The sequence below is a fragment of the Psittacula echo genome, assembly GCF_963264785.1.
Source record: "Psittacula echo genome assembly, chromosome: 2".
Taxonomy (NCBI): domain Eukaryota; kingdom Metazoa; phylum Chordata; class Aves; order Psittaciformes; family Psittacidae; genus Psittacula; species Psittacula echo.
Window position 1 is genome coordinate 130,946,554 of NC_137737.1, and position 72,089 is coordinate 131,018,642.

At 41.8% G+C, this 72,089-nt stretch overlaps 1 protein-coding gene across 3 annotated transcripts; it reads right to left on the reverse strand.

The window, feature by feature from the left end:
- Positions 1 to 12,325: 12,325 nt before the first annotated feature.
- Positions 12,326 to 55,137, reverse strand: LOC308217297 (tumor protein D52-like; the record flags this gene model as incomplete). 3 transcript variants are annotated; one of them, XM_080610287.1, is made up of 8 exons in its annotated part: positions 36,140 to 37,190; positions 38,315 to 38,363; positions 39,898 to 39,939; positions 44,301 to 44,327; positions 45,366 to 45,467; positions 46,308 to 46,456; positions 48,073 to 48,188; positions 54,966 to 55,137. In XM_080610287.1, the coding sequence occupies 8 exons, from the start codon at positions 55,135 to 55,137 to the stop codon at positions 37,074 to 37,076; spliced, it is 774 nt and encodes a 257-aa protein (XP_080466413.1). In that variant the 3' UTR covers positions 36,140 to 37,073. The 3 variants fall into 3 exon arrangements, 2 of the variants coding, with proteins under 2 accessions (XP_080466413.1, XP_080466414.1); XM_080610288.1 differs by lacking the exon at positions 44,301 to 44,327 and having other exon boundaries at positions 54,966 to 55,089; XR_013956217.1 differs by lacking the exons at positions 36,140 to 37,190; positions 38,315 to 38,363; positions 39,898 to 39,939; ... (3 more) ...; positions 48,073 to 48,188; positions 54,966 to 55,137 and adding exons at positions 12,326 to 14,857; positions 18,809 to 18,948.
- Between the last annotated feature and the right edge of the window lie 16,952 nt (positions 55,138 to 72,089).

Below are 72,089 nucleotides of genomic sequence, written 5' to 3' on the forward strand. Positions count from 1 at the left end.
CTCTCAGCCTGTCTTCAGAGGAGAGGTGCTTCAGCCCTTTGAGCATCTTGGTGGCTCTCCTCTGGACTTGCTCAAGCAGGGCCACGTCCCTCTTGTGTGCTCTAATGTTGTGTAAACATGTTCTTTACCTCTCTGAAAAATGTATTCTCATAACTCTTTTTGAATTACCTAAAGAGATGCTCAGAATTACAGCTGAGACATCACAGGAAACACAAGGCATCAACATTGAGGTACCAGAGTTAAAAGTTTGTTCAAGTTTTACTTATTAGGTAAGTAAGGAGAAAAAACAACTTAGCCCGGGAAGCTTCTTGAACTCTGCTGGAAATTCTCAGTTCAAGTTCTTCATTACTTTTCAGATTTGGAGTAGAACAGGTTTTCTTACTTACAGAATTGAAGCATTTTAAAGAGTGTAACGCATTTACAGACTTCTATAGGATAACTCTTCAGTCTCATTCACTTCCTCTACAGAGAGCTGAGGAAAACCACTGTTTTAGGCAATTGAGTCCTTCAGATAAACATTATTCTTTGGTATTGCCTTTACAGTAGTAAAAACAGCAGGTGCTGAATACGAAATACTCTATTTTGAGTATTTTCTTTTTGTAAGCACAGAAATGGGTGAATGGTTTAGGAGACAGAGCTACGTGAGAAACAACAAATTCAGAAGACTATGTCATATTTTTATGAAGCTAATAAATATATTGGGGAAGGCACAAACAGTATCTTCTGCATATTTGGAAAAAATTTCTTGACACACAGGCAGCAAAGAGACTGTATATAGCCCTAATATATCCTAGAGAAGTCCCTAAGGAAATATACTCCTTCCTACACCAGTAAGTATCGAAAAGCCACAGAATCAGATAATTTTGAACAAGTAATTCAACTGTCGTTTGCCGGTAGGCAGACTTGATTCTTCTTTGCTGTCCTCTGCCCAAAAAAGATGCTAATGCCAACATATTTGGGGATACATTTGAAATATTTTTGGATTTCACTCTTTCACCCTTGCTTCTTGCATAATAGACTCAGTAAATTCTATAGAGGCCTAAAAGGAGTAAGAAAAAGGAAGGAATAAAGTATAATATCAACCTACAGAAAAAGAGAAAAAAGCTACTTGTGTAACAGATGCCTGTACAAGACAATTTCAGAGATCCACAATATAAGCAGGTTCCCATAAGCATGAGCAGACCAGCTTCTCTTCCTCCCTGATCAAGTCCCCTGCTCCAGAAGAGTGGACATGCCTTCACAGGAGAAAGTTTCACACTTTTAGCAATTACAATCTTCCTATAACTATGAGGAATTATATATATATTTGCCATAACAAGTAGCACCAACTCTCTCTGTTGCATTACACTCCATATTGCAACAACTCTTCAGAATAATTGGCTCCTAAGGATCAGTGCTGGGACGCAAATGCAAGGAGAAGCAGCTAACCATTCATTCCTGCAAGAGATCACTTAGAGCAGGGATTCATCTGCTGGCTGCAATCCCCTCCTGCCCTGCAGCCAGGGCTGCCCAGCACTCAGTGTGCTCCCAGCTCTGATGTGCCATGAAAGTCACCCAGGACCCTGGAATCCTGTCTCCTAATTTCCGTAGTGGTTGCTGCCACTGAAAGTTGCTCAGGACAGAAAACCACACTGTTTTAATAATTAGGTATGTTACGTGGAGACCTCCTCCCTCCTAGTAGAAGGGGGGAGCAGAAGGGAACGTGAGAGGATGTGTCAGACTAATTCACATGCAAATGCTATGCCTCAGTTCCAAAGTACATTCAAACAAAAAGCAGTTGCCCTAAAATAATTTATGGCCAGCCATGTTTTATTACTCCTGTACACTTACCACAAAGTTTTGAAATGCTGGCCTACAGATAATGAAGGTTTGTTATCTGGAAATCCTGGCAACCTGGCCTCCAGGGACCAAAGCCATTGTAAGCTGCTTGGTTTAGGAAAAAGAAATAAAAGTAGTTAATGTGGTGGCTGTTTGCAGAGCTGTTCTGCACATTCTGCCAGACAGGATGACAAAAGTATTCTGCAGCTTCCCCTAATCTAAAACCGCTAAATAAGAACTGGATCTAGAGCCCAGCCAAGCTCGCAGCTATGGGAAAAATCTGATACATAAGGTAGCAGAAATACCCAAGCAACTGCGCTTGGACTTATTTCTGCCTACATGGATAAAGTATCCACCTTGTTGACCTGTCAGTCTCACTAATCCACCCTCTATTTTCAGTTAATATCATTAAAGTTCAGCGCTTGAGAGCCTGGAGGGAGAGGCGAGCACCCCATCCCCTTTTTCCACAGGGTGGTAACCAGATGTCAATGGCCGCAGCTGTGACTACATAATTACCTGCTTGCATGAACGCGGACCGCAGTTTAGATTTAATAGGTCAGACGACAATGCAGCAAAACGCATTTAGCCCACGATTACCCCTTTTCAAACATTCTCGCGCTCGCAACTTCGACCCTGGGAACATTGCGGGCACAGACTCGGGTCAATAAGAAACATTGGCTGGCACAATGGGGCTGGCCTCAAACAGCGCTGTTGACAGACACCGGCACAAAGGCGGTGAATAGAGTCCCCCTCAGTTCTCACACAGAGCGAAGAATGAGTCAGTGTACTGCCGCTTTAGTGCTCTGTTTGTACAGTGTATACAGCTTTTGTCCCCAGCCACTGTTCGACGCTCAATGGGGGCTAAAGAGCCGAGGAAGTGAAGGCGGAAGAATGGCTCCACGCTCGCCCTGGCAGCCAGCGGTGTATCCCCCTGTGCTTGACGGCTCCGGCGGGAAGCCTGGAGCCACCGGTCATGCAGCTCCCACAGGCCCACCGCGCCACAGCACGCTCCTCTCTTCGGCCTTGCGCTATGATAATGATGATGAAGCTATGGAGACAGTGTGGTAGTTTTAAGGAACATGTTATATCCCCTTCAAAAACACAATAACCTACCCTGCCTTCCCTCCCACCATGACCCAACTCACGGCTGCAACTTCATCCAAGGAGAACTGAGCACAGGAAGTGGAATTCCTTCAGCTACATTCCTTCAAAAGTCACGTCCAAGACAGTAACAACATAGTGATCATTTTCATTGAATCACAGAATGGTTTGGGTTGGAAAGGACCTTAAGGTCATCCAGTTCCAACCTCCCTACCATGGGCAGGGACATCTTCCGCTAGGCCAGGCTGCTCAAGAAAATCACCACTGCAAAAACTCTAAAAGGAACTGTAAGAGAGACATTCCTCTCTTAGCAGGATGAGAGAAGTAGCAAAGACAATCACATCTGTATTTCACATAAAACATTTGGATTGTGTGAATAAAGGGTCAGGGAAAATTTATCATATATATATAATATTACATATACACCCGGATATTAGTTACTGATTAGCAGAGGAAAAAAAAAAACAACCAACCAACAACATTTCATATAGATTACCATACTTATATAACTTACATTACCATCCTTTATCAGCATGTTTAAGAAACAAAAGTAGCCCTCTAGCACAACATCAAAGCTGTTACCTTCACCTCCTTCCTATACAAGAGCATAGAACAAAATACGGATACTTTATTTGAAGGAGTGAAGTCTTTGCTTGCAAAAGGTATTTAGACTTGGAATCCTCAGCATGAAGCTAGTAAGGGATTCAGTAACTTCTCTAACTAATTGCATTTGAAATTAAACAAATCCCTGGATTTCCATGAATGTAACACAAAGAACATTGCACATTTTATCACTAATTGCCCAGACAGTATTAGCATGCCTTCTACTGCTCTTTCTTTTTTTTTTTTTTTGTCTAAATACTGGAATGTTATTACATCAACCAGCTACAGAAGAAGCCCCAGAATACTGAAAAATAAATGTGTCTAATGCCAGGAAAAAAAAACCTCACAAATTGCGAGTTTCATTATGTGCGAGCTAGTCATAAAGATTCGCGGAGACTGAAGCCATGCCTTCCACTCTTGGCAAACGAGTTGTGAGTGACTAACCTGAAAGATATGTGAAGAGCATCACCTTATTCACCAATACTTTATTTTTAAACACCACAATAATTTCTACTGTTTATATCTCCATGTAGCCTTATTTAAATAAAGCAGGTCTGCCTGCTTTGAACACGAGCTATAAGATGTATGACTGCACGTGAGTATACTGGCACTGAGTATGTAAAGTAGGCAGACATTCCTACAAACACCAAAGTATGCCTGCAAGCCTACCAAGGACCTGATCAATCACAATCCAGAACAGACAGGTTTTAGCTCACCTTAAAGGAGAAAAATCCTCACCTTTCAACTACTATTAGGGTTATTACATACCCTACCGTGGGAATACTCACAGATCTAAAGGCTGATCACAATGCCAGAAGAATTAACATCTGACACATTTCTTTTAATAATAAATGGGAAATTCTCAGCAAAGAAACATTTTCCAAGTTTGCTCCGTGAAGAGAAAAAAGGGAAATAGAGAAATAAACTCTGCTCCACCAATTATTTCAGCAGTGATTCTAAATGGGAATGGATGAGGAGCCAACAAAGAGTTTATGGGTCAGGATTAAAGAGAGGGCAGGGACACAGGACATTACAAGTGCAGGTCTGCTACAGGCTGCCCAACCAGTAAGACCAAGTGGATCAGGCGCTCCATAGACAGGCAGGTGCAGCCTCACGTTCACAAGCCCTGGTCCTCTTGGCAGACTTCAGCCACTCCTTTATCTGTTGAAGATACAACATAGCAGGGAGGAAGCAATCCAGGAGTTGTGGTCAACAGCACAATGTCCAAGTGGAGACCAGTGACAAGTGGCATTCCTTAGGGACCAGTGCTGTTTAACACCTTTGTCAGAGACAGTGACAGCAGGAATGAGTGCACCCTCAGCAAGTTTGCCAGTGACACCAAGCTGCCCCCCAGGCAGGGGGGCTGGAACTAGATGATCTTTAAGGTTTCTTCTAACCCAGACCATTCTGTGATAAATCACTGCAAAATTCCTTTCCAGTTTTCTTTTCATTTTTTTTGAAGCTTAAATAACTGCTTAGCAAGTTAAACCTAGCCTAACCTACTCCAGCCACACATTATTCCTTTCCCCTGGCTTCCTGTAATTTAGCTTTACCTAAATGGACTGCTGGCATGTACACAAGGCCAAAGCTTAGCATACTCTTATTACATTTTGCAGAATTAGAGGAGTATTTCACAAACCTTCACACTACAGCAATGTGTGATTCAAGTCACTGAAAGACCCAGAAAGGGATATTGAATGTGCTGCCACGCATCACCAATGCTCTGCATCCCCCCTCAGGCTGGCAGCAGTGGCAGTGCTGCCTCCTGCCAAGCAGAGCATCATAGCTTGTTCACTGAGCTCTGTCTGGAGTAAGCAGAGCGTGTTTCAGTCTCGTCTCCAGCAGCCCTGTCAAGGCAGCTGCCAAGAACAGTCTTGAAAGGCTGGAGAAGGAGCAAAATCTAGTACTTAGGTGGTGAAGTAAGCTGGTCAGGCACCAGGGACCCAAAGCTGAGTGAGGAGGAACAGGCACTACTCAACCTGAAAGATTAAAACACTTTTGGGTAATTTCAAATGTATAGTCATAGGAAAAGAAGTTAACTGAACTCCCAAGTGGAAGGTCAGATTAGCAATCAATTTATAAGCACCACTCAGATTAAGATCTCTACCTGAATACCTGAAGTTAATGAGTACAAATTGCTAATTCATTAAACTTGTGTGCTACTCACATTTCCTTATGTAAGGAAATGAATGTATGGAAATAATGTATGGAAAAAACTTGAAAAGTTTGATTGGGATTTCATGTTGCAGAAGATTATAGTTTAAATATTTAAATTTTTAAAATTAACAGTCCATTTCCTCCAGAAGATTTCAAAAAGGGTTAAACCTGGGCACTGTGTATTTCTATAAAGACATGCTTTGTATGAGTTTATATGAGCCGTGAAACTGGTTTAGAAGATCTCATTGCCTCTGGAAGAGCCTGCTAACTACTATGAAATAAAGAACAAGAGGTTTCACAGAGGACAAGAAAGCAATCCTTCACTCCTTCTAATAAAATCATTAATCAAATAAAAATTGCTTAAGTCCTCTTCCCCTACTAATGGGAAGTCACCAAACACCAGTAAGTGATAGGCTTTTTTAATTGTACGCAATAGTTATTTCCCTGCCTTTAGCGTCGTATCTCAATTTCTCGGTTAGGGGGTATGTGCTCACGCAGCGTGAGCACATTATGTGCACTTCTCCATGTGATCAGAGCCTGCCAAGTCTCAAAGCAGACCATTTAAAATATAGTTTCAGTATTTTTCAGAACAATCCCTTCAGGGATTTGGAGCACTGGGAGGTGTTATTATTTCTCTCCCAAGCTGGGTGGCTGGATTTTGAGCTCTTTAGATAAAAGATAAATGGTTGCAAAATGCTGCGAAAGGAAAATAGAAAATTTGTCTCTCTTGACAGCTATCACAAGAGGAAAAAGCAGAGTTTTGGCTTTGTTTAAAAAAAAAGTTCTATGATTGAATATCATCATACTTCGTATTTCAGTGTCCATAAATCATGGCTATGCCCAGCAAGTTCACAAAGCACCAGACATCTGCATCCCTGCTTAGCTGCTATCATGCCTAAAATGCTGACAGAGCCAGGGAAGCAGTGACCACACACAGACTCCAAAATCTATTAAGGGCAAGTTATAACAGCTACTGAATACTCTTAGAAGAGTAACACTTTTTTATTTATTGCCTTTTTTTCTTTTAAAGTACCTAAGTCTCCACTTTCACTGCAGTTCTTCCAGCACAACAGAAACATCTGCCTAGGATCTCAAATTTAACCTTGAAAATTTGAAGAAAATCAGGCAAGCAAATACAAGAGCAGGGACTGCATCATCAGATGCTCCTTACTCAGTACAGGCAATTACACACAACCCAAGTGCTGCTTTAGTTCTTTCAAAGCAACTTCTAAAAGTTCTTCTGTTGCCTCTGCTTCTTCCTCAAAAGCATCTGATACACAAATTATACTCAATTGCTATTCCCATCCTAATCCACACAAGTGGATGTGAAAAGTGAGGTGGCAATAGCTGTGTTGGTTTTGTTAGCATACTGATGAACAGAAAAGGAAAATAATCATGCAATAAAATAGTATTTATTTCTGTGTTAACACCTTTTTTTTTTTCTTTTTATTCAGATTTGCTGAGCTGCCTAATAGTAGCAAAGCAGCTGGATCCTCTACACAGCTCAGAGACATTCTGCCTTAAAAGGCTTACCTTGCTTTGTAGGTATTTACCTGCTTTTATCCAACCATGCTCTGGTTGGATAACGGCATCTAAATAAGCTGACAAGAAGTTACAGAAAGCATCTGGGGAAGAACAGCATCTGTCAGGGGCTTGGTGTGTAGGAGTAACAACTCATTTTATCAATCTTTTGGGCCTATTCCAAGCAGCAGTGAACACCCACTCCTCCCTCTGATGAGCAATCTCTCTGTACAGACAGTTGACTGCAAATACAAATGCGTGACTAAATCATCAATGGCCACAGGCAGCTCTGAAGTATCTCCAAGGACAGACTCCATAACCTCCTTGGACAACCTGTGCTCGTGCTTGGTCACTCTCACACTGAAAAAGCATTTCAGAGGGAATCTCCTGTGTTTCAGTATGTGCCCATTGCCTCTGGTCCTGTCACTGGGCACCACTGAAAAGGGCCTGGCTCCATTCCTTTCTGCACCCTCTCTTCAAGTATTTCTACACATTGGTGAGATCGCCCTCAGCATTCTCTTTCCCAGGCTGAACAGTCCCAGGTCTCTCAGCCTTTCCTCATTGGAAAGATGCTCCTGTCCATCTTCTTAGGGACCCTGCACTTAGGGGTCTCTTGACCTGGGGAGCCCAGAACTGGACCCAGCACTCCAGGTCTGAGTGGAGAAGGATCACCTCCCTCCACCTACTGTCAATACCCTGTTCTAATACAGCCCAGGACACCATTCACCTTCTCAGTCAGAAGGGCACATTGCTGGCTCAAGCTCAACGTATGTTCACAAGAGCCTCCAGGGCCATTCCTGCCAACCTGATTTCCTGACTTTCTGGTGGACCCAGCATGTACTGATGCCTGGGGCTGTTCCTCCCCAGAGGACTGACTTTGCACTTCTCTTTGTTGAACTTCATGAGGTTCCCATCAGCCCATTTCTTCAGCCTATTGAGGTCCCTCTGTATGGTAGCACAGCCACCCTGTGTAACAACTACTCTGAGTTTTGTACTCTGTGCAACTTTGCTGAGGGTGAATTCTGCCCCAGTTGAGGTCACTATGAAGATGTTAAACAGCACTAGATCCAGTACTGACCCCTGGGGTACACCACTAGTTACTGGCCTCTAGCTTGAGTAATCTTAGTATTCTATAGCAGACAGAGAACTATCAGTGAAGTAATTCCATACAACATCTCTAGCTTTGCTAACACTAACAAGTTTATCATATCTTTCCAGCATTTAGTGTCTTAAAATGTTGGCTGCTGCAGTCACACAAGAAGCTCAACTGCCTTAAAAAAAAGTTGGTTTAATTAAAAATTCTTATTCTGCCAAGTTTAAAAAAAAAAAAAAAAAAAAAAAAGTGAACCCAAAGACTAAAGAACCCAAAAAGAAATAAAACAAAAAATAAAACCAACTTTAATATCATGATCTGTGGGAGGCTTGACTCATGCTTTCTGAAGAGCTCAAGGTTGATATATTACCTGCAGTATGTTTCCCTAGCTGTGTTAATTCCCTTCTCAGACTTGCTTACTGAAACTGCTCCCAAGTGATGAGTAATTACCACTCCATGGTTATATGATAGCATTAATTTTCCTGAGTAAGATCTATGCTATATGAAGACTTATAATTCACATTTGGTCCAAACCATCATTAATTCAGTTTCTCAACCCAGAAACTAAACAGCTTCTGTCTTTGGGCAAGTCTACACCTCTCTGCTATGCAGTGCAAGAGCCATGGGCTAGTTTACACCAAGCTAGCTCTCAAACTGGAATCAAAGGCCACATCAGCACAGCACTGCAACTCATTATGCTAAGAAGAGGGTTTAATGCACAGTTACACCCAACCTAATAAAGCAGTTATACTGCTTTGGTTACTTGGACTGTTTTTCCATCTAGTCCTTGCCTGTGTTACAGGAACAGGTCAAACTGACCAGACTCTTAAGCCAGAAACATCTGCACCTTGCTCTGTGGGTTAGTAAGGTATAGGTCCCTGTACCCCCGAAAAGTACCGCATACCTGTATAACTGACATGTCCCTACCTCATCTGCTGTCACCTAGAGTCATTGGTCAGTGAAACATGTTGGGAAGTGTTAGGATTTTCACTAAAATTCATAATCGTATGCATCTGGAATGGTTGAAATCCCTTGAGTCTTGTCTAGCTATTGACATAATTGCACTTTACTAGAAGTGAGAGAGCTCCTCACCGCACATAAACAGCAAGGCTTTCTCAAAGTGTATGTGTGTGGGGAGCTAGAATTTGCAAACATGCTGCATACAGGGATTCCAGTCATCTATTCTCATCAAATTCAAAACAAAATACTAGGCAGAAGAAGTGAAATTGTTTCAAGCCATGACTTTATAATTTTAGTTTCTAAAGTTCTTGACAGCCAATGCCTGGATTAGGGGAGAAGAGAGAGTTAACTGACCTCATCCTTCTACACTCAAGCCTTCTACTGCAGTAATAAGTTTCCCAAGCCCTTTTTTTTTTTTTTTTCTTATTGTGTATGTGTGCATGTCCACATATGAGAAAAAGTGTGGCTTAAAGAGTATTTAAAGACTTTGACATTGCCAAAAAATCTCCAGGCCACCTATGGACTGCTTTGTTCTCCCAAGATGTTTTATACAGCATATTCCATCTCCCATTCATCATGATGCCCTGGCAAGACAGAGCTGGCACAAAGGTTTCACTAGTAAATGCTACCAGTTTTGTGAGGTTTTTTCCTCCAAAGGTCATCAAATCCCATAACTCTCTGCTACTTTAACAACAGAAGTGAAAACAAAGATGAAAGAGTGATTACCAGGCTCGCATGCAGAGCTGTGGCTGTAATCCTAGGTCTGCACTGTATACTCTGTACCAAATGCTGCGTGGGATGCCTCATTAGGATGGATTAATTGTACTTTTGATAACTGACACCTGTCCCATGGCATTATTACATTAACTAAACTTTAATGTATCTGTCTAGGATGAAGAATTTGCAGTACAGGCCAAGAAAAATGTTTACAGACTGAGCTCCAGGAACCCTGGAAGTACAGTCTTGTGTATTACAGAGCCACACAAAGCCAACACCTCCATTTGTGGTTGAAAATAACCACTGAAGAATGATACACAGTGTGTGGCAAAAGCAGTCACAATTGTAAAGAAACCATGCAAATAATAAGCTATGTCCATAGGGGATAAAAATGCTGTAATTTCCAAAATGCACGCTGCTATAAATAAGTTAGAGGTTATTTGCTGAAGTACAAAGATTAAGTTTGCAATCACACAGCTATTCTGCATGCCTGCTTTTTAAAAAAGGGAGCTGAAATTGTTCAAGAGCAGACAGAGTGGCACCATGTGCATTGTTTGGGCTCGGAGCAATGGCCAATTGCACTATATGGAAGCTTTGTAGAAAAGGGAGCTCATGCCACCTCCTTGAATTTAGTCCTCTTCAACATAAACAATAAAACTTCCTTTTTAAGTTGCAACATTGGTATGTGGGAACAGGACATCATCATCAGTGCTGTTTAGCATTTCTCCCTGGAATTTGGGCAACATTTGAGACCAAAGGCTGACCGGAGTGCCAAACCCCAAGTTTGCTGATGACTACTGCAAACCAGCTTGGTCCTCAGAGAATTTCAACATGGCATTCTGGTAATTTTAATCACAGAAAGAGACTGTTTCCACAGTGTGGAGACCAGCTGTCTGATTATGTTTTCCATAAAAGATACAAACTGGAAGAGATTCAGGAATGTGTGTGTGTGCACACTTTCTTTTATACTTCAGCAAATTTGAACAGGTCATAATTGTTCAACATAAAAATAATATCTAAGTTCATCTTTGAAAATGAAGAGGAATTCTGCCCTCCAGTAAGTAGCTGCTTACCTAACAGGTAAGATAACTTGGAAGCTAACAAGGGTGAGGAAGGAACAGGGAAGTATGAAGACTGCTTTGATTTCAGATAGCTATTTAGTACTACAAAAAGTCACCAACATGGCACTGATGGACATAAACCATGTGAAGTTATAGGCAGAAAGGAAATCATTGCCATGTAAACTTACCAAATTCTCCCAGGTTGCTTACTTATGCCACTAATATTGGTGGGGTTTTGATAGGCAAGAAGTTCTTTCCAAACAAACAAAGCAGTTGATGACAAAGGAATAGAGCAAATCTTGTGTGAAAGGCCAGGTAAATGTTCATGCTGACTAAATGAGATTATGGTAATAGGTATTTTGGGTAAGTTATGTAATTTCTGCTTTAATTATGTATAAATGAGCAAAAATTATTTACAAAACTTTCCAAAAGCATTATTAGAAGGAACATACAGAGTGCCGCAATATTGGCAGCTCTAGAACATGGTGACTGCTTAAAAACCAAAACTGCAAATTCTAATGGTTCAGTGGGATAACTTTGGTAAAAAGGTAAGCAATAACATGCAAGCTAAAAATGCTTAATAACATATAATAACGTATAGACGTAATATAACTGTAGTTAATTATGTATGTAACTATATTATATTTGTGTTTGAAATTAATATTAGCAATCAGTATTGGAAAAAAGAATACAGAAAACAAGCCTAGAAGGAGTATAAACAGTTAACAATGGAGCACATAAACAAGGCAATGGCAGCAAAAGATAATGGAAGTAATGTCCTGGGTTCAGCAGTGGCAGTCAGTTTTTTTCTCCTTCTTAGTAGCTGTTGCAGCACTGTGTTTTTGACTTTTGGCCTGGGAACAAAAAACGGATAACACTGATGTTTAGACTGACCAAGGACTTTGTGAGTCTCATGCTCTGCCAGGGAGGAGGAGGGGCCGGGAGGAAGCAGGGACAGGACACCTGACCCAGACTGGCCAAGGAGGTATTCCATACCACAGCACGTCATGCCAGGGGATGTAACTGGGAGCTACCTGGAAGGGCACGTCCCCTTTTCGGTCGGGCTGTCTTTTCCGGCGGGCGGTATCGTATTCTCTTCCCTTGTTATTTCTCTTGTCGTTGTTATTGTTGGTGGCGGCAGTGGTGATTTGTGTTATACCTTAGTTGCTGGACTGTCTTTATCTCAACCCGTGGGAGCTGCATTCTTTTGATTCTCCTCCCCGTCCCTCCAGAAGCGGAGGGAAGAAAGGTGGGGGGGGGGGGGGGGGGGGCAGTAGACTGCGTGGTTCTGATTTACAGCTTGGGCTTAAACCACGACAAGTAAGAAAGATAATGAATTCTCTGAGACTGGTTACATATTTTCTCCATCTTCTTATGAGATTTTTTTTTACAGTGTGGTTACCACTAGAAACACTTGTAAGAAAAAGACTGATCTATTGCGAATGAAAGCTACAACAGAAGGGAAGCAGCAAAGGAGGAACCACCGACTTAATGCCAGTGAGCAAACAGCAACAACGTGAACACATAAACAGAATGAGAAAACACTGCTAGTATTTTACACTTACCAAAAGTGGAAGTTAAAGAAATTTTCCTCAGCAGACCTTGAGCCTTTTTTAAGCAAGAATACATTACAGAAATCAAAACCAATTTTGCACCCCAATCCAGCATGGGGTGCATTTTATCGGTACCTTCAACATGCACCATTAAAAGAAAAAAAAAAACAAACCAAAAAAACAAAAACCAACCAACTAAGTTTCTATAGGTTTTCAGTCTCTTTCATATGATCTTGTTTTTCTGCATGTGCACAAGTTTGAAAATTGTACTTGAAAAAGCATCACTTATTTTATCACTTGTATTGCTGCTTAGCAATTTCCTTCTTCCCCAACCCCCCTTGAGAATTACATATTATAGATGGATGCTATTTTACTGGCAAAACACAGCAAAAAGGAAGTAGAACACTATAAAAGCAAACATGCAAAACTAAAATCAGCAAGAAATGTTTCCTTAATACATCACATTAATTACCTTCTCTTTTTTTTAGCAGTAATAGTTTCATCAACATTCAAAGTTTGACATGAAAGCTGTAGGATGTGCCAGGCTGCCAGAACACCACCACTCCAGTCAGCAGCAAAACAGGATAGGGAAGAAATACATACTCTAAGGAAAAACAGAAAAACCACTGCCACCAGATCTGTATCCTACAGGTGGCTCATACTGCTACTCAAGACACTTTGTTCCCAGTCAGTCACAGACACCAGGTTAAGTGTGAATCTGATGCCTCTAGCAATGAAAGAGTGAAGGCCCCAGGGAAGGGAGAGGGGTGCTGGGTCTCCCTACCAGGCCAGTCTCCTGCTTGTTGTCTGATCCTTATTTCATAGAATGGTTTGGGTTAGAAAGGACCTTAAAGGTCATCTAGTTCCAACCCCGTGCCATGGGCAGGGACCCCTTCCACTAGACCAGGTTGCTCAAAGCCCCATCCAGCCTGGTGTTGAACACTGCCAGGGATGGAGCACCCACAGCTTCTCTGGGCAACCTCTTCCAGTGTCTCACCACAATTTAATTCTAAAAGGAAAGAGTTAGAAAGGTTATGTCTTTTATATCATCTATTTAAATCTTTCCATGATAATCCTGCACCATTATATACGCAACAGTCATGGAAACTAGGGTTCAGCAAGCAAAGGGTGAATTTACCACACACTGACATCTTTCCCCATGCAACTATCTTTGCTGCACACTGAGAGCAAGGTAGCTTACTCATTGCTGTATGTGAGGCAGCTCATTCTGGTTGAAAGATGCACTAATTATTCAAACAGCATATTCATATGGCATCAAAATGGGTCAGTTAACTTCAAACTCACTCTCCAGTTTAACAGGCAGTGACTTTGTTTAATACGCAAACTGGAAGTAAACCAAATGGTGTCTTATTGAAATCCTCCCCCCTGCAGAGCATCTCTCTCCATGCACCTTTTTTTCCCAGAAATCAATTTTTTTATCTTACAAGACCTTTTAAAAATTTCACCTATCGCTATTACCTTAAATTTAAGACTATTTTAATAAATTGAATGTGCCAGTAAATAGCCAGCTTTATTCACATTACCTGGTCTAAAAAGACACATTATTTTTAATTGGATTCCATTCTGCCCTTATCTATAAAATATTTTAAAAATAGAACAAAAAGAGAAGAATTTAGAATGTTTCCCAAATAAAACTTACCCTGGCAGCCATTCAAATAGCGTAAATATTTGGATACAATTTACAGAAACAGCATTAGGTAATGTTTTATGATGCGCATTAAGCTGTCATGTTCTAAATTACAACCGGCAGCAAATGAATTTTTCCCTTCTCTACTATTTAAGTTTCGTAAATATGCACTGTATAAAAGGTGTCAAGTAAAATCACCACAGGCTATACTGGAAATCCCTGCACCAGCTGCATACTCAAACATAAAGGAAGTGTCTTTCTGATTCTACAGCCTGATAATACTGGAGTTGATGGAGTGTTACAGCAGTCTTTGAAAATAAAGCTTCATTACACTGGCATGGAGAGGTGCAGTTTAATCCTCTTTGGAAACTGGTCCCACAATCCTGTATTTTAGAAAATTGCTGAAAGCCATTGTGCTTTTGATGGGAATTGGTCATTAACAGTACAGGTGCAGCCCATGCAACAGGCAGCGTCAGCACAACCCCTTCCTTCATTTTCTGGTTATTCAGGATTCCATCTGATAATGGCAGAAGCAGGTTGTAACAGCACCTTTTTGCCATGGATTAAGTTGTTGCTCATTTGGAGATCTAAGACAGACACTTTCCTCTTTAAGAATTCATTTCCTCTGCATGTTAAAAGACAAAAAAAAAAAAAAAGAAGGAAAAATACACCACTTGCTTCCTACAGCTGTAAAGTTGCTTTACCTTTACTTTCCTACAGACCCTTTCTCATTTGTATAAACTCTAGCTGCTTTACAGAATTGTTATATGTTGTTAGCATCAAACAATGTAAATTTAATACAGCATTTAAGTCAAAGTGTATCAAGAAATGTGTTTTTACTGATTACAATATATATTTAATAAGTACAGCATATGTTAAATGAGACCTTGAAATCATAAGGGTAATAAATATCCCTGTCATATTAAATAAATCTCAAACAAAAAAATGCTGTTGATATTTATAACCAAATACATCCTTGCCTGACTCCAGTCTGGCCTCTAACTATGCTGATGCACGCTTCCAATCTCAATACCACGAAATACGTTTTTGCAGCCCTCTGAAACAGTTTTCCCAAAGAGGATAGGAAGAAGGGGGTTGGGGGTGCTAGCTGTTGCTAGCAGGTTCTGCAAATGTTTATTCAATTTTGTATCATTACTGTTCTAAGGTTTCCTTTACTTGACAGTTTGTGGTGTTTTGTTTGAGTTTTAGTTATTTGTTTGTTATTAATGTTTAAGTTTTCTTTAGAACAACTGAGGGGAAAAAAGTATTTACAGCTACTCCAGATTTTCCAAGCCAGGAACACTTCTTTTGTTTGTAGTTGCTCTTTTACCCAAAACAGTCCTGAGGGTGGAATCTTTTCTTATTGCCACCTGGTGATAGCACTTACAGGGTCTTTCACTTGGACAAGAAATCTCAACTTTTGGTATCAAGATTGAGCAGTTTAAGGGAACATGCTTTACAGATACAAACCTCTTGTTGTTTATTTTCAAGTAACTTCTAACACCTTCGAAGAGCAAAGAATATTACATAAGAAAAACAAAATTTGATTTCAGTATCATGAAAATAATTGAGTTCTGCTGAGAAAAAAAAAAAAAAAAAAAAAAAAGACCAAGGAAATATTGAAAGCACATGTGTCCTCATGGAAATACCTCCTTATATAAATGCCAAGAGAAAGGGTGATTTTCTTTTCAAGATGCTAATCTAGTTATTTTGAAGGAGTTGCCAAATACCTGATAAGACAACACTAAAACCAATGCAGTGGGCTCAGCATTCACAAGGTGAATGAATCATAGTTAGGGATTTGAAAACAATGCACAAAGCTGCCTGCTCCCCAAACTTGGGAGTAAACATGGGGCCAGGAAAAGGGGGCTGCACTGGAAGCAAGGAAGGGGCACGAGTTCATGGAAGCCTTGCTATGAACCATGAAAGGAGACAGTTGAGAGCTACAGTCATAGTAAGAGAGGAGCCCAACAAAGACAGTATCAGGGTGGATGCCTGCTATAGGCTGTCTGGTCAGGATGAGGGAGAGGATGAAGACTCATTCAAACAACCAGAAGTCACCTCATGATTGCAGGCTTTGATTCTCACAAGGGATTTCAAATGCCCTGGTGTCTGCTTAAGCAGAAAGCAAGCAATTCTGAGCGAGTATCCTGGTGACAATTTTTTGCCAGAGGTGCCAGACAGGGTCTTCTGCTGGACAAGTTACTCATGGGCAGGAAAGAACTGTTTGGGAACACAGCAGCTGATGGCAGCCTCAGCTGATCACTGATGCACTGATCACTGATGACAGAGCTTAAATACTGAAGGAAAGTGAGAAAGGCAAGTGGCAGAAGAGAAATCTGGTCTTTAGAACAGCAGACTTTGGTTTATATAAGGTAGACAAGAAGCTGTCCTGATGTGCAAAGGTGCCCAGAAGAGGCTATTGATCTATAAGGATAAATTTCTCAATGCTCTTCCCCAGTGTGCAAAAAGTGAGAAGGCCTGGCAGAAGGCTACCTCAGCTGAACTGGGAACTCCGGTCCGAACTCCATCACAAAACCAAAATGACTGGTCATAGATTGAGATGAACAGAGAAACACTCCGCAACCATAAAACAAAGGGATTGGGAAAGGCAAAGCTTATCTTCATTTAGAATTAGTAAGAGATGCAAAAAGCAGCATCAAGACTAAGAATAATCTTCACCTGCTGCCAGATATGACAGGCACAAAGGACTCAGTTCATCCTAGAACTCAAAAACGTGGTATTTTGCCTACATATTAAAAACTAGGCATCAAAGCAACCTGGAGACAAATTAAATAAACAAGATATCTTTGAAGAATACATAATCATAAGGTGCTAAAGACACTTCAGAAAGCTTATAAATACTATTTCTGCTAGAAGTCATTGCTTCCTTATATTTTAGTTCTAACTACTACATTCCTCAGCACAACCCTTCTAATTCAGACCACACACTGAAACTTGCCACCAAAATCTATATAAAATCTTCTACAATATGGAATATTTTGACCACATTATCACTGCTCATCTATTATAAACTATAGTATCACAAATACTGTGTGAACTCCCCATTACATCACCTCATGTATATACATTTAGCATAGATAGCTCCTGCCCAAGGAAGCTTACAAGTTACATGGGATTAAAGTTCCACATTCACAAAACCGCCAAGTATTTCAATAAACAGATGGGTGGACCACTGGGTGGATAAAGAACTGGCTGGATGGCTGCACACAAAGAGTTGTGGTCAATGGCTCCATGTCCAGTTGGAGACCAGTAACGAGTGGTGTCCCTCAGGGATCGGTGTTGGGACCGGTCTTGTTCAACGTCTTTGTCGGTGACATGGACAGTGGGATTGAGTGCGCCCTCAGCAAGTTTGCTGATGACACCAAGCTGTGTGGTTCGGTTGATACGCTGGAGGGAAGGGATGCCATCCAGAGGGACCTTGACACACTTGTGAGGTGGGCTGATGCCAACCTTATAAAGTTTAACCATGACAAGTGCAAGGTCCTACACCTGGGTCAGAGCAATCCCAGGCACAGCTACAGGTTGGGCAGAGAAGAAGAGATTCAGGGCAGCCCTGCAGAGAAGGACTTGGGGGTGTTGGCCGATGAGAAAATGAACATGAGCCGGCAGTGTGCGCTCACAGCCCAGAAAGCCAACTGTATCCTGGGCTGCATCAAAAGGAGCGTGACCAGCAGGTCGAAGGAGGTGATCCTGCCCCTCTACTCTGCTCTCGGGAGACCTCACTTGGAGTATTGTGTGCAGTTCTGGTGTCCTCAACATAAAAAGGACATGGAACTGTTGGAACAAGTCCAGAGGAGGGCCTCCAGGATGATCAGGGGACTGGAGCACCTCCCATATGGAGACAGGCTGAGAAAGTTGGGGCTGTTGAGCCTGGAGAAGAGAAGGCTGCGTGGAGACCTCATAGCAGCCTTCCAGTATCTAAAGGAGGCCTACAAGGATGCTGGGGAGGGACTATTCATCAGGGACTGTAGTGACAGGACAAGGGGTAATGGGTTAAAACTTAAACAGGGGAAGTTTAGATTGGATATAAGGAAGAAATTCTTTACTGAGAGGGTGGTGAGGCACTGGGATAGGTTGCCCAGGGAGGTTGTGAATGCTCCATCCCTGGTAGTGTTCAAGGCCAGGCTGGATGAGGCCTTGGGTGACATGGTTTAGTGTGGGGTGTCCCTGCCCATGGCAGGGGGTTGGAACTAGATGATCTTAAGGTCCTTTCCAACCCTAACTATTCTATGATTCTATGATAATGAGTTCCCTTTTCCTCAGTGACAAAACACCCAGTAACATCCTTTGGTCATCATAAGTTGGAATAATGTGGATAGCAGCAGTGCAAGCTTGAAAAGGAATCTGCATTCAAGACAACAATGTCTGCACTACACAGATCTGTTTGCGATCATACTTTCATTCTGCACAATATGTTAACCACTACAGCTTAAACCACAAAATTCATACAAACTATGCAAGTTCAGTCCAGAAGATGGTCAAGTCCCGTTAGCTAAGCATTTGAGTATGTCATTCACATATATTAACTGCTTATCATGAGTTTATTACTTACTTTCCATCTACTTCTGGTCTCTTGCACACACAGTGAAACTTTCCACCAAAATCTATATAAAGATCATCTTCTACAATATGGAATATTTGACCAATGGCAATTTTATCTTTGGCAGGTCCCATCTGAATTAAAGGAGAGCGTCTCAACATGGATGCAAAGGATTCCGACTTCCCTGAAGGGACCTACAGATAAATAACAAAATAAATCAAAAAACATTTCACAAAACATAGTATCTGAAGGAAGAATTAAGTTAAACATGCAAAGAGGCTTTCCTCGCTGAATTATAAGTAGAGATTTCATGTGTACAGTGCATTTTTAGTAAAACTTATAATGAGGCATCTGGTCCATTTCTCCAACACAAGCATTGTACATATTAAATGTAAAGTTTTCATTAATTCAGTCACACAAAAAACATAACATTTTGCATCCCTGAAATCATCTGCCAGTTGTACTATTGGTTAGGTAAGTAGATTTTAACAATGCTATCCCAATATTAGGAGACACTCCTGAAAAGAACATCCCCCATCTCATTGTTATCTTCTTACTGAAAACCAGAATAGAATTAATATGTTGTAGCTATTCATGCAACTGTTTAAAAATTAATAATACTTTATGTTTTATTTTAAAGAACAAACCCATTTTGCCAAAGCAGCAGAAGTAGAAAGCATGCATAGGACTAATCTAACACATTAAACAAAACTGAACCATCATTTCTCTCATTTTTCACTCTACAGTATCAAAGTAAATACTTAAATTCAGTAACTAGATAAACAAAATGCCAGTTTCTTCTCATAGAGCTTTGGGAATATGAGAAAACACAAATCTTCCTGCTCTTCTTCATGGAGACGTCTCTATCCTTTCACCTGAGAAAGCTGACTATCTCAGGCTTCCCATCATATGCTAGGTGAAAACACCCAGCTATACCAAAGTGAGACTCATTCTTCACATACGCTTTCCCTGATATACTAAATCTGATCACTTTTTAAGATTCCCATCCTTGAAATACAATCAGGGATAAAAGTCTTATTGCCAGCAACAAATGAAAGGGAAGATGCATTTTGGAAGCAGTATGTACCTGAAATCTGAAAGTGAATCTAAGGAAATTATTTTATAGATGGATAAACGGATTCAAAAAAAAAAGAAAGCCTATTAATTTTCCCCTGCAGTTACTGGTAAGTAACCCATATAGTAATTACTTCATGAAAGATTTCAGACTACTTTCAAGCCAGCAGAAGAACTAAAGAGAACAAAATAATCAAGCAATTATAGGTTTAGAGCTCTGTTGGCTTCAGAAACATACTTCCCCACTGACTACTTCAAGTGGATGCTAAAAATCTATCTACATTTTATGTGAACAGAGAATAATGCCATCATTTTCCACTTGTGCATTTGGAAGCTTATTTTTAAATCAAAACATGAGATAGTTCTGAATTCCAACTCTGCTGGAAGGCACAAACAGTACGGATTGTTCTGACATGACATCGCCTCAGGAATTCGAAGCTAGAGATCTGACACATGGTAAATGTGCTGCTTCAGATATGAACTGTTAAATGCAACATCCCAAGGACAAGAGCCGAACAAAGTGCAACACGCACACACACGCATGCATACACACCACAAAAAGAAAAGGGCTGGTGATGGTAAACCTCAACAGTAGGATTTTATACAGGAAAGTCAGTATCAGACAAAGTTCCAAACATAGGAACGTTTCAATTTCACAATGCAGTCTAAATTCAAATACATGAAAATTAACTGCACAGGATGCACCAGGAATAAATGCAAAATAATGGAAGCAGTAAGAGAATTTATTAATTCTCTGAATTATATTTCTCGTATGAATTAACTGGGCAGAAGCAACTAAATGCAACTATACATCAATGTATAAATCATAAATAAAAGTAAATACTTCAAAATTAACATCCCCTCAAAATGACTCCATCTGGGCAAGATATTATAAATCAATCCTCACACTGAAATGCTAAAATCTGTTTTAAAGGAAACTGAGGTACACCAAAGTGCAAAATTCAGTAGTATTCCACTGCTTTTCCCACTGTGAACTCTCTGGGGTTTGCAGAATCACTTGATTGCCTTGGAATTCAACTGCTTGCCACTAAAAAGTAACAAAACCACTTTCCCATCATCCTGTATGCTCAGAAACATTGTTTTCAAAGATGATGCATCTCATCTTAGTTATACCTTGTGACTCAACACAAAGTTAGAGCAGCCAAATACAACAAAACTCTATGCATCGAGTTGATGGTTCAATTCCCTATTTCTCTAGCCAGCGTTAACTCTCATTTCTTCACCCTTCACTCCTGGTCTAATTTGATTTGTCTAAGGAAAATGATGCCAATGAAAGCAATCATTCAGAAAGTGAGAGCGGGAATGAGTGAGAAGACAACAAAAAACCCCACAAAAGAAGGCAGATGTTATCACCCACAGGCTAACACAATATGTATACACACACACACACACACATATATATACACACTCCAAAGCTAAGTTCGGGTCTCAGGTAAAGAGCAGCTTTGTTTTCATATTTCAACAAGATGTGAAGATGTCCACCTATGTTTTGAATTAATTTAATTAATGCTTGTGGAATCAGACACTACACTGAATGATCCATTTCCAACAACTGAACTGCCTTTTCTTCTATGTAGATCATATGGAAAAAGCCTGAGCTAGTAGAACTTCTGAGTTTGGTTTGAAGGAGATTTTCCTATGTTATCTAGAAAGATGGCATTAGTAACTGCCATTGACCTGAGCAACACTGAGCTTTTCTTAAAGTAATGATACAACTCACAGTAAATTCATCCACCTCTGCAATCACATTCGTTAAATAGCACTCATCCCATTCTTGTTGCCTTCATACAACATCACACACAGAGGTTCTCAACTGTAAAAAAACTCGTTGCTTGTGAAATTTTCATCTCCACATCAAGAAGATGGGTACACTAACATCCTATGGATTTTCCTGTCTTTATCATCTAAAAATGGTCCATTATGGTTAATATCCCTCCCATTTACCTTCCTGGCAGGAAAAAATACAGATACAAAATTGTCTCTGTGAAATAATTCTGCCTGTGAAATAATCTCCATACACAACACACAAGTGCTAGCTTTACACACTGACAGAAGTTCTCATTCCTTACTATAATGGAGTTTAAACTCGCTAAGATACAGATGCTAATGTACAAACAAAATCATTCTTTATTGTGGACAGTTTTTCAAGAAGCCACTGGGGGAGAGCAGGTTTGAATTCTATCACAGGTCTACGCATCTGTAGCATTCCCCATTCTGCTGCCAGGACAAGAACTTCTCAAGAGTGCAAATATTTGATTTATGTATATAAGAATTCTCAGGAGACTCCACTGGTTACTGCCATCAATGACTCTTTTATGGACAGTCTAGAAACAGAGGGAGCTAAAATACAGTATTTTCCCCAGTTTTCTGCATAACCTAGAGGAGATCTCATTAACAGTAATTTATCTCAAGCATTTAAAGAGATTTAATGACATCTGGAGTACTTTCCTCCACAACTTCTAAATCTTCTTAACTGGATTGCCCACAGTAGCATGACAGAAAAACAGTAAAACAGTAAGATAACAGGGCAACATCCTTTATTAAGCATTCTGCTTTTCTGATTCTTGAGGAGTGTTGGCCATGCAGTTGTGATAGATATATCAATAACACATCAAGTTGCAAAAACTGGAGAATATTACATAATTCAGAAGCACAAAGGGAACTTCCCTTTCAAATACCTGAACTATAAAGGCTTCTTCCCCTCCTCCTCAAATGGCTAACCTATTTCCTTCTAATTTCTAGGTTTTACAAATTTTCACAAATATTTGGATGCCTTTCACTTTCTGTACACCTAGTCCAACAAAAACAGTAGCTCTTGCAACTACAGAATACTCTGCAGGACAATAGATATTAACCAGAGAGTGGAAAAAGTCATACATTTAAAACCCAGTAAGATCCAAATGAAAGTAGTAACTCCAGTGAAGGAATGTAACATACCATTTCTGGAGCAAAGCCTAAGACTATACAAAAGCAGGGTGGTCTATCCCACCCACTGAGCAATAGGTCTTTAAAACCCTAGCTAGGTGTTTTATGTTTGCTTGGAAAGGCAAGCAGCTTGCATGTTAGAATGTGAGAGATATGGATGAAACATGAAGAAGTGAGATGCGAGATTGGTAATCTGACTGCTACAATTAAGGGGTGAATAACATTAACATCAAGCAGCATGCTACAAACACAACCTTCTCTAACTATTGAATTTGTTTTTCTCGGCACTATCACCAATAGCTAGAAATAGCTGTCCAAAGTAAGATACACAAAACAACAAAATGGGAAAACTGACTTGCAATAATAAGTTAGTATGATGCCACAATAGCTAAAGGCCCAATGGTTTGGAGATTCTCAAAATTTGAGTGGAAAAGGACCTGAGCAACCTGAACCAAGTTTGTCCTGCCTGGAGGCTGAACAGATGATCTCCTGAGATCACTTTCAATGCATACTATTTTATTTAGGAAGGAGAGAAGACTGGGAGCCTGATACAAAGAGTATTAAACAAAAACCCAATACATTAAGCTACTCTCTGACCAAGTATATATTGATAAGGCATGCACTTCAACCAGCAACCTAAATCAGAATTCACTATGTACTAGCCCACGAGACCTTAATTTCCCATACCTTGTAGCTACTACTCAAAGTGTGCCTTGTTGCTTAGATATAAATCAAAATCCCAGGAATATTTTAAAAGTTGGTTTAGGCACTACTAGGGTGTTACAGTCACAGTGATTCAGTTACCAAATTCCTCTTTAGCAGAGAGGAAAAAAAGCTCCCTGCATCCTGAAGTTCTCCCAGGAAATGAGGGTGAAGACTCAGGATGAGCACTGTGAGGACTCATGTACAGTGATTACAGTGACTGAAATTTCAACATATACAAGTATGCAAGCAATTACAGCTCCAAGTAATTTCTCTGGGTGCTGCCTTCTTTTTATACATTAAACTATTTGGTCTTGCTTCTCCATCTCCATTCTATCACTTGAAAAAAAGACACTTGCAAAAATTATCAAATTACTTGTTATCCTCTCATTTGTGACCAGCAGCTGTCTCAAGCAGTGTTAAAAGAGGACAGTCCGCAAACTGCTAGCTAATAACTGTTATCCACACATGGAGATACCATAGACACCAGCTCGATGCTCCGGTGACTAAAAGATGCACAAGGCCATTCTGAAGCCTGATTCAAAGCCAAGGCAAATATTAAAATGCTGTTATTTAAAAAACCCAAATGTTTATGGATAAACCAGCCATGCGAAACTATGCATATAGTAGAAAATGGGGAGATTATTCTTAGACTGCTCTGTGTAATGCAAACTAGGACACAAGTTTTAGCTAGTATACGCGTAATTAAATACCACTGCCATGAAAATCACCTACTAAGGCTCACAAGTAACAGCACAACATCATCCCATTTACATCACACAGTTATAATCAAAGACGTAAACTCAACAGTTTGCTCTTCTAAAGTTCACTGCCTGTTTTGCATTTCCTCCCCACCATAATCTAGATCTTTCTCCTTCCTGATTAGTAGCCTGAGGTTCTGTTCTATAAAAGAAATATCAAAACAATCGGAATTCATACTGCTTCCCGAAAGATTCAATTTACAACCCAAATTGAGCAACCTTAAAGACAAGGAAGATCTCCCCAGTTTCCTCTAAACAGGATACTTTTCCTTCTTATTCCATAGAAATGGATGAAAGTGAAGAACTAATATAAACTTCTTGCTAACAAAGGGTTTTAAAGATTAACTACTGTATAAAGCTGAAAGAAAAGCAAGATTTGTGTCATTTAATAAAACTACTGCAGGAAAATAACCCAAAGATAAAGCATAAAAGGAGGAGCTGTGATTCAAAGCAGAAATAAAAGCAGTGATTTAGGGGAAAATCTAAGGTTAATGACTGCAAAGTCAAAAAGGAGGGCTCTGACAGCAGTCAAGGAGCAAGCTGGAAGCTTCCCTGATAGTAAGCAAGGAGACACTTATAAAAAGCTTCATATGAATCACTTCCTACAGATTGTTACAAGGCCCAATTTCTGTAAAGACAGCACTTGCACAACAGCTTACACTGTGATGACCTAAATTAAGGTAATTATTTCAGTCATAAGGGCTCTAATATACATTTAACAGTAATTATTTAATATCTACAGTCCAATAGAAGAAGTATCAGTATAGCTATAAATTCCAGCACATACCATATTCATTAATTTCTGTCCATACCTGAGTAATGCTTTGAATTACACCATCAAAGGCAGCAAACCTCAAATTGTATAGTGTTGGAATAAACACAGATAGCATCTGTACCCATCTTTTTAAGGGTAAGTTTTGAAGAAAGAAGGAGAGAAAGAAAACAGCATCACTTTTTAATACAATATGGTACTACAAAACTGCTATTCAAAAAGAGCACAGTGAGCAATGAAAGCTTCTCCTAGAATCACAGAACAGACTTTAAAGATCATCTAGTTTCAGTCCCCCACCATGGGCAGGGATACCTTCCACTAGACCAGGTTGCTCAAACCCCAGATATTATGATAGGAAAAAGCAAAGGAAAATAGCTTTTTTTTGGCTAGAAGAGGATAAAGGAAATTGACTGACATATTTTTCATTTTTATCTTTATGGTATCTGCATTAACTTTCAAATACCTTGCTACTTAGGAGTTTAATTGTCCAGAGTTTTTTCCCATCACAACCTTTAAGCTACAAGCACCCCCAATGAACTGCCAGAAAACGAAGCAAACCTCTGCTGTTTCAATCAAAAGACAAGCATCCATATATTCTCCTCAGCACAGTGCAGAAACGTAGTTTTATTTTAGAACGCAAAACAAACAAAACTCTTCAGCCAAAAGGGCTGGAAGTAAAAAGCTGGTATTAGGCATTTAAGCATCCCTTAGTGAGAAGCAGCAACTAAGTGTTTTGGCAAAGAGTCATTTAAATTCCCGTGTAGGTATTAGAATTTTTGGCAACTAATTTACTATGCAAGTCCAGCAGTATTTTGTAAAGACCTCTTTATTTTAACCCTGACTCATTTTATTTTTTTAAACACACTACATGATTAGGCTGTAAGGAGCACAGGTATGGAAGCTAAGGTATCTCCATACTTCACTGCTAACCTGAAGGTAAAATCTGGCAGTGACTTGGCTGCATACAATTTGCTAGAAGTCTCAGTGTCCCAGCATGACCTGGCAGTACACCTGACCTGAACTGCCTGGAGAAGAGCACCCTCTCCCCTGTGGAACATCTGAAAGAGCATGATCTACTCCATGAGCTTTCTGTGCGGCTTGGACAAAACAATTTGTCAACATTACAAACCTTAGCTGCAAATCAGAGAACTTAACATTGGTCTTGCCAATCCATGTGAAACCAGCTAGAGCAATAAACCTGGGAAATTAAGAATATCTTACTCTATTTTTCAATTTAGTCCCAAGTAAACTAGAATAACACTGAAGAAGAAAGAAAAAAAAAGAAAAAAGCCTCTAGAAAATCCCATTAAACAGATATCCAAGCTTCCCTCATAAGGCAGAAAACACCAGAAGTACTGGAATATAAACTCTAATGTTGCTTTCTTACATGTGCGTATTATGGCTGACACTTTTTTCATAGAATGGTTTAGGTTGGAAGGGACATTTAAAGTTCATCCAGTTCCAACCCCCCCCTGCCATGGGCAGGGACACCTTCCACTAGACCAGGTTGCTCAAAGCCCCATCCAACCTGGCCTTGAACACTGTCAGGGGTGGGGCAGCCACAACTTCCCTGGACAACCTGTTCCTACCACCCTCTTTCAGACTAACACCATTGCTCCTTTCCCATCACTACTTGCCCTGGTAAGAAAGATGGAGAAAGATTTTTTAGAAGCCCTCTGATACTGAAGGGCCATAATAAAGTCTCCTTGAAGTCTTTCCTTCTCCAGACTGAACTCCAGCTCTCTCAGCTTTTCTTCATAGAAGAGGTACTTTGCTCATTTTCATGGCCCTCCCCTGGACCCATTAGGTCTTTCTTACACTGAGGACCTCAGAACTGGACTGAGTGCTCCAGGAGGAATTCCACAAGAGCAGAGTAGAGGGTATTTATTTATTTTTAAGTCCACTAAATTATCTGAAAGACAAGCTTGCTAAGGTAAGTGTAAGAATCTCTGACTGAAATTCAGTGCCTTATGTCAAAGTCAGCCTAGATGGCCACAGTGATCCTTTCCAGCCTAAAAATCAGCTGGTTAATCTTCAGATACATAAATGTGTGGTTATACTGTCAACAATAGAGACACCATTTTTCCAACATAATATGCAAGCAATAAAATCTTCAGGCACATAACTGCTAAAGAAAATCTGTAAGAGGTGTGTTGCTGCATTGACTTCCACCTAAGAAGAACTGTGACTCAGAAAGAGGCTACCACACAAAAAAAAATCCACAAAACTATTTTGAAATGCATGTAATGCACAAATAACTGATTTTCACTGAATATCTTCATTTTGTCTAAGTCACAGTGCCTATTTACCAACCTTTCTCATCCCAAAATGAAAAAAATATGGGAAGAACTACACTTCAGTTTTACTAAGAATAGGATGATTCATATTTCACAGCATTATCCAAAGGGAAACAAACATAGTAATAGGAAGATATAAGGGTAATAGTTGTCATACTTGGCAAAGAGCATTGGAAGATTTTGCTTGGCTACAGACAGGATTTTTAAGCCAACCTCACAGATTGAAATTAGCCTTCTAAAAAGGCTAATTATATATATAATGTTTTAAATTATATTTTGATTGGAGATTAGGAAAAGATTACACTTGTATTTTAAAAACAATGAAAGGTTCACCACACATGATTTGGTATCAGTTTACATTCATCAACATCCTTCCATCAAGCTCCGTGTTTTGGTACTGACTGCAATGCTGACTGATGAATATGTTCCACACCTAATTTTATTTTTGCATACAGAATAACTTCTAATTAAGAGTACCACAGCTGTGCAGAGAACATGCAATGAACTTGTATGTATATTATTTGTATATACATAGTCCTCACAATAATGAACAACGTAATATTGCGAACTAAGCACACCTTTAAAAGAGATGCTAATAACAATTAACCAAATACATGTAGCACAATCAGTAAAACATCATGGTGAAAACAGCTTTTGTCTCTCATAATTACAGTTTTCAAGTAGGGTCATGCAGATCTCAAAAAAAAAAACCACAAAAAACCAACAAAACCTAAAGAGAGATCACAGGAACAGGATTTGTTATAATATTCAACAGACTTTCCTCAATTGCAATTTTAATGTTAGAACTTCTCTGTTGTCCAGAAATCTCTTTATGCTGCTGTTAATGTTATCTGCAGCTTTTTTTCTGTGTTTGAAGATGGATATATCTTAGACCTATCATCAAGATGCAGTACATGAACTATTCTTCAAACTCATGGAGGAGAATAAGTATTGACAATAATAATGACACATATTATATTATTGTCTAGATGCTGCCCAAAGACAGGTGACTTTTTTAGTCAACTATTGCTATACTCTATTTTGCTTGAGTCTGAATCTTCTGGTGTTACATACAACAACATACATTACTAAAATTTAATACCACACTTTTTCCTGTGACTTTACACAACTGAGCTTAAGAGGAATAGCATAAAACAACAGAGTACATCCAGGGAGGGGAAGGACATCATGGCTGGATCTGCAGCTGCTTCTAGATACTTTTTTGGAACTTCTTCATCAATCAACTGCCCACTTATAACAGCAGAAAGCTGCAAAATTATATTGCTAGCACACTATAATGCTACCTAAACAATCATGGCTTACCCAACATATCTTATAAATGTACAATTTGTTGCACTGAGTGACTCCATACCAACTTCTTTGTGTTTGTAGTAAAAAGAAGGTTTTCCAGTTATCTTTACACTTCAATTTGATACACAGTGCAGAAACCACGAAACAAGACTTCCATGAAGATTTTCAAATGCAGCTTTGAAAATACACTGTTGACTAGCCAGAAGGATCATCTGTTAAACAATGCTGAGCTAAGAATTTATTTCCTAACATAAAATAGCACATGATTTGGTCACACTAAAGCTGCTTATTTTTCTTGAAATTAAGTAACTTCTGTACGTATTAAAAAAACCCCAAATACTTGCCTGTAGCTTTCTTTTAAAGACTATTTTATAGAAAAAAATCAGGACACAGCCTGTTCTGCATTTCTTCCCTGCTATAATATAATGTATAACCCTCCAGTGCAATTCTGAACAGGAACCACCTACTCCCTAAACCAGGGAAAGTGGGTGAACCTACCACATGGATTACTTCAAAAAGAAAACTGTGCCAGATAAGCACCCACAGAGCAATCATATGTCTATGTCCTCACATTTTAGGTTGCTGTACAGGGTGGCCATACTGAAATGGGACACTGGCAACCCCATACAACAGCACTGTCTTATCTCCAGACTGACAGCTTCTCCAATTATCATCACCCTGCTCTTCCAGGCCTTTTTTTTCCAGGCTCCTGGAGGACAGGTTGCTGTTTCAATAGTCATAGGAGACTAACTGGGATTTCCTATAGCAACAGTGGATGTAAATATCCTGTTGACAACATCAACCACTAGGAAGTATTTAAATTCCTATTTAACCTTTACATTACAGTTCCATGCACCTTCTTCCACATATATCACCTGTAGTCAATCAAGAGTGGGCAGCTGACATCCACTTGCTTTTCGCCATGATCCTGGTAGTCCCAAGACAGTTTGAATTTTGGGATTCTACCCTGACAGCCAGTCATCCAAGGCATATCACATAATGTCTACCACTCACAAACCTCTTGCAATGCCAAAGTGAGCACTTGCCAACCCAGAGCTTTCTGAATGAGGGAGTTCCAGAAGACAACTGCAACTCACTCTCCACTAGCACTGTGGTCTTCCTCATGCTAACCAAGGACAGAGCTGTGCAAGGTGCCCAGGGTCTACCCACATTGATTTGTGTTCCTGAGTCACCAGTGCTTATTACAACCATGTACAATTTTACTATAATTACATCTCCACAGAGGCAGCATGCATTTTTCTTCTGCCACCCCACAACAGCACAAGTCCTGTCTACTTCAGTGTTGTTCCAACACCATGCGAGTTTTACAAAACCCTGCCATGCAAGCACTTCTGTTGTATGCAAAGCAGGTCATCTATGAGGCCCAGCTGTGCCCACAGACAAGACAAACCCAAGTCAGAAGAGCCAAGTTTTGGTGCCTCAGCCAGAGCATTCACAAGTTAGAACTGCTCCTTCACAGAGGTCAAATGAGGGACAAACAGACTCATTCCCACTATGATGCAAACCAGCATTTCAAGTAGATCCAGCTGAGAGGATGCTGAGAAGCGTGTGATATGGTCCTTGTTTAGCATCAAACTGAAAGCGCTAGCATGTGTCCACAGCATAGCAGTAGCAGACATATCGCAAGTTCCTCAAAGGCTGCTGTGCAAGCTGGCAAAGTAAGCCAAGAGAAACTTCCAGGTAAAGAAAACCCACTCCAGCTTCCACTAATCCCACAACTGGGAAGTTCAACCCTCAGTTAGTCAGCAGTTTTCAGTACCTGACTGCTGGCCAGAAGGTAACCTGCCTAAAAGAGTAACCTCCTTGGCACATAGGTTTTATACAATGTTGCTATATTTGCCATTAAACGAAAAAAGTTCGTAAGTTACTTAACAACACTGGAAGAGCACTCCATCCATGCAAAGATTATAGGTGTCTGTCCTCAGAAATATTATGCTATGAAAATCACAAGTGAAAACAGCACAAAATATAAACAAGTATTTTCATTCTCAAATAAGTGCAACTTCAGTAAAATCATCTTTTAAATGTTAACTTAGCTGGGAAGATACATTGGGAGAAATATTTCCCCACCAACAATTACATTTAAAATAGTCTGGATTTTTTTAATGTTTGATTTCAAAACATCCAGTGCTACACATTATTTTTAACTGGGGTTGCCAAGATACTGCACAAGCAAGACAGATACAAATCCTTTAGAAAGCATATCCATGTGGCTTTCAGAACAAAGTGCAATACTTCTTTTAAAATTCTCACTTTTGTGTTTTAGTTTTTAATCCCTCCCCTAAAACATAAACAGAGAAGGCAACTCTTTATATCACCTATTAAAATACCTTGTATCTGCTCTGATACTGATATTTTATTTATTTAAATACTGACACGAAATTTGAATACATCAACACACTCCTGAAACTTCTGAATCCCCGAGAATCCTTTCAAGAAAGAACCTATAGCTGGAACCTATTTCTGGAAGAATAATTTCTAATCTCTTTCAGAAATTACTTCCTACGATGTACTGATACCAACCCAGCGCCTTCCGGCTGAACTTTGGACAAAGTCAGTTACACTTCTTAATGAATGCTTTCCCTTAAAAGACAGCGTCCAAGGAACTAAATGTGAAATTCCTCAAACGTGCTACTTTTCCTGCGACATCTAGAAACAAGCAATGCCCTCTGCTGTGTCAGGCGCGGAAGTGCACCCAAACCCAAGCGCGGCACCTCTGTGGGCTGGAGATCTCTGCTTCTCAACAAAGTTAACGTTTCCCCCATTTCACTGAGCTCCAGCACTCACTTGATGGCTTGTCCCTGTTACTATAAAGTAAAAAGTTACCAGAAGAGAAGTTTTATCACACCATGATACATATTACAGATCAGCAATAAAGCTAGCATAGCGATAACCCATTTCTACCTAAAAATACATTTGACAAATTTACCACTTATTTTTTAAAACACTTTAAGACTATTTAGTTCATAGTGCACAAAAATATGCCATTTATTCTTAATTAGTTGCTTCATTCTTACATTTTCTTCAAATATTGGTAACCTACCTATGAATGTAGTTCAACAATCATTTCTCTACCCATATCAACCAGAATCATTAGGTCCATCCTAAAAAGCAAGTTTTCCCATTTTGCTCAGCAGGCAGCTTCAGTCTGCAAATAAAGGTAATGCCTAAAGTATTTCCTGTCCTTCTGAAAGGTTTAAGCAATTATACAGAGACGAAAAGAACTTTAAACGTCATTTTTCTGCTCAGCTTAGAATGCAAAACTTAAGACATTATAAAAACACAGACAAAAAAAAAAAGGTAGTAAGAAGCTGCCTATTGTAGACAAAGTTAAATATCATGTGGATTTAGCAGAATATTTTGCTTATAAAGCTGCTAACTTTTTAACAATTCTAAGCACTATTTAAGTGTTCCGTAAGCTTCCCTATTTGCAAAACAGTAACAAAAGAACAAAACCCTAAGAAATTACCAACATGGCAGAGAGCACTATAAGGTACCTATGAAGCAAAGTCAAAAGCAACACAAACACTAAGCACCCAAATAACATCTCTGTGCTTTTACAGGTACAAGTAAACCAAAAGCCAGGTAGCACTTTGTACCTCTTTCTTTGCCACCAGATAAGGAGCAGAAAATTTCCTCTGGATGCAGCTCAGGCAAGAGATGAGCAAGACCACATTCCACCTGCTTGGAAGAGTAGATCCTGCAGATATATGGCACCCCAGGAAGGGACTGCAGCTGGAGCCACCGCACCCTCTCCTGAGGCAAGCTCCTGAGTTGCTCCCCTTAGAGGGATTTTCTTGCAAGGTCTAATGCTTTCAGTTTTTCCAGCAGCATCTAGTACATCCTCCCGTAAGTATTACCCAGCTTTATATTGGGTAATCCCACATTAGCATCAGGGTTGCTGTGGAAAATCTATTTACCAAGTAACATAATTCCTAGCATTTTAAAATCAGTTAAAAATGGTGAAAAGGTGATTTCAAGGAAACTACACAGAACTAAGAGATTACTCTACAAGCCAGAGCATTTTCATTTCCCTCTTCTGCACACTCTCAAAAGAGCAATCAGTGAATACTCAATCACACATGGGTTCACCAAAGTCCTTCCTGACTGGGCTAAGAACAGCGTGAAAGTAGACTCATGGTAATCTTACTTCATCTCACTGTTATGCTTTTAACATCACCATGACATTGCAAAGCAAGCTACTGCTCTTCCTCTTTTCGAGAGAGTAACTCAACAGCGTGGAGAAATCCAGAGTTGTAGGCCAGCTCTTCACTTTACACTTCCAGTTTGATTTCTGTATTGCATTGTTTATACTTGTGTATGTAATTCCACTTGGAAATGATGTGGATACTACGTAACATCTCAGTTTAAAGTCTTGATGACTATTTATTGATAGAAAAGATAAAGTTTCTGGCTTCTTACTTCAATGGAAAGAAAAAGAGAAAAAAATCAACCTCTCAAATAATTGAAGTAGCATTCAGCATCTTCTACAGCTAAAACAAGTGAATCCCTTCCTCAACCCTACCATGGACATCACCCTTGGGCACCACCTTAGCCAGCACCCTGGGTTAGGCAGATGTTTGCTCTTTGCATAGCCAGCCTTGCTAGTGCAGATATTCAATGGAAAACAGAGGTACAGATTTTTGAGCCTGGAAGAGATACACCAGTACAAACACACACAGTGCTTTTTTCTGCTTCCCTAGATGTCAGCTACAGCCACTGTCACAACAGACACTGTGAGGAAAACCAGCATGACAAAAATCAGCACAACAGCCAGAGAAAGCAATGGTTCACAAAACCTGCATGTTCACTTTACCACTGACAATCATTCTTTCCTGAGGTCCATACACTCACATTGGCATACCCACAGAACATAACCGAAGTGTTCTAGGACAAGAGCACTTACGTACAACATCAAGGACAAAGGATGGCAGCTATCAAGGCCTCAACACACCAGCGAGATTCTTCCTGTTTGGCAATGATGAACTTGGATTTGGACAAATCTTTCACACCCTTCAGGATCAACAGTTGTTTACTGGGTGTCCCTTTGCTCCAGAATCTCTAAGTGCAGCCTCAATAAATAGCAGATTGCTGCTCACTGTTCAACTCTCCATGTTTGTTTTCATGATGGAGTAACAGGAAAGCAAATGGCACGTGAAATACAACACAAGCCTATTGCCCCCCTGTTGTGGTTCAGAAGCAGGGTCTGCTCTTGGTGATCATCTGTGCTGCAGATTATCAGAATGCAGGCCTTGACAACAGCAATTTCACTTAAAAAAACAGCTTCCCGGAAAACTGCATTTTTCCACATTAACATATGTTCTTTCTACCCCTGTCCTGTTATTTCTTTTGATGCCTTCATACACCTGCATTTCCACAGGTGTTTCATTCACACCAGCCTTCATATTTCCACTACAAATCTCTAAAGTACTGGCCTGACAGGTCTTTGATTTGACCTGCTAAAATACTTTTAGCTAAAGATTTTCCACATCTTCCCTGCCTGCCTGTAAAAGGCAGAATACAGTTTTGCCCAGACAGTTGTACTGTGCATTCTACACACCCAAAACTACTTGTACACTTTCTATATTAGAGTTTTGTAGGAGTAGGTTAAAAATAAAACCACCTGAAAACTGTCAGTATTTCTGTAGGCCAGTCATTACGAAAGATGAAGAGGTGAGAAGCACAGAATGGTTTGGGTTAGAAGCGACCTCAAAGCTCACCCAATTCCAACCCCACCTCCCATGGGCAGGGTCACCTTCCACTAGACCAAGCTGCTCAAAGCCCCATCCAGCCTGGCCTTGAACATTGCCAGAGATGGAACAAATACAACTTCTCCGGGCAGGCGATACGCACACGCGACACGAAGCAAGGTGGCGGGCAAAGGGCTGTGCACGCGGCCAGCGTTTCAGGAAGGCTAAAGCGAAGCAGCGGGGACACACGCTGCCTGCACCAGCCGAAGAGCAGAGGAAGGCGGCAGCAGGTCCGCGGGGAGGCGCTGGTGCGGCGGCCCCACCGGCACAGCGGGGCCGGAACCGCCCCGGACACTGCCCTGCCCTACCCGGTCTCCCCACCGCGCCCTCACCTGCCGGGGGCCGCGGGCCGCGGTATCTGTGCTCGGCCGCCCTGCCGTCTGCTGCGGAAGAGCGGAAGCACCCACGGCTGCCGCCGGCGGGACACCGCTGCAGCGCCTCACCGCCCACAGCCACCACGGCCGGAGCGCTACCCGGACAGCTGACAGGGCCCAGCTCGGCGCCGCCATGACTGCCCGCGTGCAAGGCGGAGCGTGAACTCTGACCCTGCGCTACGCCCAGGCGCGCGGCGGGCGCAGGCGCATCAGGCTCGGCTGAGGCGGAGCAGGGTAGACGGCATCGTCTCTGAGGGAGGCCGGGCTGGGCTCCGCGGCTGCGGGCAGGAGACGGGCGGTCCCGGCCCCCGTGGTGCTCCTGCTGCGGCACGAGACCCGGCTGGCCACGGGACAGCGCAGGAAAAGCCGTCGTGTGCCCAGCCAGGCGGCCAGCGCCTGGCAAGGGGAGGAGAACGAAGCCGACAGCTGCGTCTTGGCTGGAGGAGCCATTCCGGCGGGACGGGGCTGGGGACGGCGACATTAGCGCAGACCGCTCGAAATAAAAACTTCAGTGGCAACAGCCACCCTAAGGGTGTTGGCACGCGAGGGTGTAGTGCAAGTCTGAGTGTAACAGGGTGCAGACGCAGTGATGCAGCCAATGACCCAGCTCTGGACTAGGTGTTTGTTCATCAGTTAAATAAATGGAAAAGAACCCATCCAAGAAGGATCACGTTCCGGAAGGACCTGCTGTACTTGGTACTGACAGTTGAGAGAAATAGCTCCACTCCTGCTGTGGCCTCAGTTCTCCAGTCTCAGCTGCCAGAGGCTCGACCCCTCTTCTAAACTTCTGAATGTAATCACAGTAGTTTATGTAAGTCACTGGAAGTCAACCTAGGCTTAGGCTCTAGGAACACCCAAGCTCCTCTGTGTCGATCCCCCATCTGAGTATATATCAGAGATACTTTGAAACCAAACTTAAAAGCACTGTTTGAAGTAGAAATAAAATAGTCAATTATCCTCCATATTCACAGGACAATACATTCCTCACATACATGTTTTTATTAAGCTTCTCACATGTAATTAAGCATATTTACTACATCTGACACACAAGGCTGTCAGGAGCCAACTTTTTTTTCCTCCAAGCATTTGTGGCAGGTTGAAGTTTCATGAATTTCACACAACTGTTTTCAAAACTTGTTTCCAGTTCTAACCATACCAACTCCATGTGCCAGAAACATACAACATACATGAGACTTGAAGAGTACATCAGCTAAAGCAACTTGTAAGAGAACAGATCGTGTAGGAGAGCTACACTGTGCTGTGACAGATTGCTGGAGTCTTAAACAGGAACGGGGCTTTTAACATGTAAAAAGAGTAAGACAGTCTAGCAGATGTTTCCAATGGTCAGCCTACGAGGAACACCACATCAGCATTTGAGAGCAGCTCTCTTGCTGCCTAGAAAAGAACCAATGTCATTCTCAGGCTTATTCTTACAGTCCATGCTTTGTTAGTCTAACTGTGATGCCACCATGTGTGAATTAAGATGAATTTATTCACAACTGATCAGAAGTTCAGCAGTGTATCCTGCCACATTAGCATCATGTACAAAAAACAAAACTGCAAATGTTACTGTAACTGAACCAAACCAGCACTGCTAGGCATATTGCTTCCATCTGTGATGGTCAGGAGCTTCCTTCCTAGGTGGATAATCCACAGACAAATGGGTAAGTTCTAGATGTTATGTATTAACCTGTCTGCAACTGTTGTACGAGAAAGACGCTTGAAAAACAGTTCCTTCCTACCCAGGTGTAATCCTGCTACAAGTAACTTACTTAAAGCCTGAAGAAGTCCTGTCTGTAGTTGGGCGCGATTCCTTTGGTCTGATGTCCTCTGCAGGCAACACTTAACTGAAGTGATCATAAGCTTCAGTTTGGCAACAGCAGCAGATTCATAATGATTAAGTTGAGCAGTAGTTACAGATTCAAAAGGAATTATGTATCCACAGTATATGTACAATATAATATAATTAACTTCTCCAAAGAGGGTTTTTTCATTGCTATATTTTAAAGGTTGCCTTCAAATTACAGGTAAGTCCTTTAAACGCTTGAAAGGCATAAAAATTCCCCTTCCCACACAAAACCCCAAACAGTGTATTTTAGTTTCAAAAATATTTTGAACCCACAAAAAAGCTTGGTATCAGTTAACCTGGTAAAACAGCTACATGCTAAATAAAAGCACATCTGGTGGGAAAAGCGCAAAGAATGTTACACGTGTGCTTAGTTTTTGCTTGCAGCATCTGGCAGTGGGTAGCAGGACAGCAGCAGGAATCTCAGTGGGTCTCCTCCTGTGTTTGTTCTGCGATCGTTTCTGTGGCACTGGCATTGGCAGCAGAGTTGAGAACTTCTCCAAAGTCTCCCCCGGCAGGTTGTCTTCCTCCAACTTTAGACTAGAACACAGAGAGCGCCTCAACATAAAACTGCAGTTACTTGACATGCCAAACATGTTGAACTGTGTAAACCAGTACCTCTGCAGGAGAAAGTTTAATAACTTTTCAGCAGAGCAGCTTTTCCAGGATGGAGCTACCTCCACAATACTCTGAAGACAAGTATTTGAGTATCATGTGGAAAGCAACCACCAGCAGCAGACTAACATAGCAGTCTCCCTCTGCCTTCTTGATGCATGCAGCATGAAGCAGCAGCCCTCATTCCAAGGAGTCTGAAGGTTGACATGCCCTCAGTTAAAAATGGATATGGGTTTGCAGCCTTTCAAGCCATTTAGGCTTTGACAGGTTCAGAATTAAAACTCACTTCTGTATTGCTTAAAAAAGAACACTGAACCTCAAAAAAGAACACTGAAAAATTTTCATTCTCAACAGCAATTCCCAAGATCTTTAGTGAAACACAGCAACTATTTTACTTTCTCCAGGTAATGTGTTTTCCTTTTCCCTCTACATTATATCCCTGTGGGAATGGCAGGAGTGTTAACGTCCATTAGTTTGCAAGGGAACATCTAGTTCCCCATGCTATCACTTGCATGCTTCTCATCCAGCCCAGTGTGCCCATGAGAACAGTCAAGTCTGGGTCCAGTTACATGTATTAGTGAGTTTTTTTAATCTCGAGAAGTTAATAATGGTTGTTTCTGGCACTTGAAGCTTTTGTGAGTAAATTCTAAATTAAGGTACAAAGGCCTTGTTTATTTTATGCCAGAAATACGAGAAACATTCCAAGCTGTTCTCTTGTGTAGGATATTAGTCCTTAAGAAGGTATGGAAATAAAAGGCTAGACCATTTTGGATACATAACACTACATATGTTGTCCTAGCTGTTTGCGCAGGTTAGGTAGCTGTTAGTCCCCCTAGTTACAGGCATCCTCCTGAAAGAGGTGCAGGAAGCCCATTTTTTATCCTCAGATCATTAAGCAGATAAACCACTTCCACAGCACTTAAAAGGATGTCATCTAAGCACCTTCAACACTTTACCAGTAACTAAAACACAGGTTGCCCTGAGTCCACTTCTGTTTTTTCTCCACATCCACAGGTCCACAATTACCAAGGAGTTTTAATTATATTTACCTTCAAGTTTTCAACCTTTTCTTCAAAGGATTTGAAAGTAGGAGAATTTCTAGGAAAATAATAATAAAAGAAAAAGGAACCACAGAATTACAACCATATCTGGATTAGTCTATAAATATCACAAAACAAGCAGACAATTGCTTTTCCTATTGTCAACATAAGTTTGGTTTGTTTAGGGCTCTTTCCTTGGTTTAAGGGTAGCCTAAAAATAGTTTCTATCTAGATTTCCCAAATATTACATAACTGAATTTCAAATGCACTCAAGATGTAGCTCATTTGTATCTCCTGCAACTGAGCACTGCCACGCTCAGCGATAGGATATTTCATCATACCACGGAAGGGAGAACTAGCAAGTATTTTAGGTTTAGCTTATTATTCCCAGTGATTTCAAACATGTTTCTGGCTTAAATGGTTTCAGAACAGCTTAGTCATCACTTCTAGTTAGACTAGTATGTTACTCCTAAAGAAAGCTTGCCAGAATTTTTCCACTTGTTATAGGAAAACTAGTTTAATTTAATAGGACATGTGTTCAATTAATGAAATATGGTTAATAGGGGCATTTTCTGCTAACATGTTAAATTTAGGGGAGAATCCCCCTTGCCTTTGAAGTACTGGAGACAGCTGTGATTACAAATGGTAAATTCTGTATATGAAAAGCAGCACTCAGCATTGAATATCCTTAGGTAATTCAATGTATTATTTATTAGGGTCAGAAGAGTGCTTAACGCTCCGACTAGCTAGCACTGCCATTTGCAAATCTGTGCAACAGCCTGGACACCTTTCCTGCATTTATGCAGAATGGAAAATGCCTGCCTTCAGCAGACCAGGCCCAAGGATTCACAGGAGACTAAAAATAATTATTAAAGACAAAAAACAGGAGGGTTTTTTTTGGGTTTTGGTGTTCTGTTTTGGTTTTTTGTGTGTGTGTGTTTTTTTTGTTTGTTTGCTTTTTTTTTTTGTTTTGTTTTTTTTTTTTTTTTTTTTTTTTTTGTTTTTTTGTTTTTTTTGTTTTTTTTGTTTTTTCTTTTCTTTTTTCAAAAGAGGTCTTAAACTTCCCTTCCCCCTTAGCCTGGTATTTGTGTAAGTCACCCACACTTAGCAGCACTTTCATTTGAGAAAGCACACAGTGGCACCAATATATATATCAAACCAAACTCTCCTAGGAGATGGAAGGACACAGTGCCAAGCAAGGGGAGAGAAAAGGCCAGCACTCCAAGTCAGCAAGAGCCTTGTGGTGAAACCACAGTACTTTTTACTCACTTTCATTGTTCTAACCCATGTGAGAAGCTACTGCCTTTTAAACGTGGAGTCATTTAGTAGCAGTACATTTCTATCGGGCAGGGAAAAGTTGACATAGTTCCCTAAACATCAGCAAAGTATACTTGGTCACATCCCAGATGTGTGATCACTACCACCAATAAGCAGAAATAAAACCAGATTTTATGTTACATTCCAATCCAGTACAAAGTTGGGTGGCTTTTTTGATTTTGTTTTAAATCTATGTGAGTTGACTTAAGTGCAGTTTGACTTGATTCCATAAATGAACATAAACAAACCCAACAGTTGCATTATGCATACATTACCTCATAATAGGCATGCTAATTGAATGTTGTATGGAGCGTATACTAAATGCCAGCATTAAGAAAAAAGAAAGCAAGAAGTTAGTTTAAGTGATAGACTGAGAAGCAATTGGTTTAGAGAGCTGACTTCTGGATACTATCTTTGGTAAATAGCCAGTCTTATGTACCAACTGCTTGGTTTTGCTTTTACAAATTGCTTAGCCATGCACACACACAAGTACATCAGAGCAAAAGCTGCAACAACTTTTTTCCTTTTTAGAAAGATTCAAGTGCCATGCTTGCTAGTACATATTCTGCATAGCTGCTACGGTGTGGCTACTCGAGTTTCTCAAGCAATGAGAGTCATGCTGCATTTACGGTTGTGACAATATCAGGTACAAAGTGAACACGCAAGAGTCTTATCAATCAACTAATCTTCCTATGGAAAGAATTATTCCTACATTCAGAAGTCTTCAGTTTCAGTTCAGTGTAAGATTTCCATACTCACCAATACAAATTTCCTAGCGAGAACAGTCACATCAATCTATAGTCAAGGTCAGGTTTATGTTGAGGGCAGGAAAAAGTCCTAGTCTCAACCCTGTTCTGATATTCATGGAGGATTTCTGTAACCTGCCAGTGTTGCCACTACAGTTACTCTTTGCTTACTGACAACACGTACCTACACCTAGAAGGTGACTGGATGTAGATCAAGGAGCTCCGAAATACCTTCAAGACCATCTATTTTAGTTCCGTATTCTACAAAATCTCAGTTTACTCTTGATACATATTAGTCTTATATTAACTTCAGTGTTTCTTGCCAAATACCACAATATTAAGTTAGAAAAGTTAGGAAAAATTATGATCATAGTTTTTCATAAGTATATTTGAAATGTTAAATTTTGACTGGGTTTTCTGATGCCTTTCAAGAGAATACTGTCCAGACAATTGCTGGGGGAAGGAAAGGGTGGGAGGAGCTCTCATATTTGATGCATTTCCAAAACTCCAATTAGTATTTCAGCATAACGGAAGATACATTCACAGATGCAAAAAGGTTCTGTGCTCACTGCAGAACACTAGTTTTAAGAGATTCATTTGGGAGGCTCATCAGTAGAATACAGCAATAGAAAAATACACCACACGTAAAAAGTTACCTTAAGGCTGGGATCCCTTAAGGCAGATGCACAACTGAAGGTTGGTTTGTATGTTAAGCATACTGAGAATCAGGTATGCAAGGGCTAGGTGCTGTCCTGACACATGTCAGTAATCCATGCCACACACATCTCATCCCTTCCCTCAGCTGCTGTGTTTCATCTTCATGGATGATTTGGCTTCCACAAGCTTTTCCAGAGCATATACAAGCTGATTGTCTTCTGGAGCGTAATTTATATTCCTCACTGTGATGTAGATTGCTACAAGATCTGGTCTTGCCAAGTTTTAGTATAGAACTAGGCTGATACTAAAATAGTTCTCTTTGCCCAGTCGTGCTCAGCAACTTTCCCCCACCCTGCAAGTAGTTTAAGGCTGAAGAGGGTGAAAACTACCTCCTTTCCCCATATATATTCACAATCTGTAATCTGTTACACTGAAAAGCAACAACATATGGTGTATTGCAGATCTTTTTAACAGGCATCTAGAGAAATTTAGTTTAATCTCAGAGAGATCGTTTAATGCAAGAACTATTATATTATCTATATATACTATCTTAGATTCATGAAGGATTTACTTGCTGCCGTACAATACACTTACATATACTCAGCATCCATTTTGTAAAATGTCACCATAAGATAGTATATAGTTTTATCACAGAACAATCTGGTTTGCAAGAGAACTAAATCAGATACATGCAGTTGATGTTTTTTTTAACATCAAATCACTTGTTCTTCAAGTAGTGCAAATGAAAATGCCACATCAGAGCACTCACTCAACTAGGCCATCAAGTTGGGTGGTATGAAAAGAGAACCCTTTTCACAATACTCATAAGCAAACCTCTAGCTTAAAAAAAAAAAAAAGGCACTGTAAATTGTTCTCCAGCCTTCCATGTATTTTTTATTGCATTAAAAGCTTTCTTACCCTTTACATGATTATTTTTTTATAGCCACTACATTGCCTCATATTTTGGAAAGGTATAGGGAGGTATGCCAGAGTCCCTGCCTGGAAAACATGGGCTTAAGAGTGCACAAGCACTAGTTATTTGCTTTTGTTAGTAGCTGATATGCTGATACATGGTGATGTTTAGGAATCCATGATCATATCAGATTTCCAAAGCAAGCAAAGAAAATTATTCTGCAATCTCAGAACAGGGCAAAGGTGAACTTCTGCCCCATAACAGGGATGCAGCACAAGAGGAGCCAAGTGCAAAATCATGATTGCCAAGGAAGTTTTCAGAGAGCTACGTCTTGGTATTACTGCCGTTTTGCACATAATACTGTGCAAAACAAGGTTGCCTACACAAGGATCTCATCAAAAGTTCAAGATACTCGTATAAAAGGAGAATAAAGTATTAGGAGAAACCTAAGAAGGAACAGGGTTCATTTCAGCATAACAAAAAGTGGAGAAAACAAACACAAAAGAGAAGCAATAATGCACTGACTTCACATTACCGGTCCTATCTCCCTCTATTTCAGTACTTTCCAAGTTCACATTTCTGCTAGCTGCCTTACTCCCTTTTGCAAGTCCCTCCAAAATCACTTTGCAGTGCAAGAATGAAAACCTGCATGTGATGTTTGCTACATGGAACATGTGTAAATAGTCCAACACAGAAGAAATCATGCCATGACAGCTGAGAAGTCCCTAAGCTAAAACAATACAAGAAAAGCAAAGCCATGATGAAGAAGCTGCATGAGATTAAGAATAAAAACACATCTGCATATCCAGTATTTATTTAATTAAACATCAGGCCCATGAGTTCTCATTTCCAGGGAAGAACTTGGGCCTCTAAAGCTTCAGAAAGTTCAGACTTGTGCAGTCTTAAAAAAGTAGACACCACTTGAGTAGTCACATAACCCTGGGACCTGAATTCACTGGTTGCATCCCAGACGAACTTGGCCCTCATGAAAGCAAGAAACAGAGGTTTTAAATTCCCTGTTTAAGTGCAACTAAGATCTTGAACAGCACTAGTTCTTCCCACTTTTTGATCTTGTTTTTAGACCCAGCTGCTCCTGAATTATAACAATACCTTGAATTTCCATTCCCATGATTCTCCCAAAGAGGCACACCAACAGTGTGGACTCCTCTGGCTGTTACATCATCTTCCAGTTGCCCAGTTTCTTATAGAAAGTACTCATCACTCACCTAGCCACTAACTTGTGTAATTAGGACACTCTTCTTTTGAGGTATTAAGTTCCTGAACCCAGAAGAGAGCTATGAGTCTTCCCTTGTCAAATGCAATAGTCTAATACTAGTAGGGAAAGACCGTAGCCTTAAGGAAGAAACCAGCAGAACCCTGCTGAGTGAGCAGCTGAGCTCTGCATCCAAAAGGTATAGAGGCATCTTCCAGGCTCCTGTTGTCTCACTGATGCTAAAGGACAGGTATTTCAGACAGGCTGCTATTCTTATACTTGAGCAAACTGTGCTTGCTTCAGAGTCTGAGTTCTGTTACCATCTACCCTGTCACTGACCATCTCCTCACCAGGCATTGCCCCTGCAGCTATAGCTCCTAGTTAGTATTCCCCAAGTCAGATCCCTGTATCTTTACAGAGATAATACTGCTGTCTTTAGCTACTTAGTGGGAGAATACAGAAAAGGTGAAGCCACACCCAGAGGTGCATAGATGGATGAGAGCAATGGACAAAAGTTGCTACACAGGAATTTTAACTACTGAAAACATTAACTATTTGCTTAGACTAGGCAGATAAAAGGCAATGCTGACAAGGTAACTAAAACACTCAGTCTGGAGCTGCTAAAGTACTTACTCAAAGATAAGGACTGTTTCATTAGACAAACTATAAACAGAAAATGCATAAACTATTTTACACTCAGACTCTAGAGATTTGATTAGAGTCACAATGCTGAACACCCACTGTAATAGACAAAAAAGGGAATATTTCTACTCTGTCAAGGCACAAACACTGTACAGACAAGGACAAGGAGGAATTCTGCATGCCATTGACCTCAGAACCATATTCTGTCTCTTTATAAAAAAAAAAAAACCCAACAAAAAAAAACAACCTTGCAGAATCATTTTAACCAATTCCTTTCTTACAAGGAGGAGAGACTAATTGATTAGTATGTGTGCTCAAGATTTCATGTTCTTGGATAGTTACCAGGTGAACATGAAGAAACATCTTCCTTGACATTAAAAGATCTTCAGTTTTACATTAACACTGGAGGAAAAAAATGACCTCTTACAGGCAAAAACTATAAATATTGTAATGGAGACAGTCCGACTACATGCTTAGTTTCAGAAACAACTCTTGCGCCCACCTTACCTAAAGGAATGTGAAAATGCCTGTAGCCTGCACAATGCCAGAGTAAGCATTAAAGAGAGAAAGGAAGTTCTGATAAATCTGAAGAAAAATATGTAACTGTGTAACTGCGTAACTGCACCTCAAAGTGTTTTCTCACTAGACTTCAAAAGCAAGAAAGAGGTGAATGGCAGCACTTCAAAACAGAGAGCTGATTTTATTACACTGCTTTCCAATGCAATAATATTTTGTGATTGTGTAATAATTGTGTGGATTCTTATTTGTCCAATAATAGAAAAAAATAAGTTTGATCCACTATTCACAACAAATTACAAGCAGAGATGAATATCTTTGTATGTTCCAGTAGTAATAATCATATAATCAAAGAACTGTAAGCTAAACATATGATTGGATTGCATCCGGGAGGAGTTCCTGCATGCAGCTCACAATGGTGCTAAAAATGACCACCAAACTTATCTAACTTGCATGAAGGACTGTGTCACCTGACACAGTCAAAATATGTTGCATGCCAACATTTAAGAATTAGAAACTGCCAATATTCTATTAAAAAGGTAATAAAATCAAGCCACTGCTATGAGGTAGAACAGCTTGCAAGAAATAACACACACCTGAAAGGAATCCACACACAAAACAAAAAAGAAACCAAACTCACAAAACAACCACCAAACCACAAGCACTTACAAGACATTAGCTGTTTAAATGTTTCTCACAAGCTGAGAAAGTCAGAGAACAGAAATGACAGTGCTCTATGTATCACACAGAGGCAGGCAGAGCCGCTGCCACCTGCAATACTATCAGAAACACAAAAGTAGCAGTGGATGTGATAGCATACATTACTTTCCTTCCATACATAAATTACACACCACAGAACTTCACAGAATTTTTTCTGCATCAGAGAAGACACACAAGATTTTGCAGCAAGTCACTCAGATCTCCTACAACAGATGCTGAGGGTTCTTGACAGATTGACTTTTAGAAGTGCTAACTATGTTAACAGCAGAAATTTATTTCAGTGATCGCACACTTAAACCAAAATATGACTACTTGGGAAAAGCTAAAGAAACCTACCTGACATCTTCAAGCTTCTTGGTTAGGACTGAACCAACAGATGAAAAAGCAGCAGAAGCCTTCTGACTAGCCTGAGACAGGGTTTCTGATGTTTTCTTGTATCTGTAGCAAAATTAAGTCTGTGGTTATTTTAACAGACCACATAAGGAACCTTTTAATGTACATAGATTTGTATCAGAGGTATACTTCACCTTTAGGATCAAATGGATAAGCTACTTAAGACGTTATTTTTAGCCACTGCAGTCCCTCCTGGCTACAGCATCTCTGTCACCTCAGACTTCAGCTCAGGTTCACTGACACAAACCTACAACCCCACCCCCAGGCCAGATACCATCTGCTATTGCAGGACTTAGAACAAAAACAAAACCACACACACACACAAAAAAAAACATACACACACAAAACCCTAAGAAAGCAACACCCTGAAAAGCACACACACTGAAAAATAACAGAGGATTGGTTTTTTGTGTGTGCCAAGTGCCTAAAATCTTGTATCAAATGGTTTTGTTAATAAATTTCAGCATAAAAAGTCTGAGGCATATCCTCCTACAGTCTGTGTAGTCATTAATTGCAGAAGACAGTTCACTCTAGACCTTAAGCTAACAGTTGTGTTTGGCAAGAATGTTATCTGTGACTTTGCACTCTTCCTGCATGAGCTCAGTTTACCACAATTTTTCAGGCTGGAAAAGAAGAGTATTCTGTTGGACTTGGGACACCATGGTATCTCAGTAATGGTATTTCAGGTATATCAGACAAAAAGTGTAGTAGAATTGCCCATATTATGGTCAGTTGTGCTTATTTTGCATGAGATAATATGGCTAATAGTGACCATAACTGTTACCTTCACTCATCTTATTTCACAAGCACAGAGGGTTTAGACATGACACAAGAACAACATAGTTTTCACCTCAACAGGTGAGGCAATTATGAACCTGTACATACGCTGTGGTTGAGGTGACATCTTGCCAGCTTTTGGTAATGTTCTGCTTTAGTTCCTGTAATGAGTTAATTCCCAGCTTTCTCTTGATTTCCGCTAGATGCTTCTCTTTGGCAGCTAGCACTTGTGAGAGTGTCTGGATTTCCTCTTCCACCTGTGGCAGTAGAGTTGGTGAGAAATAAATGACAAAGCAATATACCCAGCCATTTAACTATGCATTTATTAAAACATCTACTAAGTATAAAGTAATGGAAGGGCTAATGTTTTTAACACTGCCTCAAAGTTGTTTCTAAATACTAAAAGGGAAATCCAGCATAGTCTACAAGAAAAGCTGATGCGAAAGTAATCTACCTGCAGCTAACTCTGTTACTGGGATATGCACAAGGAAGTTGGTAACTATAAGACTGGATAGTTAGAAATCATTACCTTTAGACAACATGAGTCTGTATGAAGCTTGAAAATTAGACAAACCTGGGACAATTGCCAAGCCTGTATTCTCCTTCCACGTCAGAAGAGATACCAAGGTATGACCAGTATCAGGAAACTCAGAGCGTATCTGATCCATATACAAGTCTGTATCCTTGCTTGAACAGAAACGTTCTTTTGTGGCTTAAGCCAGCAACTGCAGGCTGGATCTAGCCAGAGGAGTGCCTTCCCCAGAGCAGGGGTAGAAATGGTGGAAGACTGAGCAGTTAAAAAAGTAAATAAAAAGAAAACCAAAAAAGCAAACCAACAACCCTCCCCCAGCAACAACAAAAACACAGCACCTCTTCGGCAATTAGAAAACTCTATTGGTTGTGTACTTCCTTCTTTACACAGATGGTCACTTAAGCCTTTCACGGAAGCACCACTAGATCATGATCAGAGTTATCAACAGCTTTACAATGTCATTCTGTGGGCTGTATAGATGTGACATAGGCACAAAGGCCCCATGCACAAAGGCGAAGGCATACATCCAAACCTTCAACGCACCTGTGTTTGGATACTGTCAGAAGTTCAACATGATGTACCCTACCTAGCAGGACCAGATTTCCCTCACCATCTTCGGCTGATTGATTTGGCATTAAATAATACTCATCAGGACTACCAAAACCAAGACTGCATTAAATGTGCTTATCTCACAGCTGACCTTCGTTTGCCAACCTTAGGCTTAAGTTCAGGTCTTTTGTTAGGGTGCTAAAGTCCTAAAGAGCTACAAAAGAAAAAAGACTGGTGACTCAATAAAGCTTGACTTTAACAACTTTTTTAATTCATGTATCAGGCTTGAATATCTGACTGTTTTGAAGAGCGCTTCCTTAACTCGCTGTTAAAAAAAAATCTGCTGCATGAATTATAAACAAGAATTGTTACATGGTTAGACATTAGCAAAACAGTGTTTACCTGGATATTACTACAAAGCATCCTTCATGAAAACATTAGCTTCAGTTACTCCAAACCAGTTAAGACAATACTTGGTTTTGGCTTCCAACCGTGTTCTCTTTGACAGCCTATTTACCCCTCTCTCACTTGAGTTAAAAAAGGGATAACTATTCATATATCTAGGTTTAAGATCCGTACACTCAGCACTTTCAGCTTAATTCCCTATAGCCAGAACTGCCTGTTCTCCTTGACACCTTCCCTTACCCTCCCCACAAATACACGTAAGTGTTACACTCGGCTTTAGACACTCACAGAATAAATATGCAAAGTATTAACTGTATGTTCAAAGATAGCACTATCCCAGATTTTCATTCTCAAAACCAGTTTAAGAGCTATTTGCAAGAGATTTACCTTAGCAAGCTCTTTTCTTAGCTCATCCCGTTCTTCTTCTGAAAATGTTTCTGCCATACCAACTGTAGCAGCAGCATCCTCCCCAACCTCAGGTATAGAGTCACTTCTCAGCAGCCCTTGGAGTGAACAAACCAGTAGAAGTCAGATCATTACATCTGCCAGACAGCAGCTAATGTTAATAATATACAGCCTTTTTGTGCCAGTGCACCAAGAAAACCGATGAGAGGACACCAAAGTCACACTCTCCAAGTAGCACAGCATACAGAAAACCAAAGGTATTTTACTGCCTGTTTAATTCTATCAAGTGGTATTAAATCTCAATATAACTGCAACTGCTGCGATAATAGGAGACTGGAAACACATTGAGAACAACACATCCCACAGCTCTGATAGAAACCAAGGTGCAGAACACTACACCCCAACCAGCAGCTCCTACACGACCTAGGAGCCCACATGCGCCCTGCTCCATCTCACTCATGCAGCACAGAAACTCTGGAAGCACTGGAGGTGCTCAGGACAAAGACAGAGGCTCTCCCCTCACTGCTCTCTGCATCAGATTAGAAAAAAAATGTCCATTCTGCACACACTGGGAATGATGATGGTGATAAGCAAGCTCAACAACAGCAGAGAAAAGGGTTGCACTGCAAGTACAAACTCTTCCCACATACCCTGTTCTCTGTCCCAGGTAATCAGGACCACTGTGTCTAGAAAGTCACTGATATGGTAGAACTAGAAGTAAGCTGCTGTTTTGCACCTGGACAGATGATAAGCCTGGAAAAGGAACTTGGGAACAAAAGGCACTCACTTCACAAAAAGTTGTGGAGTACTGAGAAGGGACTGATGAGGATGTATATTCACTCACACTGCTGCCTCTTCCCCTTCTAAATCCAGAACTCAAAACTCTGCTAAACTCCTCTGTATGAATTCCAGACATCCCTATGGCCATCCTCAGTTTTCACCTTCACAGCTTCAGGGACAGGAAAGAGAACAGTATTATTTGTATTGCCATGATGTGCTCACTTTTTATTCATAGTCCTTGCAGTAAGATCACTTTGAACACCTTTTAATGCAACAAACAAATCGTTCAGCTAAAGATTTACTATTCTGAATCTTTGTAGCTGATGCTTAAACATACAGTAAGGAATCCTGTTCTAATTTGCAAAGAGACCAGTTTGCAGAAAGACTGCATGCTGGAATGGTTTGTGGATTCCCAGAACTAATTCTCTATTCAAGAGATAAAACAGCTTTATATGTCGTAAAAAAAAAAAAAAGAAAAAAAAAAAAAAGAAATTAAATAAAAAATTTAACATGAGAGGGAAAAAAATCCCCACACAAACCATGAGGACTGTTTGTAAGGAGAGGGTGGGTGTGCGTATGTGTGTATATGTATGTACATAAATATATAAATCAGATAAATTGAGGACATATTAAGTAATGTTACCTTACTAGTCAGTATAGTAATTAACCAAATACAATCTCATCCTGATTTCAGCAGCTTCTGATGGCAGCCTATACTACCATTTGGTCTGGGAATTCAAGAACTCATTCATGTGCAATGAGACCACCACTATGATTTCACTGTGAGGCTTGGTATCTAATAGCTACATCACAATCAACTGAAAAGTCAGGGAGAAAAAAGATTCTGTGTGTCTGTAATTAGTTGTATGTATCCTATGAAAAATGCTCCTAGCAGCTGTCAAGCCTAAGAAGAGGCTTTGTTCTTGAACAAATTACTGTACTCAGGTAAAGCTCAATTCCACAAATTCTTTTCAAAACAACATGCTTTGAGCCTGTACTTGTGTCCAGAAATATACAGTAGCACATTTCTTCCTCTAGAAGCACACTGCTGCATGGGCAGAACATTTGTAAATGGTAAGTTACCAAGGAGCACACTGAGAAGGAAGCATAGAGAAAGCAAATAAATGCAGAATGGGGTTTAGTTTTGAAACCTACATGTTTTCCCAGAGATTTATGTCTGTCTTCTACACAAATACAACATCATTCCTACAGGCTTCCCAATACATTATTTTCTGGCAGAAATCTAGGGCAAAAAAAAGTTTGAGTCTAATGCCTAAACCAAAGCATAGCACTACAGCACCAAAAAAAAAAAAAAAAAAAAAGGCTTATCGCTTGTATCTCAGAACAAATCAGGTCATTTTTGTTTTGCCCATGGCAAGGGGATTGGAACTAGATGACCTTAAGGTCCTTTCCAACCCTAACTGTTCTATGAGTCTATATATTTATTTTTCTTAACATCAAACTGTTAAGAATGCCATACCTTTCTGTCAAATTACTATTTATCCTACTCATTACACAGACCTGTAAGACTGAAGGAAATCCAACAATTTTCCCCTCATACTCTATGACCCCTGATACATCAGCCTCTGGCTCCTGGCCTTGTCCTCCATTCGCAGGCCTTTCAGGGACTACAGAGCTTGCTATTGCAAAAGCCATTTCAGAAAGTTTGTAAGTACCAAAGACCACACTGACTCCAAGAGCATTAGCACATCCAGAGGAAAGCCTGTTCAATCTGATTACAGAGAGTCATCTGGATTATCACACCAAAAATAGATCAAGGCAATACAGCAGTAGGACTGTCTCCCGCTGCAATAGCTTCTGCTTTGGGAATGTACCTTTTCTTTGGAAAAGTAGTGTTTTAAAGAAATTTGTGCTGCTGGTTGCCTACACTGAACTCAAGACACAATGTTAAGAAACAAAGGAATGATCTCTCCTCCCCTTACCATTTCTAGATCCTTTAGGAAGAAAAGAATTCACGGCTACTCACAGCCCTCCATACCTCACCCTGCACACCTAATCAGGCGTTGCTCTCCTCACTGCCTGCTCCCCTCCCATTTTTAACTTTTCCTTTGGTTGCATTTGAAGTATGCAAATATCTGATCACTGTTTATCCTGGCACCTCCCTCTCACCCTGTTACTCTTCACTTTTCTGCTCACTTTGCTCTCATTCCTCAGTTCACGTCAAAACATGCAGGACACTTCATTTGTGTTACATGAAGGCCATGCTAGGTAGCCTGGCCAAGCAGCAGTTGTCTACACAGATAACCCACAGACCTCAACAATGATGTAGCTACAACCCAAATATACCCCATCCTAGTGATTGAACAAAAGATAATGGCTATAAACTAAAAAAGAGTAGATATAAGTAATAAATTCCTTACTATAAGGGTGATGAGACACTGGAAGACTGCCCTGAGAAGTTGTGGATGTCCCAGGTTGTGAAAGTGCTCAAGGCCAGGCTAGATGAGACTTTAAGCAAACTACTCTAGTGGAAGGTGTCCCTGCCCATGGCAGGGTGTTAGAACTAGATGATCTTGAAGGTCCCTTCCAACCCAAACCATTCTATCATTCTATCATCATAAACCAGGGCTGACAGTAAGATCCTGGCCTTGAGCAAGCTTCATAGAGAAAGGTGCACAGCCCAACTCAGATATTTTTGTGGGGTGTGGGGCAAGAAACCAGGGAAATGGCAATCAGTCAACAGATGGAAACACTTTGGCTCAATCTTATTAAGAGAGCATTTCTCATGTGTGGTCTTCTCTGTTAACCAACAGAACTGCTGTTACTGGCTTTTAACTTGTCACCTTTTGTTACATTAGTTCTCTTGCACCTTTAGAGTTGCAAAGGACTTAAAATTTGGTACTCTGCAAGTTTAGCTGAGCATTTCACATCTCAAACTCTTTAAACAGGGTAAAAATTCTATTGGGGAAAAAACCTGGGAAGACTTACCTAATATTCAGAAAACTTACCTAATTTTAAGGTCAGTTTTTAGGTGTCTATAAGATTAACACATTAATCCCAGCAGTTTATTAGATCTACTTAAATGAATCAAATAAAGACATGAACAAGCTGGTTGATTAGGACTCCATAGATCACATTATGGGAAATGGCACTTATGTCCCTATTATTCTGCTGGAGTAGGCAAAAGCACTAGAATCATTCAGTTCACACCCAGTTTTTCTGATCTGGGGTTTGCTGTGGTTGGTTTCAACCCAAGTTCATGCTCTGTTATGACCAGAAGTTCCTACCTCTTCCTGGCCTGAATTCAGAGATCAGCAGTAAACATCAACAGTTTAAGGAAGTACTGGTCATTTCACATGAGCAGCCCTTGGTGTGGGGGAGGGCCAGCCTTCACACACCTTTATCTTTAGACAGACATATTCTGTGTCAGACACTCAGAATGAGTATTTTAGCTATCACTACACATTTGGCAAAGCTAAAGAAAAATGGCACGTCTTAAGAGTTCAGGAGAACAAGCTGTTACAAGATTATAAGATCCCTGCAACGTTCGAGTAATGTACAGTACTACAGAGGATATTTATTCTACTATATACAAGAAAGATCTAATTTAAGTGCTTCTCATTTATCTCAGTGAAAAAGCCAAGAGAGACATCATTTCTTGGGGGGAGAAAGTGCTTGGGCTTCTCCTAAACACCAATCATATAATAATTCAAAGTGAATGAAAAATTTGATGACTGGAAAGAGGGAAATATAAGCCCCATTTTTAAGAAGGGGAAAATGGATGACGCGGGGAATTACAGACCAGTCAGTCTCACCTCTGTGCCTGGCAAAATCTTGGAGCAGATTCTCCTGGAAGGCATGCTAAGGCACATGAAAAACAACAACATGGTGGCTGACAGCCAGCATGGCTTCACTAAGGGGAAATCCTGCCTGACCAATTTAGCGGCCTTGTATGATGGGACTACGGAACTGATGGATGGGGTAGAGCAGCTGACGTCATCTACCTGGACTTGTGCAAAGCCTTTGACACTGTCCCACATGACATCCTTGTCTCTAAATTGGAGAGACATCAATTTGATGGGTGGACCACTCGGTGGATAAAGAACTGGCTGGATGGCCGCACGCAAAGAGTTGTGGTCAATGGCTCCATGTCCAGCTGGAGACCAGTAACGAGTGGTGTCCCTCAGGGATCGGTGTTGGGACCGGTCTTGTTCAACATCTTTGTCGGTGACATGGACAGTGGGATTGAGTGCGCCCTCAGCAAGTTTGCCGATGACACCAAGCTGTGTGGTTCGGTTGATATGCCAGAGGGAAGGGATGCCATCCAGAGAGACCTTGACATGCTTGTGAGGTGGGCTGATGCCAACCTTATGAAGTTTAACCATGCCAAGTGCAAGGTCCTACACCTGGGTCGGAGCAATCCCAGGCACAGCTACAGGTTGGGCAGAGAAGGACTTGGAGATGTTGGTTGATGACAAACAACATGAGCTGGCAGTGTGCACTCACAGCCCAGAAAGCCAACCGTATCCTGGGCTGCATCAAGAGGAGTGTGACCAGCAGGTTCAAGGAGGTGATCCTGCCCCTCTACTCTGCTCTCGTGAGACCTCACTTGGAGTATTGTGTGCAGTTCTGGTGTCCTCAACATAAAAAGGACATGGAACTGCTGAAACAAGTCCAGAGGAGGGCCTCCAGGATGATCAGGGGACTGGAGCACCTCGCATATGAAGATAGGCTGAGAAAGTTGGGGCTGTTCAGCCTGGAGAAGAGAAGGCTGCGTGGAGACCTCATAGCAGCCTTCCAGTATCTGAAGGGGGCCTACAAGGATGCTGGGGATGGACTATTCATCAGGGACTGTAGTGACAGGACAAGGGGTAATGGGTTAAAACTTAAACAGGGGAAGTTTAGATTGGATATAAAGAAGTTGTTTACTGTAAGGATGGTGAGGCACTGGGATAGGTTGCCCAGGGAAGTTGTGAATGCTTCCATCCCTGGTGGTATTCAAGACCAGGCTGGACAGAGCCTTGGGTGACATGGTTTAGTGTGAGGTGTTCCTGCCCATAGCAGAGGGATTGGAACTAGATGATCTTAAGGTCCTTTCCAATCCTAACTATTCTATGATTCTATGAAAAAGAATGTTAAAAGACCCAGAAAAGGTTGGTGCTTGTGGTGACGCATCACCAGATACAAAGGATGGTTCCCCCACATTTAGAAGAGGTGGGAGATGCAGTAACCACGGAGGTGAAAATGGCCTCTAGATGAAGTTCACAGAGGGGTTTGGTTCACTTCACACAGTGGTCCCCCAAGGGATGCACGTTTCTTTAGTATGTTAAAGAACAAGCCCATAAAAAATAAGTCAACACCTTTGTAACTTTGCTTTGCCACACCTGAAGTAGGGCTAAGCTGACTATATTTTAAATTATTCTGGAAGATGACATCTGGCAACACAGAAATGGAAGAAAGGTTGATAAAACCAGATCAGGATGTGTTGAGCGGCATGGCTATAGATGTTCTGTACGAGAGGTTACCAGCTAGGAACTAGTATGGTTAAGCAATATATGGATGCTGCTGCAGAACAGCACCCAACAGCCACTTCATCAAGAGAGTGCAAGCACAGAATCTGCAGGCATAAGATTTACAGCATTTTAAGTGCTGGATGGAACAGAGTAAAGATTTTAGAGAGCATTTTCATTAATCAGTGATATTTTCAGTACTAAGACAAGGGCAGATATTAAGACTACCAGAGCTCTGAAGTCATACTAAGTATGCAATTCCTACCTTCCCCCAAAAAATAAACAAATAGACAAAATAGGCCAATTGCTCCAGTCTTGCAGAAGTTGCCCTTTTGTTCCTAACCTTTTTTTGCTCACTTTGTTTTACCTCAAAATGCCTTTCCACTGAATTAAGAAATATCAAATAAGGTAAAGCTAGTAACTATATAGCACATGGGATATAACCTACCTGACACATTGAAGCTAATAAGCTACCAGAGTTAGCAGCAGGACAACCTTTCCCTTCATTTACACTTACATTTCAGCCAAATTTTACAGGTTCTTATTCTGAGAAGTTCCTTTTTACAGATATTGATCACTAAGCTTTCCATATAGGGTGTTAGAAAAGGAAGAGAAGGAAGTTACCAGACTTTGACAGCGTAGGTGATTCAGGTGGAGAAATGTTTATGGTAGGCGACAGGTAAAGATAGTTTCTGTTCACTCCAACATTGAAATCAAAGGGTGATTTGTAATCCTCATACAGATCCATGCCAGAAAACTCAGAGCGTGCAGCCATCCTCTTCTTCCACCGAAGCATTCATCTTCTCGTTCTAGGGCAGCCCAGGCAGCAGGATTCAGATACCCTCCAGTTCTTCACATGACACTCGCTGCACCCCCTCGGAAAATTAGTCTCTCTCACCCCCCTGTTAGATCTGGGAGAGCTGTCTAGCAAGTGATTCCTTAGCCATCTTGTAGCTGCTGCTGTTTACATGGCACAAGTTGAGTTCCTGTAAATTTATAACCAGGGCTGGACTTACACAGACCGTTCCTTTGACAAACATTCACAGCGTACTATCCATGGCTTCTGGAAGAGCCTGGTCCTCTGCAGAACTGCAGCAAGAACTTCCAATCATTCAACTAAAAAAGGTCAGCTGACTGCAGCTACACCAGGATATTCTTAATCTTCTAGGACACAAAAGGATTACTAGCCGTAATCTATTCTATATACCATCTGTGCAGGACTTTTTCCTCTGATTAATGGAAAATTCTGCATGTGTAACTATTTCCCCAGCACCCAGTTATGCCATGAACCGGCCACACTGGAATGCGTTGTCCTGATGAAATGTATTTATGTTTCAACACGCTTACGATAAAGAAAGGTGATCTTATGTAAGCCATCTAACATCATGCTGCATGTATGGATTTAGCCCTGGAAGCAGAAGGGCTTCTTACCTAAAAGAAGCACTCAGCACAGCTTTGCAGTGCTTCACTACATTCTATTTTTGACTTCCAAGGTCAGCTTCTCTCAGTGAAAAAAACAGCCAGTGCAGACCACCTTCACAGTGAAAAACAATTTCCTACCAACCCACACCTTCACATGGGCTCTTCACTGCAGCCTGCACACAGAGAAACATGACCAAACGGAAGATAAATCTTTTCCTCCCTGGCAAGAGTGATGTTTTAAGACATTGCCAGTGACAGACATTACACCAACCTCCACTCAAAGCAGCAGAAGGGAAGGAGCCCTGAAGCATACCTATGTGGAGCCTGGCCAGTGTATTCTCTGGGGACATGAGAAGAAAGCGTACCACTTCTGAAGATTTAACCTCTCCTTTCCACTGCAGTCAGGAATAGACCTTCCAGATAATTAAAGATCCATTCCTTCAGGCTGCAGACCTACATTGGCTGCTGCTGCAGACTACCTGCAGGCTCATAATGATGACAGCATTGGAGCCTGAAACACCGGTCTCTGCTATTTTCCAAGCCTCTTGAAAAGAAGAAAATATAATGCCTCTCTGCACTTGTGACACATGGCTATGGCATCTGCCAGAAATACTTCAAAATTCACCTGACAAAGGTCAAAGCTTTGGTTGCAGATTCTAGTTAAAGCATCCAGAGGTGGCAGAGAATTGTAACATGGCCACACTAATGATATACTCCCTATTAACCAAGCACACTAACATGAATAGCTACCTATTCTGCTTTGCATGATTTCTTCACGTAACTCAGCAGATGGGGACTGCCTTCTGTACAAAAGGCTCAGGCAATCATTATACTAACTGGTTAGGTGAAATGATCACTATCAGATATGTTTTCTACTATCACTCTCTCAACAGAGAGAGTTGAAGTGAGGTTACCCACTAGGACTCTTTTCTTACCCCAAAGAGTCACTCAGTGTAACACCAGTCAATGCTAGCCAGTTATAACAACTGAAGTACCCATTGCACAAAAAAGAACCCCATGATCTGTTCATCTGTGCTAGCAATTAGGAACACCGTTTCCTGGCCAAAGGCATTTACTGGATTCAACATTTACATTCTTGTCATTTACAGGAAACACTCTGTGTTCAGTTTTACCCCATACCAGCCGTTCAAAAAAGTCTGGTTCTGTTCCTGCATCTTTATCTGCAAAAGTTGGTTTCATGTCTCTAGAGGCATCTGCATTGCCAGTCTAAGACCACTGGCCTGGCCTGTCACTGCTGCAGATAGAACCATGAATGAACAAACTCTTTAGCCTGGTTGGAGACAAGTGCAGGACCATTGCTTGCTGCCAGAACACCTTTGCCTTACAGAGAAGGTTTGCCAAGTTACAGATCTGAGCCTCCATAAGAGGCTGAATTCTGCTTTTGCCCTGACTTCTTCCCAGCCTGAGCACAAGCCCAGAAGTCACCCAAGACAATTTTGTAGTTTTAAGAAACATTACTGTCCTAAGATCATTGCCAGAAGAGGGACCATACAAGCACTCCTTACTACAGACTATCCTGTCTGCTCTGATTAATCCATCTTACAGTGGCCATACAGCTGGGTTGCTACAACGCCTCCCCAACAAATCAGCTTCCTGCTCTCTTCCCTGCAGGAGTTTATTTACAGGAGCACCCCTCATTGCTCAGTGTCAAATCCTGACTGGTGATGAAAGAAGCTGTCTTGTTCAACAGGCTGCTTCCTCATCACCTAGGGAAGTTTTATGGTCTTCACCCTGAAGTACAAGCCAATCCAGCTGTAAGGAAAAAGAACTGAAATCTACCCTTCCAAACCTGCTGTAGTACAGCTTTTAGGCTGTTATCCCTAACTCATCCACTTCTAGGAAGACAAGTACTCCTCTGCCAGTCACAAGTCAGTTTATCCACTTCTTTCCCAGTAGCTTCTTAGCACACCCAAGGATTCAGGGCAGAGCAAGGCAGCACTTCCCCTATACTGCCTAAAGACAGTCTGAAGAGAGACTCTGCTAGCTGCTGGCAGTGTTTTCGGAGGAGGAATTAATTTCTCTCCAAAGGACTTTCCAAATTAAAGCAATGACCCCAAGGAAGCCCAAGGAAAGTAAGATAGGGATGACAGCAGCCACATGGAACCAAAAATAAGTTTTGCTCTGCAGTGCAAAGCTTTTTAGTGTTTGGTTTAGCAGTTCTTGACAGCCTGAATATAGCAAAGGAATGGAAGGAATCAAGATTTCTCTATGCTATAAAAACAGGCTCATTATGATGCCTTTCTAAAGGGCCTTCCCGTGACCAAAATATCCCACTGCATGACCTTCCTCCTCATGGTAATTCAGAGCACACGCAGCTGGCATACCTTGCAAGATTGACACTGCTCCCAGTGCAAGATATACATTTGAGTGCTGAAGCTTTAGACTTCTGTGCCTTAGAGCACTTATTGTGCATCAAGTACCTTTGTTCTTTGCCCTGCATAGCAAATTCAATTGTTACAGGTGTACTTTGGTTGTTTCTGCAGGTATCTCCTGCAAGCCAGTACCCAAAGAGATCTGGAAGCCTACGGATGCACCTGCTCCAGAGACAGGTAGCAGTGGGGTTTTGCTCTCTATATAGAGATTAAAACTGAAGCTTTTGCTGTTCCAGAACAAGTATTTATGTGCCTTAACAACTCAGGATAACTAAGAGGTTGGTACTTAAGTCATCGATGCCATTTTAGAAGCTGGTGTTTGAGACGTCAAGGATGCCTGAACCAATTACTGCCAAGTTCAACTGAATGTCACCGACTGGCACAGGAAAGCCTCAGCAAAGCATTACCAACAGAACTCCTACCATTAAGCATGTTGCAATCTCCTCTGTTAAGGTAAGAGAGTGTACTTAAAGCTTTCCCAGGTCACTGCTTATCATCAACAGTAAGCAATCCTGAATCTCAAGGGCAGGAACTTCCTGCCCAGCCAGAAAAGCTGTTAAGTTTGAGCAAACACTGTTAGCCAGGTATTTGCCTGTCTAGTCTCAGATAACCTTCTTTCTTCAAATACCATCTGCTACCCAGGTCCACAGCTTCCACCTTAGCCCAAAGTTCTAGCAGCAATTTAAGGCAGGATAGTATTAAGGCACTTCTACCTTGTTGGTAGCTAAGCAAGGATAAGATGTTACGGTAGCCTTGCAGAGAAACTGCTTTTCCCACATTTAGATCTAGCAGAACAGTATTTTGTTTATACATGAAAAAGCTATATCTCTCCTTTCCTAAAGAAACCAAACCCAGCTCAAGTATGATGGAATACCACCTCAGGGCTTTGGAGAAACTACGCTATGTATTCAGTAGTGTTTCATAGCAAGAGTTAAATGCAAAATGGAAAGGCTACCACTAATGGCTCACGATTGGAGGAATACAAAGGCTACCCTAGGCAAGATCCAAACAATACTCCGGGTAAAGCTACCTAAATAACCAATTCACAAGATCTGTGCCTAATCAAGGCAGAGTTCTGCTGCTAGGTGAGCACCTTCACCATCTTGAACATCCTACATTTGTGCCCAGTTTAAGCACAGATCTGCCAAACTCATACACCACAGTCCCTAATTTTGGCAAGCCTAACATTACTTCAGCATTCAAATCAGCAATCAAAAGAGAACGGGGAAGATGAGGGCAAGAATTTGTTGCGTAAGAGAGGGAAGAGACACTTGCTGTTTCTGAGGCTTACCAAAAGATTCAATCTCTTATTTCAAGGTTGATAGATATGATTCAACTGCCTGCTCAGCTGATACCAGGTTTGAATTTGCATCTCTGGAGGCCATCTGGTAACTGCAGCTGGGGTAAGGACTTCCAGCCAGGTCTTCCCCACTCCATCTTTCCCAGGTAGATGCCAATCAGGCAGCAACAGTCAGGCTCTTCTCCCACCTCCAACTGAGTTTTATAGGACACAAGCCATTTTAAGAGCTATAAAGCTACTTAAGCATCTTAAGCCAATCTAGGTTCTTGTCACGGTTTAAGCCCAGGCCGTAAATCAGAACCACGAAGTCCACTTCCCCCCCTACCTTTCTTCCCTCCGCTTCTGGAGGGACGGGGAGGAGAATCAAAAGAATGCAACTCTCATGGGTTGAGATAAGAACAGTTTAATAACTAAGGTATAACACAAATCACTACTGCTACCACTAATAGTAATAATGATAAAGGAAATAACAAGGAAGAGAATACAACCGCTCACCAACTGGTACCTCACCCCCACCCCGCAGTGATCCAGCCCTTCCGGGGACTCTCAGTTCTACATCCTGGGCATGACGTGCTATGGTATGGAATACCTCTTTGGCTAGTTTGGGTCAGGTGTCCTGTCCCTGCTTCCTCCCACCTTCTCCTCCTCCCTGGCAGAGCATGAGACTCACAAAGTCCTTGGTCAGTCTAAACATCGGTGTTATCAGCTCCGTTCCCAGGCTGAAAGTCAAAAACACAGTGCTGCAAAAGCTACTAAGAAGGAGGCAAAATGACTGCTGCTGCTGAACCCAGGACAGTATCCACCCCTTATTCCATACCATTCACGTCATGCTCAGATCCCACATTTTCCATATACCCTCACTCTCATCTCAGTGCACTCTTATCTTAGTGCACGGACCAATCCCTATAAAGCTGCTGAGTCCATTCGGTCCATGATGGTGGGCTCCATCTCTTGTAACAGTCTTTCAGAGCAGGAGAGGCCCATTGCAAAGTCCACCCCTCGATCATGAGTGATCTATGTTGCATCTCTGCCCTGATGGCCTGAAGTGCCATGGGCCTATCAGGCTCAAAATAATTCACGCTCCCCTGCAGCAGTCTCTGCAACTTGTCGTCGGGGACTCCACACAGCTGCCTTCCATCTCTGACGCTTCCAAAGCACTGGAGGGGCCCAGTGGATTAGATACTCGCCCATACTGTCCCACACACCATAACACTCATGACTGTCCAGCCTTGGGGAAAACCTCTCGGTCCCCCTGTATTGTCTAAACCCAGACAAGACCCAAACCTGACTCTGCTTAACTCTCGGGATCAGACAAAATGGCCGTGGGTAAAACACACTCTGTGTGTGTGCCAACATGGTGATCCCCATCACAATCAGCAGGCAAGTCCCAAGGGTACCCAAAGGCCATTCAAAACCTTCAGAACTCTCAAATGATGCTGCCATGCTTGCAGGCTCTCTCACTACCAGCTTCCCTTTTTCTGAGTCCAGATCTTCCTCCTCTGCCTTGCTGGAAAGCGCTGCGGGGTCTCCTGCATCCTCCTGTGGCTCGCGCTCGCCGGGCTCGGCGGACGGCTGCTGGGGAATGCTCTCGGCCACCGCGGAGCTGGGCTCGGCCATGGGGCTCGGCTCCGCCGCCGCCTCCTTCCCCTCCTCAGCAGCCGCCTCCTTCCCCTCCTCGGCAGCCGCCTCCTTCCCCGCCTCCGGCCCTGTTCCTGCCGCCGCTTGATCCCCGAGGCCCCTCTCCCAGGCCACTTCGGCCGCCGCTGGCTCCCGGGGCCGCTCCCCCTCAGCTCCCCACAGCCTCACAAAGACCGCTCCCCCTCAGCTCCCCACAGCCTCACAAAGACAGACGCGAGGACGAGGGCCAGGACAGTGAAGAGCAGCGGGACAGCCAGGTACAAGTCCACAGCCGCGTTCATCTCGCCCTGCTGCCAGAGCCCGCCCGTATTACAAGCCATTACCATAAAATACAATGAAACAAGAACCTTAGCCCAAGGCCCACACTTGATAAACACTAACACAGCAAATACCGGCTCTGAGTAAGCTACAGCACACTGAAACTGTGACATCAAGAGAAACAACTTTGAGAGCCCATAAATCAGCATTGTGCCTCGGTCAGATCTGTTGTTATCTCAACCCTTCAAGCCCCACGTTGGGCGCTTTTTTAGGGGTGGATACTGTCCTGGGTTCAGCAGCAGCAGTCATTTTGCCTCCTTCTTAGTAGCTTTTGCAGCACTGTGTTTTTGACTTTCAGCCTGGGAACGGAGCTGATAACACCGATGTTTAGACTGACCAAGGACTTTGTGAGTCTCATGCTCTGCCAGGGAGGAGGAGAAGGTGGGAGGAAGCAGGGACAGGACACCTGACCCAAACTAGCCAAAGAGGTATTCCATACCATAGCACGTCATGCCCAGGATGTAGAACTGAGAGTCCCCGGAAGGGCTAGATCACTGCGGGGTGGGGGCGAGGTACCGGTTGGTGAGCGGTTGTATTCTCTTCCTTGTTATTTCCTTTATCATTATTATTATTAGTGGTAGCAGTAGTGATTTGTGTTATACCTTAGTTATTAAACTGTTCTTATCTCAACCCATGAGAGTTGCATTCTTTTGATTCTCCTCCCTGTCCCTCCAGAAGCGGAGGGAAGAAAGGTAGGGGGGGAAGTGGACTTTGTGGTTCTGATTTACGGCCTGGGCTTAAACCACGACAGTTCTGTAGCACCAATTTGATCTTCAAAGTCTTACCAGTTTACAGATTACTAAAGCTGTTCAGCACCTGATCCAAAGCTTTAAAACTGCATAAAGAGAGAAAGATGACATGAAACTATAGGACAGAAGCCCAAACACTAAGCAAGCCTTATATTAGTACATTCAAGCTCCTATTTCCACAATGTGCTCTCTCGCCTCCCTGTAACAGCAGATACCTCTTTCAGTCCCCAGGGTTTGTACATGACACGAATAGAGCTGCCCAGCTACAGCAGCTGCTGAATAGTGTGAGCACGGGCTTCTGCAGCTCTGTTAGTAATGCTCAGTGGACTGTGGCTTAACGGTTTAGGCATTTACTGTCTTCTAGCAGAGTTCAACTCAACACCACTGTATTAATCTCATTACTTCAACCTCCCCCATATACTTTTTCTGGACTAGCTCTCCCTAATGCAACAGCACTGTCCAACATAGTTATTTGCATAGAAACATGTTCTTCAGCATTTTCTTAAGACTAAATACTGCCTTCCCTTACTCGCATTAAAACAGACAAACAAAAACCCCCAACCAAACAAAACCCTCTTGGAATGATCAGTATCATTCCAAGATGTATCACCGTGCAAAACAAACCCCTGTGAATGTTACCATTAAGGGTTACAGGGTTGCTGGTATTTCTCTTTTCTTATACCAAAGTCTCAGCCCACAGCACTTTTGACAGCTGATGCATGTCTTAGCAAAGGCATCAATTCCCTTCTCTCCTCCTTTCAATCCAATTATAAACTCAGATTAATTTCCTGAGATCTTGTGAGGGAGTAGATCCACACTCCAGTGTATTTTGCCACTAGACAAGTTGACACCACAGTAAGACTCTTAACCCATTCCTATCAGACAGAAGTCTGTATTTCCACAGATTCTCTGCTATAAGACATCTGCTCAGCACTTCTAAGGTTTTTGTTAGGCCAAAATCCCTGGCTTATGGCAAAGTTTTGTGTCTCAAACAGTGGTCAAAGCAGTCATGTTTGTCAACTCCAGCAATAAGAGGAGAAAACCATCTAAAACCTATGGGAAGAGTCCGAGGGGACACAGCTGCCAGCACCCCAGAACCAGTGAGCAGGTAGGGCATCACATTGACTTCAGAGAAGTCAGGCCAAACTCTGCAAATAGAGAGGAACATCTCCAAGTGAGACCAACAGAGACAAAACCCTGACAGGTAGATTTTAGAGGAATGTGTTTAGTTATTTGACTCCAGCCACTTATCCTAGTTAAGTACCATTCTCCAGAGACTTTGATCCGTGGTAAGAGACTGAACCTGTTAAAAAAGCTGGAGAAGCAGTGCTGAGCTGCAGCCAGATGACAGCTGGAAAAGATGAGGAAGAAAAGGCTGTAGTGCAGAACAGAATTGTTTTAAACAAAGTTTTAGTATGGAACCTTATAGTCTAATTAATAGCTTTACTTGAATGAGTTCAAGTACAGCAACTCCCAGCCTCCTTCAGAATACATCTGCTCTACTCTTCAGGCAAAGCTCCCTCTTTCAACACTGCATCCCAGAGCTTCCATTTCTGAAAAGCAGCTCCAGAAAAGCCCAAAATTCACACTCCACAATATCAGGCCCCACCATGAAAACAATACTGAAGTTTTGTCCCATGAGTCAGTCCCTTTTATACAAATACATGTTGCTTACAAGATGAATGAGTGAGCAACTTCTTGGGCCTGACACATGATTCCAGACCTTTAACACAGAAGCAGCTCTTGGCAAATATGTTTTAGAAAGCCATCCACTTCTCTCCGACAACCCCCCTTCCCTAGAGGGAAGTGAACGTATGCTTCTCCAGCAGGAAGAGTTCACTCTTGTATACAAAGAAAAGCTTTAAGTAGACAAATTAGCTATCAGTGTCACCTGCTAAAGCTACCTTACAGCAGAAAGCTCCTCTCCTCTTACCCTTTAATCAATTGATTAAACTTCACTGTAGTTTTATTGGGCTCTGTTAAGTGTTTGAGTACCCTTCTCAGACTCCTCAATTTATTCTTCACTCACTCCAGTACAGCTTCCTTTAGTCCTCCAGCAACTCTCCCTAGTGCTTACTCTTGGGTTCTCCTAGCAAGGCTCCTGAGTCCAGACAAAAGCTGGCACAAGCGCTCTCAAACACGTATCAGTTCCACTACAGATGTTTGCTTCCCCTTCAAAAGCACTGTGAGAGTCACTTCTGTGCTTGGGACTTAGTAATTTTTAGCAATGTTGCAGAAGTTGCCCAGAAATAGTCAGAGCACAGTAATCTGCAGGTGGGCTCCCACAGAGGATGCACACAGCACCAACCGGAAGGGAATTGTCAGAAGCATGGTTAATTTTGCCATCAGAGGACAACGAAGTATGGAAAGCTCCATTTCGTCAAAACAACCTTCTCCTGTTGACATAATTCAACTCCAAGCATCCCTAGCACTAGGGGAGGAAACAGCTAGCTGGCTGTGCTCTCCTAAAATCCCACCCAATTTTCCAAATGCAGGCAGTGTTCAGACAGCTTCACCTCTGGCCACCCCACTGCAGATTTGATGGGACTTAATGGAAGCGCCACTTTGAATTCCATTGTTACACATACCCACGCGGCTCAGTGGCAGCCTTTATATGGAAGCTTGGCAATCAACCTTTTACCAGATTATTTGGATGCCTTACTGGCGTTTTTTCTGCTTAATCCCCTCATTGAGCTTCCCTGCCCTCCTCTAGGGTCACAGCATCAGGGGCTTAAAACAGATCCAAACAATGTAACAGAAGTCAACTGAAGGTACTTGATGCTAGCCTGGAGGGATTTCAAGTAAGCTACAAACCTGAACAAGAGCCCAGGCTTCTAACTTATTCTTTTCATTTTCAAACCCTTGAACTTGTTGCAACCTGGGGAGAGAATTACATCCCTCTAATAAATGCACATTAAAACGTGGAAATTAATTTGAAAACTTACAGCTGAATCTTGCCCTTGTTATACACACTCTTATCAAACAGGGAACTATGCACAAGTTCCTGGGACACAGTTACTTTGAAGTGGTCCCTCCTCCTGAAACATCCCACAAACATTTCTAATTCCTCAAGTCTCACAGCTCCTTGCAGTCACATCATGTTCTTGGAAACTGCAGAGCTGTGAAAACATACTTTTTTTTTTTGCCTGAATTTCCACACACAAGCTAGTGATTGTATGGTTAAGCTGCACCCCTGCTGCAGTCTGGTTCCTTATTCAGTTATCAGTGACAAAAGATAAGCTCTTTGCTTAATAATTCAATGTGATGGCAACCGCCAGGTTGATACTCTCTTTCCTTCTCAGGCCTTGACTGACCTTTAAGGTTTAGACTGGTGCTGTCAAACAAGTGTAATCGCATAACACAAAAGGATGGTTTCTCCACACAAGCAACTGCAAGTAGCAAGCTGCATAGAAATCCTATTAACATTTTTGCTTTTGGCTTATCTGAGAACATCATGTGAAATGTCCATGAAACTGCAAAATCCTGCCTAGCCAGCAGAAGTACTGCACTGGTACAACAAACATGCAATCATATGTGACCCAGGAATCTCCTGGGTCATAAGAACATGCTCCTGATCCCCTTTCCTCAACTGGTCAAATCACACCTTTAGACTAGCAATGCTTTCTGCCACACACCCTCCAAAGAATCAGCCTGTCCATGAGGCACTTAAAAGCTGGCAACAGACCTTGAGTCAGTTACATAGCTTATCCAAGCAGACGAGCCCCTATCGAAGACAAGCCCACATTATTCATCTGCGTTTCTCACCTACTACAGAATTTTGGTGAGCCCACCTAAGCTTAGGAAAATAAGACCTAACATAGGAGTGATAATGGCACACCAACAGATTGCTGGTATGAAGTACTCTCAGCAGTTCACTAACACAGAGTAAGTTGCATTGTTTTCTCTGCAGCATCAAACAAGATACCTTTCCTATTCCTCCACAGTCCAGCATTTTATCAGTCACCCACCCAATCGTGTAGTGCTTGAAGTGTTCTATTCCAGATGGAGTTTGGCTGCTACTTGCCCATACAGAGCATACTCAGCTGTGCAGCACCAATTCCTGCAGTGCTTCCAGACAGATTTGGAGCAATGGCTGTCACTAGCAAAAGGACCTTGAACCACATTCTGCCACAGCTGCAAATCGGTTAAACTCAAGATACAGGGCTTGAATATTTCTGCACTGCTTTTAATTTCATTTGAGAGATAAGAGGGAGAATCCTGCAACCACACACACAATGAACAAGAGCAATTCACTAATAAACCAACTGCACTGATGGGTTTATTTTTCCCTTACATAATGCAGATAATGCATCTACCTTTAAGGCATTATGACTGCTGAAGTTCCCATTATATTAATAAATACTCCGAGATATTATCTGATTGATATGTCCTTGACTAACTTTTAATGCTGCTTGAGCTGAGTAAATCCTGTTAAGAGACACTTGCTCCTACTCCCAAGTCAGACTAGAACAGTAAATTAAATTAGCCTGAAGAGATACTGCTGTCACGCAAATCAACAGACAGTCATAAAACACCAATCATTCCAGAAGCATAGGGGGGAAAAAAAAAAAAAAAAAAAAAGGGTCAAGAGAGTTTGTTCAGAGATGATTCCCCCAAAAAGAGATAAAGCTTTTACTGATTTCCAGGTCTTAGAAGAACCTGAACATACCCTGTTCCATCAGATCAGACTTTGGACATGAGAAGATCATTTTTCACCTCTGGATGACATTACAAGCAATCTGCATTTGCTTTTTTACAACCTACCATAAAAGTATTAATCTCTCAAGATTTCTAAATAGTATTCCTGTATTTAAGCATGATGTAGTTGTGTCCCAGTCCATTCCACGTGAACACAAGTTTTCCTAAACATCAACATGCTTGGGTAAACTGATCTCCAGGCTCCTCGCTTCTATTGCACAGCAAAGTAAGCAGACCATGTTAAACCATTTATTTTACTGAAGTATCACAGTATGTTAGAGATTGGAAGGGACCTCGAAAGATCATCTAGTCCAATCCCCCTGCCGAAGCAGGAACACCTAGATGAGGTTACACAGGAATGTGTCCAGGTGGGTTTTGAATGTCTCCAGAGAAGGAGACTCCACAACCTCCCTGGGCAGCCTGTTCCAGTGTTCCGTCACCCTCACTGAGAAGAAGTTTCTTCTCAAGTTTAAGTGGAACCTCTTGTGTTCTAGTTTGTACCCATTACCCCTTGTCCTATCATTGTTTGCCACTGAGAAGAGCCTGGCTCCATCCTCGTGACACTCCCCCTTTATATATTTATATACACTAATAAGGTCACCACTCAATCTCCTCTTCTCCAAACTATAGAGACCCAGCTCCCTCAGCCTTTCCTCATAAGGGAGATGCTCCACTCCCTTAATCATCTTAGTTGCCCTGCGCAGGACTCTCTCCAGCAGGTCCCTGTCCTTCTTGAACTGAGGGGCCCAGAACTGGACACATTATTCCAGATGCGGTCTCACCAAGGCAGAGTAGAGGGGAAGGAGGACCTCTCTCGACCTACTGACCACCCCCCTTCTAATACACCCCAGGATGCCATTGGCCTTCTTGGCCACAAGGGCACAGTGTTGGCTCATGGTCATCCTGCCGTCCACTAGGACCCCCAGGTCCCTCTCCCCTACACTACTCTCTAACAGGTCGTTCCCCAACCTATACTGGAACCTGGGGTTGTCCCTGCCCAGATGCAGGACTCTACACTTTCCCTTGTTATATTTCATCAAGTTATTCCCTGCCCAACTCTCCAGCCTGTCCAGGTCTCGCTGGATGGCAGCACAGCCTTCTGGCGTGTCAGCCACTCCTCCCAGCTTAGTGTCATCAGCAAACTTGCTGATAGTACACTCAATTCCCTCATCTAAATCATTGATGAATATATTAAATAATACTGGTCCCAGTACTGACCCTTGAGGCATTCCACTAGATACAGGCCTCCAACTAGACTCCGCCCCATAGACTGCAACTCTCTGGCTTCTCTCCTTCAGCCAGTTCAGTATGAGAGGGGACAAACCTGGAAAGACATACCTAGATGAATACAAACTCAGGCAGACAGTTTGCCTGATTCTAGTACATCCAACATGATGGAAACTACAGGGGGAGGGAGGAAGTGCAGTGGGTTTGAAGACTATCTTGAAGGAAACTGAGATTCAGCTCTAAAAGTTGGAGGGAAGAAGGGAAAGGGGTTTTATTGGGTTTACACGGTTTGGTTATTTTGGGTTTTGTTGTCCGTTATTTTTTTTAAGAAAGCACACATCCACTGCTTTTAGTGAGCAGGTGGCCCAGAACTGCATTCACTGTTTCTACAAATTGCCTTGTTACAGTGTTCGACCTGGAACTGAACATCACTGCAAACCCTAAGAATAAAGCCTTGCATTACTAAGTGAAGTCTAAGTTTAGCAATGTTCCCTATTGCACAAGCTAACCCAGCACACCCCCCATTTCACAACTATAAACATCAGACAACCAAAAAATACATATATGTGCAGCCACCCTAAGTACTGATCATACTCCAGTCTGAGTTTAATGGATCAGTTCTTTTTAATGGATTAGCCTGATAAACTTTTCAAACTTTATGCTCAAGGACTGGTCCAGTTGATACCCAGCAAATTACTGTTACATCAGGTTTGGCACATCACAGCTCAGCCATCAGCACAAAAACCACTCAGAATAATTCAGAGCTTAAATAGGTATGAATAATGCAATTCACCATTCTTAATGCTGCTTTGCCAGATAGAAACTTGATCAGGATATTGAAGAAGGGGAAGTCCAAGCATTGACTTGCATACTGCTGTCAATTTCCAAGTGCACACTTCAGCTAGGAAGCTGTACGGCACTGTTATGAAGAAGCCATCACAGCTCAGACATGCTGCTTGCATGAAGGGGAAACAGGACCTCCCAAGTGTCATTGGCTTGGAACAGGCAGACTACAGAAGTCTAGTTATTTCACTTGATACTTGCTTTGTCCTCAACTTAGCAGTTCTCCCCCCTGAAGAGCTTAAAAAGTCTTCTCAGCTCCTTTTGACAATTCACAGAGGTCTTCCTTTGACTTCCCATTCTGTATTTCTACTTTCTCGAAAGATGCTTTTTGTATAGGAAGGTACTTTTCATTGGGGATAGAAGTATGTTTCTGTCATTCACTAAGGTGAAGTTTGCTCTCGAATTGTAAATGAGAAACAAAAGCATGTTAAAGACTTCATGAACCAATGTGCTAGAACGGAGTTAATAATAACTGTAAATTTATCCCAGTAAAGCTCTCCCCTTTATATTTCCTGAAAAAACTCCCTTGCTACTGCTGGAAGCACTTAACAGGTTGATCTGCAGATGCTACTGACACTCAAGTTGCCTTCCTTCTCATACTATCTCCAAAAACCCACCATGCCAAAAACCCTTCTCAGTGACAGGCACATAAGCCAACCAAAACCGTTCAGCTTCAGAGCATTAATTCCAACTGTTTTCACATGCTACTGTTCAGAAATGTGCAGGAGCAAATTCTCCCTGCTCAGCCCTGCTCCTGGCAACCACAGCACTCATGTTCACCTGCAATCCACACAGAAAGGTATCAAACCAGGACACCCCAAATACTCTTTAAGGGTTGCAAGCTTCCCCATTATAGATTCAGACAGTATCTGTGATTTATCATAAAATAGTTTCGGTTGCAAGGGACCTCTAAAGGTCATCTAGCCCATCGCCCTGCAATAAGCAGGGATGTTTTCAGAGACAAGGCATCTGCCACCTCTCTTTCCAACCTGTTCCAGTGCCTTACCACCCTCATCGTAAAAATTGTCTTCCTTATATCTGGTCCCAATCTACTCTTCTTCAGTTTAAAACCATTACCCCCAATCCTGTCACAACAGGCCCTGCTAAAGAGTCTCTCCCCATCTTTCTTATAAGCCCCCTTTAAGTATTAGAAGGCTGCAATAAGATCTCCCAAGAGCCTGCTCTTCCCCAGGCTGAACAAGCCCAACACTCAGCCTTTCCTCACAGGAGAGGTGCTCCAGCCCTCTGAGCATTTCTGTGGCCTCCTCTGGACCCTCTCCAACAGGTCCGTGTCTTTGCTGTACTGAGGGCTCAAGAGCCGGACACAGGACTGCAGGTGGGGTCTCACCAGAGCAGAGTAGAGGAGCAGGATCACCTCCTTCTCCCTTCTGGTCACACTCGCAGGATATGGTTGGCTTTCTGAGCTGCAAGCACACGCTGCCAGCTCATGTCCAGCTTTTCATCCACCACTACCCCAAGTCCTTCTCTGCAGGGCTGCTCTCAATCCCTTCATCCCCCAGCCTGTACTAATACTGGGGGTTACCCTGACCCACAACAAATTTCCAGAACAAATTCCACACTTATTAGTGTGCACAACTTACAACTCAGAAGCTGGTGTTTAATGAACACACCCAGGCAGGTGCATTAGGGAAAAGGCTCACCTACCATTCCAGCTATGCTCTAAGAGCACCAATTACCTTTCCTGCAGGACTGCTGGACTGTTAAAACCAAATCTTCACAACCATTCATACATACGCCAGCGAAGCCAAGAAAAGCTTCTTTACAGCAGTGCTCTGTACTGTCTGACCAGCCCAGCCAGCAGCAGTGTCCTGCAGCCTATGCAGCATCTCTCTGGCAGATGTCACATGCCTGGTGATCTTCTGGTTCTCCCTCGATGGGAAACACAACTGAAATAGTTTGTACTGAACAGCAGCACTGGTGGTTGCTGAAACTGGGTAATAAAGGATGCACTTGCGGTAGATACATTTCTCCGAACAAATTAACTGTTGGATACAATGTAGTCCAAAACTGAACACTGCCCCTAACACGGAATACTCAGAGATTCCTCAAAAAAAGAATACAGTTCACTGAGTATTTAAAGATTACCATTCAGCCACTGCATATTACTTTTCCAAAGAAGTTTACTACTACTTACTATCTACACTGGTTCTGCTAGACCGAGTAGTGCTAACACTTTTTAGCAAGGCACTGAACCCAGAAAGGACCATTACTTAGACTGACCTGCAGCCCTGGCAGAGCATCAGGATGGAACAGAAACTGGTAGGGAAGATAACATGCAAGGGTCAAAACATGGCCTGAGACCTGGGAGAAGTAGAGAGCAGGACCCATGCTGTGTTCAGTCTTGCTCTGTACGATCAGAAATGGGCAACCACTTGGCAAGGAGCAGCACAACCCCAGCTTGCCATTTCAGACACATCACCCAGCCTTCTTCAGATGTCCAGACAGTCATGTCTTTGGGATCCTCACTGCAGTAACTTCTGCTCCCTGGCCTTTCACACGATTCCAGAGGTGGTGACAGCCCACATGGCAATGCTCTTATTACAGTGGGTAGACACATCCTTTGCTCAAGTGCCCATACACTACCTACACCTGGAGCGCTGTAGCTGCATGGCACCCAAAGAGTCTTCCTAGGCAGGGGACATAAAGGGCTGTCACAACCCAGAGGACAAGAAGCTAAAACAAATACCCGCCAGGCAGGCACCAGAGTGATTCTGGGAGAAGAGAAGGAGAAAAACTCACTGCAGGTCCATCCTTTCACTGAAGCTCAAATCACCTCCAAAAAATTTTTGGAGCACAACAGTGCAAGTGGCTTGTGAAGGAGATGAAACACAGCATGAATGGTGCTTTCAAGAGCTCATGCCTCCAAGCAAAACACACTGCAGTAAAACGGACTGTTTTCCTTCTGCCAAGACAGGGACATCTGGCAAGTGGAAAGTCAATATTGAAACCGGACTCCTTCCCCAGCTGGTTCACTAGGCTGGTGCTACCCCTGATGCTCCTTATCCCTGAAGGCCCGTCAGTCCCTCAGCAGGCTTCTTCAGGGGCTGCCTAGCACAGATTTGAGTGGTGCTATGGAAAACAGCATGCAGCAGCCTGCAATCCACTCACACAGACTGAAGCCTGTCTATGTTCAGGCACA